Below are 67,027 nucleotides of genomic sequence, written 5' to 3' on the forward strand. Positions count from 1 at the left end.
AGGTCATTAGGGTGGGCCCTAATGTAATGACTGGTACACTTATAAAAGGGGGAAATTTGAACACAGACATACACGTAGGGGAAAGACGACATGAATACACAGGGAGAAGACAGCCATCAGCAAGCCAAGGAGAGGGGCCTGGAACAGATCGTGCCCTCAGAAGGAACCAACCCTGCCCACACCTTGACCTTGGATTTCCAGCCTCCACAACTGGGAGACAATATGTTTCTGTTGCTTAAAACTACCCAGTTTGTGGTACTTCGTTGCAGCAGCCCCAGCAAACTCTGTCTGCTCTGCTACTTGACTCACCCAGTGAGATTTTCTTCCATTGACCATTTTAAATTTCTAAGCTCTTACCTTGGTTTTTCATCTGTATCTTCCTGCCTTTGTTTTATGACATCCTGATCTTGTCCTATGGGTGCTGGTCCTTCCTTTATCTCTCTGAAATGATGGAGGGCTCTCTGGCAGGGCTTTGGGCTTCTTGGTGTGTTTTATGGTTTTAGTCTGTGAGTTCATCCTCAGAAGGAATACTCTCCCACAGGAGTTCTGAGCATGGCTGATGCCTGGCTGGTCTGGCAGTCGCTTTGTTAGTCTCTTGACTCAGGAGAGTACCCCCATCCCATGCAGGTGATGCGTATTTCGGCCGTACATCACACAGGATGCTGGCTTGGCGTTCAGTATTCCCTGTCTAAACTATTCTCATCTGGCTTCCATCCTCAACTCTTGTCCTGGTCATCAATGGCCTCCAAGTTATTAAATCCAATGGACGCATTTATGTCCTCATTTCACTCAGCCTCTCAGCAGAATTCAACACAAGTGGCAACTTTTTCCTCCTGGAAACACTATTCTCTTGGCTTCTGTGACACTACACCCTCCCAGTTTTACTTTAGGCACTATTTCCTACCATTCTCCCCCATGTTCACTCCATTCTGGCCTCACTAACCTCCTTCCTGTTCTTGCCACAGGGCCTTTGCACTGTTTCCTCTGCCTGGAACACTCTTCTCCCAGACAGACAAAGGGCTCATATCTTAGATTATATTCCCCAGAGCAGACCCTGAAATGAGGATTTAAGTGAAAGTAGTTTATTTTAAAAGTGACCCCATGAAGGCCAGTGGGAGAATGGGGAAGTGAGGCAGGGAAGGAAGGATGTCAGCACTGGGTATGTTATCAAGCAAGTCACCACTGTGTACAAGTGAATCTCAAGCCTGAGATGCAAAGGAGCTGAGGTATTTATCCTCCAAGTCTCATCTGTCATTGTTTGAGGGCTGCTTCCAGGAGCATTGACCCTTGCACCTCCAGATGAGAATGCAGCCAGCCAACACCTTGATTACAGCCTGGCAGGATCTTGTGCAGAGGACCAGTCAAGCCCAAATACCTAACCCAGGGACTGGGAGACTAAAATCTGTGCTGTTTAAAGTTGCTAAATTTTTGGTCATTTGTTATGCAGAAAACACACACCTGTTGTAGAGAGTTGACCGGTGGCCTCCCAAAAGACATATCCATGTGGAACCTGTGAATGTGAGCTTATTTGGGGAAAAGGTGTGATTAAGTGAAGGATCTCAATATGTGATCATTCTGGATGAGGGTGAACCCTAAACCCTATGACTAGGGTCCATATAAGAGACAGAAGACAAGATACAGACACAGAGGAGAAGCCCACGTGAAGATGAGGGCAGAGATTGAAGTGATGTGGCCACAAGCCAAGGAACACCAAGGATTACTGGCCACCACCAGAAGCTGGAAGAGAGGCCTGGGACAGATTCTCCCTCAGAGCCTCCAGAGGGAACCAACCCTGCCCACACCTGACCTCAGACTTCTGCCTCCAGAACTGGGAGAGAATGCATTTCCATTACTTTAAGCCCCCCAGTTCATGGCCCTTTGTTATGGCAGCCCCATGAAACCCATACCCTTGTGAGTGCACCAAGCAGTAGTGCCCGGGGCAGAATGCAATGGAGATCCAGAGTCCAGTAGGGATGGGAGTTGAATCGGGCTTGATCCTGAGGAAAAGGAAGGCTTTGAACAAAGGAGAAGCGTGAGAGAATGGCGAGTTCAGCAGGGTGGGTGTGTCCATCCGAGAGGCAGTGTTCACTCTGGTGACTTTTGTGTGCAGAAGGGTGGGGGGACGTTGAGGAGATGGGGCCAGTTCTGCTGCCGGCCTTGGCCTCTCGGCTGGGGGCAGCAAGGGGCCACTGAGCGGCTTTAAGCAGGTGAGGGCAAGATGTGAGTGGCACTTGCCAAGGACCCCTCTACTGCTGGGTGGAGGAGAGTTTGGAGGAGACCGACCTGGAGGCCGGGAGAACCACAGGGGGCAGTCCCCATGGTCCAGAGGACAGAGGGCGCCTGCGAGCTCAGCCTGGAGCCTGCTAGACCGAGAGAATGTGAGGCTGACAGGAAGGACAGAGCCCTTTCGAGACCAAAGAGGGGCCTCGGATTCACACATAGTAGACTTTGCTTCATGCTCAATAACCCAGAGGAAGCGGGAAACGCGACCACAGCAGGAAACCAGGCAGTATGCGAGTGCCCCCCGCCCCCCGCCTGTTTGAACCATCAGGTGGTGCCCAATGGACCGATCAATCCATCAACTTGTCCCTTTTTTTTTCTACGTCTTTATTGGAGTATAATTGCTTTACAGTGGTGTGTTAGTTTCCGCTTTGTAACAAAGTGAATCAGCTATACATATACATATATCCCCATATCCCCTCCCTCTTGCGTCTCCCTCCCTCCCACCCTCCCTATCCCACCCCTCTAGGTGGTCACAAAGCACTGAGCTGATCTCCCTGTGCTATGCGGCTGCTTCCCACTAGCTATCTACCTTACGTTTGGTAGTGTATATATGTCCATGCCTCTCTCGCGCTTTGTCACAGCTCACCCTTCCCCCTCCCCATATCCTCAAGTCCGTTCTCCAGTATGTCTGTGTCTCTATTCCTGTCTTACCCCTAGGTTCTTCATGACATTTTTTTTCTTAGATTCCATATATATGTGTTAGCGTACGGTATTTGTTTTTCTCTTTCTGACTTACTTCACTCTGTATGACAGACTCTAGGTCCATCCACCTCATTACAAATAGCTCAGTTTCGTTTCTTTTTATGGCTGAGTAATATTCCATTGTATATATGTGCCACGTCTTTATCCATTCATCCAATGATGGACACTGAGGTTGTTTCCGTCTCCTGGCTATTGTAAATTGAGCTGCAATGAACATTGTGGTACATGACTCTTTTTGAATTATGGTTTTCTCAGGGTATATGCCCAGTAGTGGGATTGCTGGGTCATATGGTAGTTCTATTTGCAGTTTTTTAAGGAACCTCCGTACTCTCTCCATAGTGGCTGTACCAATTCACATTCCCATCAGCAGTGCAAGAGTGTTCCCTTTTCTCCACACCCTCTCCAGCATTTACTGTTTGTAGATTTTTTGATGATGGCCATTCTGACTGGTGTGAGATGATATCTCATTGTAGTTTTGATTTGCATTTCTCTAATGATTAGTGATGTTGAGCATCCTTTCACGTGTTTGTTGGCAGTCTGTATATCTTCCTTGGAGAAATGTCTATTTAGGTCTTCTGCTCATTTTTGGATTGGGTTGTTTGTTTTTTTGATATTGAGCTGCATGAGCTGCTTGTATATTTTGGAGATTAATCCTTTGTCAGTTGCTTCATTTGCAAATATTTTCTCCCATTCTGAGGGTTGTCTTTTGATCTTGTTTATGGTTTCCTTTGCTGTGCAAAAGCTTTGAAGTTTCATTAGGTCCCATTTGTTTATTTTTGTTTTTATTTCCATTTCTCTAGGAGGTGGGTCAAAAAGGATCTTGCTGTGATTTATGTCATAGAGCGTTCTGCCTATGTTTTCCTCTAAGAGTTTCATAGTGTCTGGCCTTACGTTTAGGTCTTTAATCCATTTTGAGTTTATTTTTGTGTATGCTGTTAGGGAGTGCTCTAATCTCATACTTTTACATGTAGCTGTCCAGTTTTCCCAGCACCACTTATTGAAGAGGCTGTCCTTTCTCCACTGTACATTCCTGCCTCCTTTATTATGGTCATCAACTCGTCCCTTTTAGGTGACTGCAGTGGCCCTTCCCTCCATGGGCTGTGATTCTGAGCTCATTGGACCCCAGCTGGGCCAGGACCTTTACAGTCCTTCCCAGTTCCTGAGTAAGCATAATGGAATTCTAGGTACGAGGGACTTGTACAGCCCTTACAGGGATTGAATCTTCTAGGCCGGCTTCCCAGTTCTTACATTCCATTCGGATTGTGCTGTAAATCCCACCAGAAAGCAGAATTTTCCAGAGGGCGCAGACTCTTCCCTGGCTGTGCTCCCAAGGCTTCTGCACCTCCTGTACTGCTGAGAGCCCCTGTAGCCAAGGGCAGTGGACTTGTGGTGGCCCCCAAAAGATGCCTATGTTCTAATCCCTGGAACCTGTGAATGTGACTTTATATGACAAAAGGCACCTTGCAGTTGTGCTCGAGTTCAGGATGTTGAGACCGGAAGACAACTCTGGATGATCTGGGAGTGCCCTAAGCGATCGTGTGAATCCTTATAAGGGGGTGATCTGAGCCGCAGAAGTGAGAAGGCAAAGTGATGGCAGCAGACAGAGTTAGAAGATGCTGCACCGCTGGCATCAAAGATGGACGAAGGGGCCTCCAGCCAAAGACTGCAGGTGCCTCTAGAAGCTGGAAAAGACCAGAAAACAGATTTTCCCCTAGAGCCTCCAGAGGGAGCACAGGCTTGCTGACACCTCGATTTTGACCCAGTGATACTGATTTCAGACTTCTGACTCCCCCGATTGTATAAGCTCCTTAGCATAGGCTCCTTCTCAGGTCCTGGGAGGGGCACTAGTAATATTGTATTTGTAATTTTATGTTGTTTTTCTTAAACAGGGCCCTCCAAATTGCATAAGCTTTAGGCCCCACAAACCCTGGATGCACTCGTGGCCGTGCCGAAGCGCCCACTGGCACGTGGAATGAGACCCACATGAGTGGCTCACTGTGGCCGGCAGAATTCCTCCTCTGAGCACTCTTCCCCACAAGCCTCAACCTTGGCTGATAAAGACTTGAACAAAACACTAACACATGATGGGAATGTAAATTGATACAGCCACTATGGAGAACAGTATGGAAATTCCTTAAAAAACTAAAAATAGAATTACCATATGATCCAGCAATCCAACTACTGGGCATATATCCAGAGAAAACCATATTTCAAAAAGACACATGCACCCCTATGTTCATTGCAGCACTATTTATAATAGCCAGGTCATGGAAGCAATCTAAATGCCCATTGACAGATGAATGGATAAAGAAGATGTGGTACGTATATACAATGGAGTATTACTCAGCCATAAAAAGGAAAGAAATTGGGTCATTCGTTGAGATGTGGATGGATCTAGAGACTGTCATACAGAGTGAAGGAAGTCAGAAAGAGAGAAACAAATATCATATATTAATGCATGTATGTGGAACCTAGAAAAATGGTACAGATGAACCAGTTTGCAGGGCAGAAATAGAGACACAGATGTAGAGAACAAAAGTATGGACACCAACCGGGGAAAGCGGCGGGGGGGTGGGGGGGGTGTGATGAATTGGGAGATTGGGATTGACATGTATATACTGATGTGCATAAAATGGATGACTAATAAGAACCTGCTATATAAAAAATAAATTAATTAAATAAATTAAATTAAATTAAAAAAAAAAACACTAACACAGTTTCTGACAGCTCCAGTCTGCCTCCCTAGAATGACCCTAGCCTCCTTAGAGCACTGGCCTGAGAAAACTCAAGGCTGCCAAAAGAACTTGCAGTTTGTTCTAGCCCACGCCTAAAGATGGGCCCTGATCTCCCAGCCTCTGTGGGATGGCAGGAGCCTAACTTTGAGAAGCAACAGTTAGCAAAGCCATGCAGGTTTCACGTGGACCAGCCCCACTTAAAACTCCCAGTCCCCTCTGTACGGATTGGAGTTGTGTTGAGTTCACACTGGGCTCTTTTCCCCAGTGCAATAGTATATTACTGATTAACATTTGTTCTTGCCTCTTTAACTAGGGTTCAGCTTTGAGTTTTCTCTGACATACCCCAAGTCCCAGCTCCTGTGTGATGCCCCAGCCTGCAAATCTGATGGGCCACCACGCCCATGACTGGGTTATGTTCTAGGACACAGGTGACTTTAAGAAAGAGAAATTATCCCCATTGGACCTGACCTGATCCCAGGAGCCCTTTAAATCTGGTAGTAGCCAGAGACCAGGAAGTCAGAGATTCAAAGCATGAAAGGGATTCAATGAGAAGGAAATTCTCCTACTGTCTTTGAAGATGGAGGGGGCCATGTAGCATGAATGCAGGCAGTCTCGGCGAGCTGAGAGCAGCTCCCAGCTGACAGCCAGCAAGGAAACGGGGATCTGGTTCCTATAGCCACAAGGAGCTGAACGTGGCCAATGACCTTGATGAGACTCCAGGCTAGAAGGCAGCCTGGTGACACCTTGAGTGAAACCTGTGAGACCTGAGAGAGGACCGAGCCATATCATTCCTGGACTTCTGACCAATAGGGCTATGAGCTAATAAGCGGCTGTTGGTGAAGGCCACTGAGTTTGTGATAATCTGTTACGCAGCCGTAGCTAACTAATACACTTGCCAATCATGATTTGGTCCCTGGCTGAACACATGGCTGCAGCAGGCTAACACCCAAGAGAAGGGACTCTGCTTCTCCTCTTCCTGGAGACCATAGCATAAAAGTCACTTCCTCGAGGCCTCTTTTCTGCCCCCTTTCCTCCTAGACTACACTTGGACCCTTTTGGGCTCTCAGGATGCCCGGCATTTTCCTACACAGCATTTTGTCACCATTTGTAAGCGGTTTTTTAACTGTGAGGTGACTTTCCTGTGTCTGGACTGTGACATCCATGAGGGCAGGGAACTGGCTGATCTGGGTTCCCGGCTCTGTCTCAGTGCCTAGCAGAGTGCCAGGCACACAGTTGGTGCTCAAGAAATGGGATGAATGAGCAGCAACGTGGGAGGCAGGGGTGCCGAGGAGGTGGTCAGGGGCAGCCCCGAAATTCCAGGCAGTGAAGAAGGGGAGCCCAGAAGGGGCTGGGCTGGTGCTGTCTCCCATCAAGGTCACGGGAGGGGGGAGGAGAGGAGTGGGGGGAGGACAGAATGAGGAGGTGCTCGGCTGTCAGGGAGGGGGCAGGCCCAGGGTGTGCCCACAGAACAGGGAACCAAGGGGGGCACAAGCAACAGGGACACTCAACACACATCTGACTAGAAGGGCCAGAGTGTATACACAGGCAGAGGAACGCAGGTACAGGAAGTGACTCTGTAGGTGGGAAGACAAGAGGAGTGTGAGGTGGTGGCCCCTAGAGACACACGTCAGCTGAAGCAGGAGCTGGAGGAGAGGGGGTGCGGGCTGGAGGAGGGCACACTGGAAGGCCTGGGGAGGGGCACAGAGGAGACGGTGGAGGGAAGTGCAGGGAGCAGGGGGTGGAGAGGAGGCTCAGGGAGCTGGCATCGTGGCACCCACCAGCAAGAGTGGGCGGTGAGGCTGGTGGGCTCAGCTGTAGCCAAGGTTTCCAAATGGATCTCGGGGCTCCCTGGTGGCCCACTCTCGGGCCTCTAGGTGGGGGTGTGGGGCCCCCAGGGAGCTGTCCCGCTCCCCCACCAAACTCCGAGTTCCATGTCTGTGCCCAGAACTCCTGACCCAGGCGGGCCAGAGCGGGTGTTCCACGAACTTCAGTGTCCTAGAACGACACCTGCTGTGCGCAGGCAAAGGGCAGGGAGCTGGGGTGTCTGGGGAACCACACGTTCCCTGCCCTCACGGAGCTCGTGGTCATGAAAGGGAAATAGTCACCCCGCCAGGAAAGAAGTGGGGTCATAACATAATGGTTCTGGCAAAGAAAGCCTCAGTTTCCCATCGTGTTCCACATTTTGGGTCACGTGTGCCACACGAGGCCTTGGCACGTGTGTCTCACTTCCATGGAACAGCCTCCTGCCCCTACTGCTTGTCCTTCAGGTTTCAGATTCGAGGTCACCTGCTCAGATCGCCTTCCCTGACCCCACCCCTGTTCATCTCTATCCTGTCTGTTCACTTCGGGGCACTTCTCCCAGTCCATTCTTTTCTAACGTGGGAGTGGGATCTTCCATGAATGTCCACCTCCCTGAGTCTGTCCTCTGGGCTTTCATGTGCCCCAAGACCTAGCCTGGCGTGGGCCGGGCCTCAACGACCACTGGCAGAATAAGTGAAGGGAGGGGTTGTAAAGATGAAATGAGGTGAGCTGTGGAAAAGTGCCCAGCACAGCATCTGCTATAAAGTGCTTTTGGTATTTCCTTGAACCGTGAGATCCGAACAGAATGTAAGTTTTGGAAAGTTGGTAACCAAAGCAGTGGAGTGAGAGAGTTTCCCGTCAGGCGGGCTTTGATCACTTGACCACGTGGCTACAGAGGTTGCCTCCAGCCCTTCCTGGGAGACCCTGGCCTGAGTCACGGAGCGCTCTAAGTTAGAACACATGTTTCCATCAGCTGAGCTGCTGATCGAGGACAGACCTTGTCAGCACTGGCCACTCTCCCAGACCCTGCCCTTGGAGCTGTGCTCACTGACTGCAGGCCAGTTCTCGACCTCGAGGCCTTAGAGCTCTGAAATAGAAGTCACCAAGGTGGGGCTTCTGGAAATGGCGCCTTCGGGTGGAAGAGGGTCAGTTGGGCTCTGAGAGGTCCCCAAGGGAGGCTCTCAGGCCAGCAGGTGAGACAGAAGTGGCCCATGAGGTCACAGGCAGTAACCGAGGCAAGGCGGGAGACCCCGGGAGAGGGTGCTGTGGAAGGCGGGCTTCAGAGTCTGGTCCCAAATGTGGAGAGACAACCCTGCCTGGGGAGGAGAGGGCACGGACGGCCAGGGAGGGATGCTAGCATGCCAGGAGCTGAATGTACCTGCGGGCTCACTACATCTCTGCTCCCGAGGGCCCCTCAGAGACCCCATCGCCCGCCCTCATCTAGGAGGGGGACTTGAAACTGGCCTTCAAGGCCTCAGGCAGGACCCAGGGCCCCACGAGTGCTGAGGGGGCCCCTCTCACGGTCCCTCTCTCCTGGTGCTGCAGCCTCGGGCCTGCCACCCTGTATGTTTCACGTCATCTTGAGAAATATGTCCTGCTTTCAGCACCAGAGCAATGGCTGCCCCGCCCATGCGTCCTAACTTGAATCAGGGTTGGGGGAGGCCCGCATGACATTCGAGGTTGTCAGAAGCGTGCGTTTTTGAGGACTCACTAACCCAGCATGGTTACCTGTGCGTTCTCACTGACCAGGGTGGATGCGAAGCCACCCGGGAGCTGGTGTTACACCTAATGTTTCCTTTTGTCCTGGTGGCCTTTTTTAAAAATGTCACTGCTGTGGGACCCCATTACCCCAGTTCAAACACCTGGCACCGCCTTGGGATAGACAGCAGAGGGGACACGGACTTGCTGTCCAGAGTTCTGACAGCAACCGCAACAGTAAGAGTGTGTGGAGTCCGCCCCCTCCCCACACCAGCTCCCCCAACGTGGACCACCACACGCGCACCCACCCCAGTTCCCAAGCTCTCCTTGATCATGGCCAGGCTCATGCCCAGGTGGTCCTCTTGCCCTCCTTCCTGCCTGTGTTCTCTTTCCACCCTTTTCTCCCCGAGGCCAACAGCCAGTCCCCTCCATGGGGCTGGGGGTAGGGCAGACCGTGCGAGGTGACCTTCACCTTCACGAAGACCTCAGCCCATGGGGCCGCAGGGCTCCAAGGCTCCGGACCTGAGCTCAGACTCACAGACTGCATGGTGCTCCCAGGCCCACGCTTCCCAAAACAGAGGGAGCAATGCCTCCTCGCTCTGATTTCAGGGGGCCAGAGATGAGAGCCATGAGCTAGGAGGTGACTGACAATTGGCCTTGGGCCTAAAAATTAGGAACAGGATCAAATCTTAAGCTACAAGGTTTTGTTCTAGAACCTCTGTTCATCAGAGCTATTCCGTCTGAGACCCACCAATGGCGGGCGGCTGCCTGGGTCCCACGGTGAGCTTGACTTGGGGCAGCATGGAGCTTGTTTGCAAAGGGCAAGGTGACCTGTGTGGGTTTGCAGACTGAACTAAGCCCCTGAAGCCAGGGCAGGTAGAACGATCCTGCTGGGACACATTGGTTTACCAGTGGCACCACGTGCCTGGCTGGCTCTGGCAAATTACTTACGTCAAACTTCCAAGGGCCTCTGCACCTCTTAAGGACATGGGTTCCAGACTCCGCCAGGGTGAAGCCTATTTCACGGTGCAGGGTAACCAGGAGCCTGCGACAAAGAAGCTTAGCTCGGCAGGCAGGGAACTAGCGCTCTGCACGCGGTTTTCCTTGCAAATCCCATCTCCCGTGTCAGATGAGTACTCTGCTGTTGCCGTGGTGAATTGGTATTATACTGTGACCTTGATTCTGAGCAGAAATGTACGTTGCCTTGACCATGATTAGACAAAACTGGTTGTCTGGGAAACAGCACAGTTCTGAGAACAGGAAGGGCTAGATCATTCTTAGCTTTGACTGGAAGCCACACAGGGTTACGTTGTACCCAGTGAGGTCTCGGCTTTCCTCAGGGGCCTCTTGGCTTCGTGTTTGTGTGTGTGACACAGAGAGAGGGAGAGAGAGGGGTGGGGAGAGAGACAGAGGCAGACGGAAAAGGGGGTAGCGCTAGCATCCCTCTGTACCCTGGGAAGTTTCAAGCCAAGACAAGCCTCTGCAGCTGTTTGGAAGTGAAGGGGGCTTGCAGCACCCTCTCCCATCTCTTACTGGGAGGCTGCTGGGGAGGGGAGCAATACGTCTCGATACTTCTGGCCTCCTGCCCATTCCCTTTCACCCAACGCAGCTCCAGAGCTGGGGAGGCGTTGCACTGGGGGAGGCCCCTACCGGGCTCTGGGACACAACCGTTTCCCATAGAGGGTGCCTGTCTCCATCTATGAGAAGCTCCCCTACATACTCACTCACACACACACACACACACACACACACACACACACACACAGCGCCAAGGGCCGATAGATGTAGCTTGTTGGGACTTGAATCTGTTTCTTTCCCCACCTGAACCACGCATGCTACTCAGAGCTGGCTTCCCAGGCCAGCCATGAAAGCCACCTTGACCTAGAAGGAAGCCTTGGAGGATACATGCTACCAGCCCGTGGGCACAGATGCCAGCGTGGCAGGGGAGGCAGTTTCCAGCAGGGCACACTGAGTGAGGACCCGGCAGAGGCTGCGTGCAGGGTGATGCCCTCCTCAACCTGTGCCCTTCCCTCTCCCAACACGAGAGCAGCCCAGGTTAGGAGCACATCGCCTGCCCCCTGATGGACACACCTGCTGACCGGTAACTCCCATCCAGTTGCCCAGGCTGAAAACCTCCCCATCATCCTTGACTCCTCCTTCTTCCTCAACCACAAGCCCATGCCCCTCTCCAGTCCATCACGAACCCTTGTTTTCTCAGCCCCTCGGTCGATCCCCGGTCCAGCCATCCACCCCTTTCCATTATCCCTGCCGATGACTCCAGCCCAGGCCCCGTCCTCCCTCGACTGACAAACGCACACAGGAGGGGTACAGTAAACACTTCTCAAATAAATAACTGAGCAGGACTCGCTTTATTGAAATATTCACTTATCGAGGTAGGCTGGAACCGAACCCGAGACGTGTCTGATGTATGCCTGCATTACACTCATTTAATTTGATTGGGAACAAAGAAGAAGAAATTGCAAGAAACCTGAACTTGTACTAAATGTTTCTTCACGAGGAGTGTTAGTTCCTAAAAGATCTCACAAAAGTTAAAGAGTGAAATATTATGTTTTGGGGTTTTTTTTGAACTTTAATCTTTATTTATTTATTTTATGTCTTAGGTCATGCCTTGCATGGCATGTGGGATCCTAGTTCCCTGACCAGGGATCAAACCCATACCCCCTGCTTTGGGACCTCAGAGTCTTAACCACTGGACCGCCAAGGAAGTCCCTGAAGTATTATGTTAATGATATATTCCAACACAGTATCCAATGACTCTCTGCTCTAACAGATGAACAAATCATTCCACACTCTTCCTGCCGCCCCCTCAGTCCTCCACCTCTGGTTTTGGTTAGATTATTACTTTTACATTGTCAAGATTTCTGAGATTTCCGTTCTGTCCTATAGTAGGGTAAGTATGAATGCATAATTCCACAGTTATGGAATATTAGTTCTGCATATAAATGGATTCAGTGGTCAGGCTTGTTCTTCCATTTCTAAGTTCTTTGCTTCAATTCATCTTTTATTTGGCTAGCCTTTATTTTTCAGTGGTAATTTTAACTTTCCGCTTTTAGACTTGAAGGACAAGTTGGATGAATGGAACATTCTCGGGACAAACTGTCTTCCTCAGAAGTTTGGAAAACTTTTCCCACTGGCTTCTGGCACAGAGAACGGATTCAGAGAAGTCTAAGGCCAGCATGACTTTTCCCAGGAAGATATTGTTCTCTTGGTCGTTCTCTTTTTTTAGGAAACCAATTATATATGTGTTGCATCTCCTTTGCTATCTCCCAGATTGTCGTCTGTTCTGCAATCTTCTACTCTCTCCCATTTTGTATTCTGTGATTTCTTCAAGCCTAACTGCTGTGTCCCCAGGTGGCCATTATGTACGTGGTCTCCTTGGTCACATTTACTTGAATCATTATTGCTCTCAGTGTGGCTTTCGTCTCAGTAATATTTCTATTTTTCTCTTCTAGTTCTTTTCTGAGTTCTGCTACGTTCCTTCCATCTCCTTCTGCCTTCCTATAGTCTCTTCTTTGAACCCTACATCTCTTCTTCAAATTTTATTCTGAGCAATCATGTTTTCTGAAACTTTTTTGCATCTATGGAGTTTTGGGGTTTTTTTATTTGTTTTCTTTTGTTTTTATCTAGAGTCTTCCTGTATTATTCGTGTAATTCCCCTTGTGATGTGCTTTCCTTTTCCTGTTTGCTTCCGTTCCTTTCCTCCCCTTATTATTTTTGTAATTGTTGCTGTTTCCCTTTTATGTATAGGGCCCACGTTGGGCTGTGAATGCCCCTGATTTTGCCAACATGTCCACATCTTCTCCCTGGGTCTCCACAGTGACATTCTGCTGCTCCGGTGCTCTGTGTCTTTAATTTTCATTAATCTAACCAGATCTTCCGGACTGTAACCTTGGACTTAGGGGCAGTCTGATTCCTGCTCCAGTTCTGAGGATGCATTGCTGGCCCAGCTTGCTCCCTATCCCTGTCCAGACATAGCAGTGTTTGGTTGGAGAGCTTCCTAATTTGTGGTCTGGGGTTGTAGCCACTTTCCTCTTTGAAGCCAGGCCAGCCCATCATTTTTCTGTTAAACTGGAGGGGGGGAAAGCCCAAGGCTTTGAAGGAATTTCCTTTCTTAAGTCGGTATGTTTTACAAGCAGCTAAGATTCAGGCAGGAGCACAGAGCACCCAGCTCCACCAGCTCACAGGCTGTCGACTGGGGAGGGGCCCAGGCTGGGAAGACCTAGCCCGTCCAAGCTGAGAGCTGCTCTATGCGGAAGAAGATGGGTGAGAACTGTCACCCAGCCCAGCCCTCTGCCAGCCATCATACTTGTGAGGTCATATCCAATGTGTCTGTTACATGTCACACTAGGTCTTTGGGAGATGTGTCATGGCTGGGAGCCAGCCCTCAGCTGGCTGCCTCTCAGGGGCCTCACAAGGGAGCTGAAGACTAGCATAGAAGGAGATGTCTGATATCCCAACATGGCTGGACGTGGCGAATGGGCTCCATCCCTTTGATGACCAAGTCGGGGGTCTTGGGCAATCCCAAGCCTGAGTGGTTCCTTAAACCGTGACCCAGGACATTAGATGGCAGACCTTCCCAGCCCCCTGGGAAGAAGTTAAAGAGAAAGTGGCCCGAAGTTACTGCTGAAAGGCAAAGGCAATGAGGATGGCGAGGCACCCCAGGAGGACAAAGCGGAGCAAGGGGCAACAAGGAACCAGCAGCCTGTGGTCAACCCGAACCTGGGACCATAAAGAGCAGGGAATTCTGGGAAAATGAGTTGCAGTTTACCCCGGGGCGACACGGTACACTTGACAAGTGCTGTCTCCCAGCTGGGGATGCCTCACTGCTTCCTCCACCCCTCCCCGCTGCCCCTCTATGTGCACCTGCAAACATCCACCTTCTGCTTTAGAAGTACACGTGTGCCCTTGGGTCCCTGAGCCCCCCAGCCCTGAGGGCATCTGTGTCCATGGGCTCCAGAGGGCAGGGCTCAGCGAAAGGATCACTGAGGGGAAATTTCTGGGGCCTGACCTCTTGGGGACCCTGCAGGGCAGCACCGCCCTGTAGCAGTGCTGGCAGCCAGCACGAGTTCCTGATGCAGCCCCCAGGGCAAGGTTCTCAGATCCCCCAAGAGCTTGGAATGAACCAGATGTCTGGAACGCACCAGATGGAGAGACTGGCAGCTCACGTGGCAATGATTGAAGCAGCCTCTCCAGCCCAAAGTCTTCAAAAAGACCAGGCTTTGGGGTCTGCAAGGCGGCCACTGGAGTGCAGGCTCACAAGCTCCCTCAAGGCCAACCTGAGCCCAGATCCCTGCTCACCCAGAGGTCGCTGGCTCCTTGGGGGGCCTGGCTGCTGGCAGAGTCCCTGGAGCCCCGCTCTGGTGAACTTGTCCCCCAAAGCCCAGTGTGACCACTAGAGTGTGTCTGCAGAGCAAGGCTTAAGGTCCCACACCAAGCCCCTGTGGGGAGCTGCTCAAGGCCAATTCCACAGTGCCCCCCAAGGGACAGGCACCGAGGTGCCGACCCAAGCAGCCGCTCCACAGGGGGGATCTCAGCGGCCATTTGCTAAATACAGTCTCCCCTCTGCACACGGGGACTGGGCTGGCACCTGGGGCTCCAGGGAGAGCCGTCCACACAGTGAGCGGCCACCCCGTGGCTGCAGAGCCATGGACATAGCCCTGTCTGCTGGAGAGGGCGTGGCGGGGGTGGAGGGCGCCACTCTGTGGGCCTCCGCCGGCTGCCTCGGGTCCCAGCAGGGCCAGGAGGGGCTAGAACAACGTGGGCTTGGACTGCGGGCCAGAGACGGAGAAGGAGATGTGAAAGGATGTCAAGGCCTGTGGAGACGTCTCCAGCCACTCCATGTGGGACATGAGTAGAGCACCTGAAGCTTTGGGGAATGGAGACAGGGCAGGACATTGGGGACAGGGTCCCCCCCAACCAGTCTCCTTGGCCCCCTCAGTTGGAAGGAGTCAGCTGTGTTCTTCCTCCAGTTCATGGGGAAGAGGGAAGCCACTGGAAGTCTCAGGCTCCCGTCAGAGAAAGTAATTCAGCCTGAGTGCTCCCACACTCACACGTTCATAAAACCACACACACTCACACACACTCACACAAACCCCACACAAAGTCACACACACATTCACACATATTCACAGAAACCATTACCGTGGACCACACACACTCACCCACATATACACCACATGTGTGCACACTCACACACACACACACACTCACACTCACTGAAGCTGTGCCTCGAGACTCCCGGTCCCAGGGCCTCCCCACCCCTCCTCACAGGCTCCTCTCTCCACTGCCGACTCCACCTGGGCCTGGACGGGCTGCTCGGGCAGTGGTGTGTGCCCTGCCTCTGACCACAGACCACAGGCCCTGCTCTCGCCATCGGACTGGCTCCCCCTCACACTTCAGTTCCAAGAGACAGGAAGCAAAGACCCGGCCCCCGACCCCATTCTCCTATGGCCCCGCACCTTAAGCCCCCCCACCGCCCGCTTTCCCCCAGACTTGCCCTGCAGGTATTAGCCATGACCTTCCAGCCCCCGGCCACCCAGCAGGAGCTTGGGGGCTGGGGCTCCTTTCGAGGCGTGTCGTTGGGAGGCCCTTGCACCACTTGGAATCTCTAGCCGTCACACCTCACTGTGGCCAATGGCAGCGCAAAGGGAATTAGCTGAAGGATGGCAGCTGGGACGAGGTCTCCCTGGAGAGTCTCCCATGGCCTGCCGTAAAGTGCCATTGAAGGGTCCACCGTGTCCCTACAGGGCTAAGGCCGGGGGCGGGGGAGTGAGAAGAGGGGCCAGCACACTGACTGGTGTCAGCTGAGTGAAATGCGGGTGTAAATTTTCAGTCCTGGGGCTGAAAGGAACACAGTGAGTATCAAACTGAAAGAAGACCAGTGTGGCAGGAGCAGAGAGGGAGAGAGGGAGGGAGGGAGAGCGAGAGCGAGAGCCACACACACAGAGTGCCACAGAGAGAGAACACCACGTACTGAAGCTAGAGAACAAGCCGTGTAGGCCTCGTGAGCCTCAGGGAGGGGCTGGTCTTTACCTAAGAGTTAGGAACCCACTGAACAGTTTGAAGTCAGAGATGCAAGTGCACTCGTGTGTGTGTGTGTGTGTGTGTGTGTGTGTGTGTGTGTGTAACATGAGCACGTATTTTCAGGTGTTTTCTCTTGCTTCCTTGTGGAAGAATTATGGGGGGGCAGGGCACAGAGTGGATGCAGAAAGTCTATCAAGGGGCAGTTGGGGTTGTCCTGGGAGAGATGATGGTGGCCTGAGCAATAGTAGTGGCAGCGTCATAGAGTTGAGCCGATAGGGCAGATATAACGAACCTAAAACATGTGGAGAACTAAGCAAACACTGTGGCTGGTCAGATGTGGAAGGTGAGTGAGGGACGTGTCTCTGATTTCTGGCCTGTGACGTGGGTGTATGGGGGCTCCAGTCACTGTGGCTGAGGACTCAGGAAGAGCATAGAAAATCATGAGTTCTATTTTGGACATATGAGTTGGAAACATCAAAGTGGAGATGACAAGAAGCCAGCTGGATATAAGGGGCAAGGGCTCTGAGGAGAGGTTTGGGCTAGGGACAGAAATAGGGTAGCACGGAGAGCTCCCAGAGCCCCCCCTCCCAGCCTCAGGCCCTCACTCCCTCCTTCCGTGAAGGTTGCATGCCAAGGCTCTCTAATAATTGCCCAAAGCCACAGGAGTTGCCTTACCCAGGGCTTGTGGCCACATCCCTCCAGTCTCTGCGTTTGTCTTCAAGTGGCTTCTCTGTGTCTGTGTCTCTCCTCTTCTATCTCTTATAAGAACACCCGTCATTGGATTTAAGGCTCACCTGGGTCATCCAGAATGATCTCATGTTGAGATTCTTAATTTCATCACATCTACAAAGAGTTTTTTCCCGGAAAACTCAACATTCACAGGTTCTGGGAGTTAGGGCGTGCACATATCTTTTGAGGGACTATCGTTCACCCCATTATACCTCTAGAGCCCAGGACCAGGCCTGTCTAGCCAGACTCCTGGCGAGAGGACAAGATTGGGCATCAGAGCCCACAACCAAGGGCCACAGGGGACCTCCCTGCCTCTGCTCCAGGGGAGGGCCCCTGAAGCTGTGCTGCATTTGGCCCCCTGAGAACCCTGCTCCCTAAGGCCAGAAGCACCCTGAGTGGGGATCCCAGCTTCTCCCCTATAAGCCAGGGGCAGGCAGCTGCTGTCCTGGGAGCATCAGCATGGCGGGGGGTTCTCACTGCAGGCCTGCACTCTCCTGGTCAGGGCCCATTTGAAGAGAAGATGCCTGAGCTCTGGTTGTGTAAGGAAAGGTACCCACCTTGTGCTCAATTCCCAACAGCCAGGGCGGGGATGGACAAGAACACGCCATCCTGCTGTTTTTCCTTGCTGCTTTTCGTCCACAGTGTTTTTCCCATTCCTAACTTTGGGAGGAACTCATCACTGTCAACGGTAGGCATGTTCCTGTGGGAAAATGCAGACCCCAATGCCTACCCTGTGGCCCGGTTTGACAGTCACATGGGGGGACCAAGGGAAAGACCAATGCACCCAGTAGCTCTTCACTACTCCTTCTCCATCTGTCTGCACACCGCTCCTCCCCGACTCCCCTCTCACTGCCCTCACTTTCTTAGCTTTGCCCTCCTGACTCAAGTGGGCTGGTCCCTTATTGGGGTGCCATGGCTGGGCCACATGGTGCTGACTACGCCGCAGGGATCCCGTGGGTCCCAGATGGATGGACGGATGGATAGATGGACGTAAAGTAAAGCCCCAGAGTCTGAGACGTGCGAGGTGCGCAGCCAACACTGCCCCTCCCCTGTCCCCTTGGGGGACTGCGGTGGACGGACCACTGCGACCCCGAGCCCTCGAAGCAGCCCAGACTGAAGGCGGAAGTGCCCCGGGGTACGCAGTGAGCCAGGCCAGAACCCCCACGGGGCGCGCCGGGGCGGCACCGGCCGTCCCTTCCTCCCGCCGCGCCGCGCATGCTCCGTGCCCCCACCCCACCCCACCCCCGCGCCCCGTTCCCACGCCGCCGCCGCCCCGGCCCCGCCCATGCCTCGGCCCCGCTCGTCCGCGCTGGACTGACGGACTGCCGCTCAGAACGCGCCTCCCGAGCGGCGCCCAGCTGCGAGGTCGAGACGCAGCCAGGAGCCCCGCCGCCTCCCGGGGGCGCTGACCCGGAGGGCTTCTCGGAGGTGGCAGCCTTGACCTCGAGCCTGCCCGGAGGCTGGGGCAGGGGGAGGAGGGAAGGACAGCCCAGAGGCCCGCGAGCCGCTCTCGGCAGGTGGCCGAGGGTCCCCCTAGGAGGTGGCGAGCGTGAGCGCGGAGAGCTGCTGGCTGGCCCTCGGGGCCGCCCCCTTCGCCCGCCGGGGAAGGGCAGCCCGTGTTTCCCAGTTTCTCTCCTCTGACTGCGGTTCGCCGCTGATTCTGGGGCTGGCAGGAGAGCATCCCAACGCCAGGCTGCCTGGTAAGTTTGGATTTCGCGCCTCTGCGTGAGGTCGCAGCACTCCTGCCCAGGGGCACCTGGCGAACCGTCCGCAGGCATGGGCCCTGAGGGTGCCCGGACGTGCGCCTGCAGCACTCAGGGTTGGGGGTTTGTGCCCCTTGGTGGTATGGAGTGTTGGCGGGGACGAGCACGCCAGGGGAAGGTACAAGAAGAGGAAGCCAGGGGCCGGACGGAAGGACCGCAAGGGCAAGAGCTGAGCTGGCCGAGCGGGAAAGTGTGCGGGGCTGCCATGCAGGGCCAGCTGTGGCAGCCCTCCCGTCCAACAGACAGCTGCGAAGCACGCCTGCGGGCCAGGCTGTGGGCACTGCAGATACTTCCTCAGGGAGCAAAACTGCAAAGCCCTGCTCGGGGGTCCAATTCTAGTGGCAGGACACAGGCAATAAAGAGTCAACGTTTCGGGGCTTCCCTGGTGGCGCAGTGGTTGAGGGTCCGCCTGCCGATGCAGGGGACGCGGGTTCGTGTCCCGGTCCGGGAAGATCCCACATGCCGCGGAGTGGCTGGGCCCGTGAGCCATGGCCCCTGAGCCTACGCATCCGGAGCCTGTGCTCCGCAACGGGAGAGGCCACAACAGTGAGAGTCCCGCGTACCTCAAAAAAAAAAAAAAAAAAGAAAGAAAGAGAGTCAACGTTTCAAATTAAGAATTACAGAGTACGTTAACCAGGGGGAAAAATGGAGCAAGGGAAGGGAGGTGAGCGGTCGGGCTGCGAGTTTAAGTAGTGTGGTTAGAAGGCAACATTTCCAAAAAACTTGAAGGAGGTGAGAGAGCATTCTGGGCAGAGGGAACAGCCAGTGCAAAGGCAGGAGTGGCCTGGTGCGTGGCCGGAGCAGGGAGAGCAGAGGAGGGCGAGGTCAGGAGATGGACACCCCAGGAAGGGCTGGTAGCAGGTGGCCTCTTTCCGTCCGGGTCAGCCTCTGCCCCCGGAAGGGCAGGGCCTGGAGACACGGGTTTCAGAGTTGCGCCTCAGAGCGCTTTGCTTGGCCGGGCAGCAGGGATGGCCCTGGGCTGACCTGGGGCAGCTCCCAGGCTGGATCTCTGCTCCGGGCTGAGGCTGGGCCGCCCACGGCCTGGGGCCTCCGGCCTTTCCACCAGGTGGGTGGCAGGTGACACAGGTCTCAGAGAATGCTGCGTGGGGCTGAGAGGAGGCAGTTGGGGTCTTGAGGTACCAAACACCAGAGGAAGTTGCAGCAGGAAGGAGGAAGCCCAACCCTAGTGGCCCTGCTTGTCCCTCCTCGCAGACGAGAAGGCCCCAATTCCTGATCCGGCCTCAGTGGGCTTACTAGATGCCTTTCCTGTTGTTGTTTGTTTGTTTGTTTGTTTTCTGTTTTCTTTTTCTGGGGAAATAGCCCCATCTCGTGGTCTTCCAAAGACATCAACGCTGAAGCCCACTGGCTTCTCCCTTTGGCTCTCCCCGTTCCCGCCGCCTCCTCCGCGTATACTCGGCTTTACTTGGGCTGGGCTCAGCGAGCGGCCTGGGAGTCTGCTCCCCTCGGTGGGGCGGACCGGCGTGGGGGGAGCGCCCAGTTACCCTGGCTCCCGGGGCCTTCCCAGCTTCTTGCCCCAGGTGCTGCTCTCTGAGGGACCCTCGCCTGCATGCCCGGTGTCCTACTTCAGAGAATCTGAGCGTCAGGGCCTAGAATCATCCTTCAGCTTCTCCTCCGCTCTGGAGGCCCACCGACGTCAGAGGCTCTCAGGAGAAGCCACTCTCCAGTTCCACAAGCTCCTTCCATATCCTTCCTTCCATTCCTGCTTGGGAGCGTCTCCCTGTTACCACCCCGAGGGAGATCGGGCATTAGGGTCTGTGAGGACAGGGCTTGTCGCGTCTCTTTCCAGGATTTGAAAGTATGCTGCCTTTGGGGCATTAGGTCTCAAGGATAGACACTGCTGTGTGTGAGCACCTCCTGGCTGGCGCCACCGATGGTCTCCGTCTACAGGCGAACCCTGCCCGTGGCGTTTCTCTCGGCAGTCACAGCTCAAGTTTCTTCTCTCTTGGGGGCTTGCACTGCAGCGTGTCTTGGGATGGGGGATTACAGAATAACACCTCTTCTTTTCAGCTTTTCTGTATTTTTCAAAATGGATGGTGACCTGGCAGTACAGTCGTGATAGAGAAAAAACAAGCTTGTGATGTGTTTCAAAACAATTTGATGCTAGTCTAAAAACCCTTGCTGTTATCAGTATTCTTCCCTCCCCACACCTTTAGCTGGTGCAGGTCCCCCTGTGACTGGTGGTGTGTCCCAATGAAACATGTCTGGCCTGTGGACAAAAGGATGAACACTTGACAGCGACGTTAAGTATATTTGCAACTTTGTGCAGCCACCACCACCTTCGACCTCCCAAATATGTTTATCACCCCAAAAAGAAACCCTGTCCTCATGAAGCAGTCACCCCCCCACCCCACCCAGTCCCAGGCCCTGGCACCCAGATCTGCTCTCTGACTCTCTGGATTTACCTAGGACTCTCTGGACATGTCATGTGTTTTATAAGATTTAAAGGTTTTTTTTTATAGCGAGCCACAGGACAGTGGCACTCTGGAGAGATGACAGGCAGAAGGAGGGACGGCTGCCACGAGGGATGGCGCACCTGGGTAGGGGTAGCTAGTGGTCCCTGGGCAGTGGCCGGTTTGAACAGTTTCGCAGGCTCTGGTGCGTAGGACCTGTCCTTGGTTGTCTGGTACCTGGCCACTGAGTGTGAGACCCCGATAGGAGGGTTTGGGGCGTGGGTTTAGTGGCCCCAGAGAGAGGGGCTTTGATACGGGAGGTGGGTGGTGGGGGAAACTTCCCAAGCTTAGCAAACTGCTTGCGAAGGCCAAGGAGAAAGAGTTTCTCGTCATAACTTCAAAAGTAGGTCAAGAAAGCCCTTGTGAAATATTGTATTACATCATATAAATAGAACCATGCATGTGTGGCCTTGTGTGCCTGTGTCTGGCTTTTCTCACTTAGCATCGTGACACTAGGTTCGTCCACACGGTAGCGTCCAGACCATGGTTTGTTATCTGCTCTTCTGTTCATGGACGTTTGGGTTGCTTCCACCTTCGGGCGATTGTGAAGCGTGCCACAGTTCATTCACATGGATGGACGTTTTTGTGAGAACACTGTTTTCGATTCTTTTGGGCATATACCCAGGAGTGGTTTACTTACTGAAGGACCACTAGACTATTTTCCCTTGTAATTCTGAACACTGTCAAGCAAACAGACGAGTAGAGAGAATAGTCCAACCAAGCCCGCGTACCCACCTCCCAGGGTTAGCAGTGGCCTCCAGCTCCAGCTTGCCTTATTTGCTCGGGTCCCCCCCACCTCGCGCGCTCTCTCTCTCTCTCTCTCTCTTCCTCCCTCCCTCCCTCTCTTTCCTTCTGTCTTTTGTATTTGCTGAAGCACTTTAAAGTCACTTCACACGCCCTTTTCTCCCCAAATGGTGCGAATGTGTCCCTTGAAAAGGACATTTTCTTCCATGACCTGGTGCCACTACCCATCCAACACATGGGCAGCAGTGGCCCCGCCCTCACCCTCCACTCTCCACAATGCCTTTGACTCCTCTTTTGTTCACGCCAGCATCTCATCAAAGACTCCCATTGCACTTGGCTATTGGCCCCTTAACTCTCTTTTCATCCAGAACAATCTCCCTACCCAGCCTCCTCTTTCCCCCGTGACACTGATTTGCAGAGGAGACCAGGGAACAGCCCACCTTCTGCATCGGGTGCCTCCCTTGTGGTGCCTTTAACTGGTCTCTCTGTCCCCAAGGTCCTCTATAAACTGGATGCTGGGTCCCAAGGCTGCATTAGAATCAAGTCAGGCTTTGGCAAGAGCCCTCCTGGGCATCCCCACCAAGGGGACGTCCCACTTGCGTCCCACCGTTAGGTTCGCTTCCTCTCTTGTGACCAGCAGTAAACGGGGAAGACATCATGTGGCCGACCCTTCCCCCTCAGGCTTCATCTAATGGTTTTGGCATCCAAAATCTCTCTGATTAGTATAAACTTCTCCATCAGACATGCATTCATTTATTTATTCTGGGCCAGTGTTAACTGACAGCTCATCACAGGTGATAAGGGAATTTGGGGCGATCTAACTTGTTCTGAGGACCCCATCCCCTTGCCCTCTCTCCTGGGGCAAAGACAGGCCGTGATGCCCACTCCGCCCTCCCCCCGCCACTGCCTGTCTCCTCCACTCCTCCGCCCGTGACTCCCGTGTTGTGGCCGCCAGTTGGGTGGACATATCCTTGGAGCAAACTTTCTTTTGCCCCATTGTCTTCCGGCATTGAGGGCTGGTGTGGAGAAATCTGGTTCTGTCCACTTGGTTGGTGACACGCTCCTCCTGCCTTAGCGTGAGCCCCGGGCAGCCTCACCTTCTCCCCCTCCCAGCCCCTCACCCCGCTCCAATTTGCAGCACCATGGCCCTGCAGCTAGGGCCCCTCTCAGGGCCGGGTACTCTCTTGCTATCCCTCCCCCAGCGATGGGGGACCCTCCCTCTTGCATCCCACTAGCTTGGTCTTTCTCTCTCCTTGAGAGCCAGTCTGTTTGCAGGTGAAGGAGGTATGTGTGTTTGGAGTTTTTCTTGTTGTTGTTTTTTTAATTTAATTTAATTTAATTTTTGTATACAACAGGTTCTTATTAGTTCTCTATTTTATACACAGTAGTGTATATATCTCAATCCCGAACTCCCAGTTCATCCCACCACCATCACCCTCCCCCTGGAGTTTTTCTTTAAGAACCCCGACCTCAGGGGGCAAGGGGGCAGCAGTGGGGCTTCCAGGGATGGCTAGAAAGTCAGGATTGGGGTGCTGGTCACGTGGGAGGAGGGCTGAGAGAGGAAGGAAATGAGAAAAAGGAAAGAAGAAACACACTCCCTTGAAAGCCTGGCTAGGCAGGCCCAGCACGAGGAGACAGAATCCTTGTCTGGTGAAGAGAGGGGACAGAAGCTCAGTCTGAGGAAGTGTTATGGATTGAATTGTGTCTCTCCCCGCAAAAGATATGCTGAAGTCCTGTCCCCCAGCAGCTCTGATTGGGACCCTATCTGGACAAGGTCACACTCAGCGCATGGGCTCAGCTCACACCTGGCTCGCTCCGCATTAGTGTCTCTGCGCCCCTGCGATGGCAGCCATGCTCCTGATGGCCAGACGCAAGGTGAGTGGGGCTCCGTGACTGTGGGCGGCATCTCCCCCAGCAGCCTCTCTCTGCCGCTTCCTCCTGTCCCATCCTCACAGCTATTGCCGAGCTCTCCAGGGACCCCCCCACCCCATGTTTAGTTGCTACCAGCTCATCCTGGGGCCCACGGAGGTGAATTCCCCTGAAGCCACAGCAATGGGTTGTTTTAGGTGCCAGTATCTTTTGAGGACGTGTCTGTGTACTTCACCAAGACAGAATGGAAGCTTCTGGATCTCAGACAAAGGATGCTGTACAAGCGAGTGATGCTGGAGAACTACCGCCACTTGGTGTCACTGGGTAAGGGCCTCACACGCAGCCAGGCTCCCGCCCTGTGCTGAGCTGTGTATTTCTGAGCGTCTTTGCTCGTTGGTTACTGTGAGTCCAAGAACACATGCATTTCCCCATCAGGTCAGTAACCTATTGATGCCCAACTTTTACCTCAGTCGCACAGTGTTTAGGTAAATGGTCTGGGCCCCCGTCAAACTTATTTTGATATAAAATCACGAGTTAGCTAAATCTCTTCTACCCAAAAGATAGATGCAAATTAGCCTTGAATATTCATATACATCAAGGCGTACTTATTCCAGTTTTACCAAGGTTGCCTTTTACGTTCGTTTCATGTTCTAGGGTTTTCAAGCATCTGTTCCTTGCATCAAGCCACAGAGAGCCCAGGACATAGAGTCCCAGGACTTGGAGAAACGGGAAAGAGCTGGGGCAGGCTCCCCCACTGCGCCCCTGCCTTCGGGGTTGCAGGGGATCCTTTTGTTCTGTTTCTTCTTTTAAACTCTACAGATTCCACCTCAGTCATCTAACCCCACAGAAGGAGACTAGCTTCTTCCCCTTGGTTGTTTTTGGCCCTTATCGGGCAGATCTGGGGTTCCCCAGGGAAGTTGTGGATTCCTCAGTGGAGTCTGGCATAAGGAACAGAGACATCTACTGTGTTTGATGGTGAAACAGGGGGCTTTGGCTTTCGGGACACAGGCAGCCCTTCAGCTCTGTCTGCTTCTTGATACTCCCTGGGGCCTTGCTCCAACCCTCTGTTTGTCCTTCAGGGTCTCCACACTGATCCCCCATTTCCCACAGGCCATCCCGTCCTGCAGGCCAAATAATAACATCATTATCCTCTTGGGCTGAATCACCACCTACTTAAGATTCACCATGCATGCCTGGCCCCTGTACACTCAGAGCGCCTTTCGTCCTTAGAGGGACTCTGCCGTTTCTCTGGACCTTCCCAGTGGCACTTTCTAGAGAGTTCTTCATTCTCTGTTCCTGAAGATATTAATGCTGGACTGAGTCCAGGAGTGACTAACCTGCTTCCTTTCCATGGACAGGGTTTTCATCCTCCAAGCCTCACCTGGTCTCCCGGCTAGAGCGAGGAGAGGGGCCCTGGGTAGCAGACGTCCACAGGATGGGGACCACCACAGGGATGCAGGCAGGTGAGTGAGGGCCACTTTGTCAGCTTGCCGAAGCCATTGGCAAAGAACAGCAGCTGATGGAGGGTGGCATGGCCACTTCGGGTGGGACATTCTCTTTCATGGCAGATTTAAATCTGTCGTGGAGTCCCCTGTCTCATACCAGCTCTGATATTTCTAGCTCGTTGCCATCTCCTCCCCTCTTGCCCTCCTGTCTGCTGACGGTTATCTTGCTTCTTCTCCCTTGTCCTCAATTCCTGGTTCAGCTCTTCTCAGCCTTGGAGTGAGGGTGAGGGTGAAAAACAAACCTAAATAGAGACCCGGGGAGGGAGTGACACTGCTTGGTGCTCTCTGTCTTTACAGGTGACAGGATGAAGAGCAAACCGGTAATTTCAAAGCAGAAGACTTGTTCAGAAGAACTCGCAGGGGCTGACCTTCAGGGTGGCAACAAGGGCCAGGTAGCCGGGCAGTCAGCGGAAACACTTGAGCACAGACGGAAACATGCTTATTGTCCACAGACAGCTTTCAGCAGGGGTGACCCTCCCAGGGAGAAAGGCCAAGGCAGCTCCCCAGGTGAGGAAAGAGAGATACAGAGAAGTAGCTGCAGAGGTAGACAGGGTTTGGTTCTAAGGCAGCAGGGTTCCAAAGGTGCAGAGAAACAGTTCCTGTGTCAGCAGTGTGGGAAATCCTTCAGCCGGAGCTCCAACCTCATCAAGCACCGGATCATCCACAGTGGCGAGAAACCCTACGAGTGCGGCGAGTGCGGCAAACTCTTCCGGCGCAGCTTCGCGCTCCTGGAGCACCAGCGCATCCACAGTGGTGAGAAGCCCTATGTGTGCGGCGAGTGCGGGAAGACTTTCACACGCAGCTCCAACCTCATCAAGCACCAGATCATCCACAGTGGTGAGAAGCCCTACGAGTGTGGCGAGTGCGGGAAACTCTTCCGGCGCAGCTTCGCGCTCCTTGAGCACCAGCGCATCCACAGTGGCGAGCGGCCCTACACGTGCAGCGTGTGCAGCAAGGCCTTCAGCAGGAGCTCCAACCTCATCGAGCACCAGCGCACACACAGCGGCGAGAAGCCCTACACGTGCAGCCAGTGCCTGAAAGCCTTCAAGGGCATCTCCCAGCTCATTCACCACCAGCGCATCCACAGTGGGGAGAAGCCATTCGAGTGCAAGGAGTGTGGGAAGGCCTTCCGGGGGCGCTCGGGCCTCAGCCAGCACCGGCGGGTGCACAGCGGCGAGAAGCCCTATGAGTGCAGCGAGTGCGGGAAGACCTTCAGCCGGCGATCCAACCTCTTCAAGCACCAGGTGGTGCACAGTGAGGAGAGACCCTACAAGTGTCAAGACTGCAGGAGGGCGTTCCGCAGCGGCTCCGTCCTCCTGGAGCACCGGCGCACCCACGGCAGCCTGCGGCCCAGCGCCTGCGGCCACTGCGGCCAGGCTTCCAAAGGGAAACCGCAGCTTGGCCGGAAGCCAAAAACTCACTGCAGAAGGAAGCTCTCGGAGGGAAGCAACTCAGAAAAGGCACCGGCCTGCCTGGCCCTCTGGAGAGCCACTGCGGAGCCCCGCCCCGAAGACGAGAAACTCCGTCCAGACTCCGCCCACGCCACCGCCCCCAGCTCCTTCTGACGGGGTGCACCGTGGGAGGGCTGGCTTTAAAATGAGGCCCACGTTCCCCACCTCAACCCCCTCCCTTTGCTCGTTGATGCTGCTGCAATGGAAGCACCTAATGCGCCGCAGGCAGACGGGCCCCTGTGCCCGTGCCAGCTCCTGTGCGGTGCGCACGGGCGTGTGTGTGCCGCCAAGGTGCACGCACGTTTGTATTCCACCCTGGAGCCGCTGAAACTGCTCTTGCCCCATGTGCCTGGGGCCTGAGTGCTGTGGGTGGGAGGGAGCGGGTGCCTTCGATTAGGGAGGAGTGGGGGCCTTCACTTCACCCAAAGACTTGTTAGCGTTTCCAGGTAGAAGACACGAAAAGCACTTTAATCCTTTAATAGCTTAATAGTGGGAGGGACCTGAGGGCATTCAAAATTTGTGGGCTCCACAGCGAGGCTGTGGCTGGACTGTGACATCACCTAAAATTCATCAAGAAATGGTCTGCAAAAGGACTCAGGCAACTGCGCGTGCCCGCGTCGGCAGCCCCCGGAGAGTGGCATCTCCTCGGCAGGAAGGCACAGGACAGCTCGCTTCTGGGAGGAGCGGCCCCAGACCCCATCTTCTGGGAGCTCAGGGGATTCTGCCAGATGGCTGGCCTGGGCCCTGCGGAGAGGCTGAGGCCTGGAGACTCTCGGCTTCTCCGCCCCAAGAGAGGAGCCCTTTGGCTCTGGTCCCTCCCAGCTGCCACCAGCTGCCCTGCTGCCTTTGGTCTCCTCCCCGCACCCTGAGCCCCGGAGCTCAGCCCACCTGCTGCCTTCAGACTCTGCCTGCAAAGGCCGCACTGGCCTCTCTGCCCCTTCTCTCCACCCTCAGTGCCTAAAGCTCCAAAGTTAGCTGCTCCCCCTGCAGCAGCCGTCCCTTGTGGCTGGTGCCAGATCAGGAGGAAAGCGGCCGGCTGAGGAATTTGCACAGAGCGTGCCCAGTAATGGCTCTCTCTCCTCAGCTCTCTTTCATGTGACATTTCTTAAAATATTAGAGGTTCAGTTGCTTTGAATGTTTTTGCCTTCAGGGGTAATGTAAGTCAAAAATAGAGATTTAAAAAAAAAAAAAAAAATAGAGATTTTTGCCATATGGAAGTGTCAGGTAATCACTCCTTAAATAAGAATCTGTCCAGCTCTCTGAGAAGGCCTCAGGCAGGAGAGAGGGGGCCGCCCCAGGCCTGACACCAGTTAGCGTGCTGGCCCCTCCTCTCACTCCCCCGCCCCCGGCCTTAGCCCCGTAGGGACACGGTGGACCCTTCAATGGCACTTTACGGCAGGCCATGGGAGACTCTCCAGGGAGACCTCGTGCTGCTGTGGTGGGGGGGGGCAGCTGCTGGCAGGTTCCACCCTGTCCTGCTCACACTGTCCCCAGAGCTGGGACCAGGAGCTCTGCCACTTGCCATTCTCAGCCCGGCATCCCAGTTGGCTCGCCACCTCCTTCCAGCCCCCTTCACCACCGCCACAGGCTGCCCGAGGGCAGGTGGATGTGATGGGGGCCCCCCACTGGGCCTTTGAGAAGAGCGCACTTTCCCTGCCAGACGGGGAGGGCCAGACACCATCAGGAGGGTGTGGGAAAGCCTGGAAATACAGGGCTCCTTCTGCCCATGCTGCTTGGAGCTCCAACTGCTAGGACAACTCCAGAAGTGAGAGAGACAGAGATAGAGATCGAGGAGTTTTATATAGATAGAGAAGTTTTATATAGATATATTAAAATGACTGTACACACTTGTGACTTATGGAAAGTTCCAGAGTTGTAACTTGCTCTTGTCTCATAGCCTCCTTGTGCTGTGCGTGTCACGTTTTCTTTGAGCCCAGAGCTTGGCACTTAGTAAATACTTGTGAAATGAGTGTTGCCCCCTTAGCACATTGAACTCAGGTTCTAGACCACAGTCGGCTCCAGCCTTACCTTGCAGCAGTGGAAAGCATCTGCAACCTTGGGTTTTCTGATAGTAAAAGAAGTATTAGGAGCGGTGTCTTTGAAATCCGTGGTAAGGTAGCTGGGAAGCGTGTGTTTATATGAGGTGCCCACAATGTTTGCTCAGCCGGCGGCAGGGCTTCAGTAAACCAGTCCCCACGCAGGGCAGGGGATGGTGCCTGAGGCCTTGTGCTCGGGCTCTGGTCTCTCTTTTGTTCAGCCCGAGCTGCTTAGGATTGGGGCAACAATTGCTACGTGACAGACCCCGGTAAGAGCATAGATCCATGCGCACTGCTGCCCATTTCCATCGCTCTAGGAAGTGAACAGTTTCGCTCTTATGGGCCAGTCAGTAACCAACTTTTAATAAAGAAGAGTTGTATCTCCCCAGCGTAGCATCATCCCATTGGTTCTACTGGATAAGCTAACTCGATTTTTAATGTGAGTGCCTTTTTTTCACCTTGGACCCACCCAGAGATGACTAGATACTGGGGGCTGGGGTCGTGATGTCCAGTGCTTTCAACAGAAAGTGGACTTGCCGGGAGAGATGCCAGGCACCTGCACTCCGGTCTTGGAGTGCCCTGAAAGGCTCCAAGGTCTCCAAATGCTTACCCGGGTACATGACATTTCTAATAGTAATGCATCTTTGGTTTGTCCGTTCTGCATCTAACCTCACTCCTGATCATTAGATGTTTACTCTGATGCAGGTTTTTTTGGGGGGTTTTTTTGGTTGTTTGTTTTGTTTTTGTTTTTGTTTTTGCGGTATGCGGGCCCCTCACCGCCGCCGCCTCTCCCGTTGCGGAGCACAGGCTCCGGACGCGCAGGCTCAGCGACCACGGCTCACGGGCCCAGCCGCTCTGCGGCACGTGGGATCTTCCCAGACCGGGGCACGAACCCACGTCCCCTGCATCGGCAGGCGGACTCTCAACCACTGCGCCACCAGGGAAGCCCCTGATACAGTTCTGAGTATCGTTTTCTTTTAGATGTGGTCATCAATCAGATGTGCAACAGGGTGTGAACGGGTGTCGCATGGGATCAGCCAGAGAGTGTCTGGAGAGGACGCTTGCATTTTTCCCTCTACAGTGCCTTGAAATAGGTCTCCCACCAGGCAGGGTGGGGGACTGTGATGGTGGCCCACACTTGCTTTCTGACGACGACTGGAGTATAAAAGCTGAGACTCTTGGGGGATGTCCTATCTGCTTTCCAGGCCCCCACCACCACCACCACCACAACATCCCTGGATGCCAGCCCCTTCACACTTCTGGACTGGGCTTCCGCTCCAGAGATGAACTTGCAGGACGCTGGACCAGCCCATAGCACATCATTTGCTCTTTGAAACTTCGGACACTTTTCAAGAGCTGTTTAAGTGCCGTGGCAGTATCTTCACGTAACTGTTAAACTGTCCCACCTGAATTCATTTACTTTGGGTGCAGACAAATAAGGAATGTCTGGGTGTTGGCCTTGAGTGACACCCTCTGGTGGAGACGGCATCTATTGCGGTTTGAAGTAACGGCTAGCAATTGGGTGAAAGGTCTCAGGAAAGGCCGCTGACCTAGACGTGGGGGTGAAGACGAGAGAGCATGTGGGCGCCCCTTGGCCCCTGCAAAGGGAAGGTGGGAACCCTTGAAGTGGAGCTGCACGGGGACCAAGGGCAGCCACCCTGAAACAGCATGGATGGTGTCTTAGGACCTTTGCTTAGATTGCCTGCAAGACTAGCTCTACTTTGTGAAGCTGCCAGGACCCCCCCCCCCTTCACTCCCTTCCTCAGTGGCGGGACACAGTGGCTTTCAGTTGGGGCTGCTAAGTCTACGCCTGGCTAGGTAGCAAGGGGTAACACGCCGTCTCTGGAGGTCAGGGTAGGACTAAGTAGCAGGTGAACTCTCAGGACAGGAAGCAGAGGTCGAGGGACTTCCAGTGGGTTGGAGTAAAGCACAGGGAACGTGTGGTGCTTTCAGGAACCCTAGAAGGACAGAGGGCTTTCTGTAGGGCAGTCGTAGGGTAAAAGGTCATTAGAACCAGAGGGCAGAGAGCCAGGGATGCCAGATGAAGAAGTTTGGTCCCTAGCTGGTTCCTGAGGAGGAGCAATTTTTTTTAAACATGAAAGAATTATTCTAAGATCAAGGAGGAAAAAAGTTGACGCAGATGATAACTGCTGGAGTGTGTGAATTTACACATGGATGACCACCAAGTGTACACACTAGAGTCACCTAGACAGCTCTGGTGCTCACTGGCTGTTCACCCACGGGAATGAATGGCGGCAGCCCGCCACTCACGATGCTTTGACGTGAGCAGCCTCAGATGGCACTTTGGGGAACTCCCACTTGCCCTGGAGTTACGACAAATATCTGGAAAACTTAGATCGTTTTCTCTCATGCTAGCCTCAGTGTGTGCATGACTTCACAACACAGGGGCCCTCCAGGATTTGAAGGTTGCTGTTTCTTCATCTTTCTTGACAGCCTTATAGACGTATAATTGGTGTACAAGAAACTGCACATATTTAAACTGTACAACTGGATGAGTTTTGATGGGTATCCACCTGTAAGACCATCACAGCAATGAAGACGTAAACATACGCCCATCACCCTGGAGAGTCGCCTCGTCCCCCGGGTGCGCCCTCCTTCCTGCCCCTTCCTCCCCCCACCCCGTCCCCACAACCACTGCCCTTTCTATCAGTACACATTAGTTTGCCTTTTCTAGAATTCTGTGTTAATGGAATCATGCAGTATGCACTCTTCTTGCCTGGCCTCTTAGTATAATGATTTTGAAGTTCATCCTGGGTGTCGTGTGTATATCAATCCTTCGTTTTCTATTGCTGAGTACTATTCCATTGTGTGGACGGACCACAATGCCTGTTGAGGGACATTTGGGTTGTTTCCAGGTTTGGGCCTTCACAAATAAAGCTGCTGTGAACATTTATGTGCAAGTTTTTGTGTGGACAGATGTTTTCCTTTCTCTTGGGTATATAGCTAGGAGTGGAATTGCTGGGTCACGTGGTAACTCTGTGTTCAACTGGTTTCCAAAGCAGTCTCAGCATGCCACCTTCGCACCAGCAGTGTATGAGGGGCCCAATTTTCCATGTCGTCCCCAACACTTGTTTTTGTCCATCTTCTTGATTCTAGGCCTCCTGGTGGGCGTGAAGTGGTATCACGTTGGTTTTGATTTGCATTTCCCTGCTGACTAACGATGTTGAGCACCTTTTAGCGTCCTTGTCAGCCACACTCATATCTTCCTGGGCGATGTGTCCCATCAAATCTTTCGCCGCCTCCTCTGTGTCTGTGTCTCCTCTCCTGTCTCCTGTAAGGATATCTGTCATTGGATTTTGGACCCACCCAGCTAATCCAGGAGGACCTCATCTCAAGATTTGTCATATGTCTGCAGAGACCCTTTCTCCAAATAAGGTCACATTCACAGAGTCCAGGTATTAGGACATGGAGGCCCCCATTTAGAGACAGGAACATTCCGAAGCCCAGGGAGCTGGGGAGGGAGGGAGGCAGTGCGCAGGGGCGGCGTGTAGGGTCAGAGGCCATGACGAGAAGAGGATATGCCAAGCATCTAGGCCAGGGTTCCAAGCAGCAGGAGCTGTATCACAGCTGACGCTCACTGCCCAGCTGCTACGTGCCCAGCCCTGGGTGCGATCCATCCTCCTGGCACCACTGTACTGTTTCCATTTTACAAAGGAGGAAACTGAGGTTGACCTGTGAGGTAATTCTTCCGGTCACAGAGTTGGGGATCAGGGTGGGTAGGGGCAGGGCCCAGCACCCAGGCTCTCCCACGGCAGAATCTGCTCACATCACCAAGAGCCGAGGCTCCCTCCCGACTGCTGGGTCCCTCTCATCACCACCGTGGGGCCCGGGCCAGGGTAGGCACATGTGAGGGGAAAGGTTGATTCCTTGCTTTTTCTCCTCTTTCTCCACGAGCAGGATTTCCAGGTTCTCTACCTGACGTGCCCTGGCGGGCAGGTGAGGTGCTCCAGGTACCCAAGCTGCCGGGGTCAGGGAGTGAGCGAGCAGAGAGCTTCCAGCTTTCCAGCCTCCTCCTGCCTCCCTCCGCCTGGCCCCCTGGCCCATCCTCCCCAGCCGCCGTCACCAGCCATCCTTCTGCGGGGCTGGGCCTCGGGGGCTGCCCGGTCCTCGTGCCCGCACTCCCGGCCGGCTCTTCGCCACGTGGTTTCCAGCCTGGAGCAGCTACAACAACCAGCCACGCCCTGCCCCCACCCCGCCCCACACCTCGGCCGACACGGATGGGGTCCGCTGACCCCTTTGGGTGACGGCCTCGCGCTAGGCCTTTCTAGAGACGACCCATCCCGTCCCGGGAAGGCTTACTGCAGGCTTGCCGAGAGCACTTCCTTTCCGCAGAGCCCCAGTGGTGCTAAGCTTGGTGACCGTGAGAAGCGACACTCCACCGTGAGCCCTTCACCAAGCAGGGAGCTGCCCTTGTGAGGGAGAGGCCACGCAGCTCATCAGACTTCCGAGTGTCCCCGGAGAGGAGGGTCCGGTGGGGCAGCACCTGAGGGTCCACAGGGCGGCCGAGGGGGGACGTTGTGCAGCCTTCTGCCGGAGCTCCCCCGTCACCGGCCCAACGAGCCCACAGGCTGGAGGCCTCCGAGGGCCTGAGGGCCGGCGCGGGGCTGCAGGAGCCCTGCAGGCTGAGACCGGCAGTGGAGAGACTGGCAAAGCTTCAGCCGAGCTGCTGGAAGGAGACCTTTCTCACCTCCCTGTCCTTAGAGCTCTTGGGTGAGCCCCGCCCCCTTTGTGAATCAGGGAGATGATTTACATACCTCTCAAATGGCCACTTGAGATGTCTGTAAATCTTTGTAAGCCTAAATAAGCCTCCTGCCGGCCTTACAGCCCAGGAGGGCTCTCCTTCAGAGCCCCGGCACCACCTCCTTGAAATGCAAACCTTCAGGAAGGTTCCCCAGCTCCCCTCCAGGCCAAGAGAAAGCTTTCATTGTCCTGAGGATAAAGGGCAATTCTCCAGCACTGAGGGCCACCCTGATTACCAGAACTTGCCCTGAGCTAGGACGGGCGATCTCAGGAAGTACTGCCTGGCTGGATAAAAGGCTGAGGCTTCCTTCTGGCCTGGCGATCTCATGAGCGGCGGCCGGAGATGGGCATGGCAGGCAGTTGGGTTTAATGCTTAATCAGTAGTGAAGCTGTTTGCTTTCTTTTCCGCTTTCGTGGAGAGGACTCTGGGTGGGCAGGGTCCACGGGGAGGGGGCCTAAGTGGGAGGACGTGGATCTGAGGTCTGGGGCAAGGACCGACGCCAGGCAGAGCTGGGCCCACGGAGTTGCGGGGCCCCGCCCTGCCCTCCTGGCCTCCCTGGGACCGTGGTCACTGTCACAGCTCACCCCTCGTCTACACAGTGGGTGGGCTCACCAAGCTCCGAACCAGTGGGTGCCTGAGGCCCAGGCATTGCCAAGCAAACATTCCTGAAATCCCAGGAAAACAAGAACCTCTTAGAAGCTTCCGAACAGAAGGAACCAGCCACAGCAGAAATGGATTGTCGACTGAAAAAAAAAACCAAAAAAACCCACAACCTAAAAGTTGAGAATTATGTTTTATTTGTGGGCATTACTGAGGACTGTAGCCCGGGAGACAGGCCTTCAGAGAGCTCTGAGGAACTGTTCCAAAGAGGTAAAGGAGGAGCCACGATATACAGGAAGTTTTGCTTTAAAAAACAAACAAACAAAAAACATGTAGTCTAACGTCAAAAGATTACTGCTAATCACAAAACCAGCCATCTCAAGTTAACGACGTGCTTTTCTACGTCTGGGGAGATTCAAGAGTCTGGGCTCACTGAAATCATTCCCTTGGTATGCATCTTAACTATCTAGGGTCAGTACCCTGTTTTTCTCCATCCTGAATTCCCCTCAGGACACTCCGTCGGGAGGGGGGCAACTCTGGAAGCTGGAATCTGGAGACATGTGCAGGTCAGGGGCGCTGCAGCCAGTGGGTCCTGTTCCCAGCCACAGCCACTCACCCAGCAGGGAAAAGAGAGTGAGGACGCAGAAACTGCCTAGCACACCACACAGGACAGAGGCCTCAGGAAAGAAGAGGAGATGAAGGAATCAGTGGTGGGCGGTCACTTTGCAAAGTGTGCGGGTCCATCTCCACGGACGAGGTCATTGTGCTGGAGGGTTTCTGTGTCAAGCTGGCTAGGCTACGGTTCTCAGTGTTCAGTCAAACATCCGTCTAGATGTCACTGTGAAGGGATTTTTTAGGTGGGATTAACAGGGAAATCAGTAGACTTTGAACAGATCGCTCTCCATAATGTGGGCGGGCTGCGTGCAGTCAGCTGAAGGCCTTCTGACAAAAGAGGAAGGGATTCTGCCTCCAGGTGGCCTTCGGACCACAGCTGCATAAGCTGATTCCATACACACACGCGCGCATACACACACGCACATCTATAGATGTCCTACTGGCCCTGTTTCTCAAGTCCTCAGCATGTGACCCTTCTTTGCAGACCAGGATTCACAGAGGTGGTCAAGTACAGAAGAGGTAAGGTGGGTCCTAATCCAATAGGACTGGGCCTTTATAAAAAAGGGAAATTTCTTTCCAATTTGTGGTACTTAGTTACAGCTGCCCTAGAAAACTAATGAAGCCCCCCCAAAAAACCTTAAGCAGCACACCCTCAGACCATTATCCAAAACAATTAGAAATCCACAATAAAAATGACCACAAAGTCTCAGCAACTTGGAAATTAAGACAAACTCTACTATGCAAGCAGTAGATGGGTGAGGAAATGCAAACTGAAATTAGAAAACATCTCCTAATGCAAAGCAAAGAGGAACATTTAATGGCAAACCTATGGGACGCAGGAAAATCTCCTTCAGGGCAAAACTGCAGCCTTTGAGTGCCTTAGTTATTCAAGATGGAAGCTGACAAAGGAGGTTAGTGTTTCTCTTAAGAAATTAGGAAAAAAAGAACAAAAAGTGACCCAAAAGAAGACAGACAGATGGGATTCATAAAGATACAAGCTGAAGTCCTGCGCACACGGTGCCTCACGGCCTGCGGCTGCCCGAGGAAACACGCCTCCAGGCTGCTGCTCCAGGCTTCTGCATGGCCCGGTCCAGATTCTGTCCTCGTCACCTTGTCCCTCTGCCTGGATAGTTCTGTTTTCAGTCAGGTATGCTCCTGATCACAGCTTCGTCCCCACTGGCAGACACGGATGTGGTTGTGAGCCAGTGACGCTTCTTGACGAGGGGCAGGTGGCCGGCCACGGCGAGCTGGAGCAGTGGAGTTGACTCTTTGGGTCTGGCCCTGACGGGCAGCGTAGTCACTGTGAGTCCCCTCAGAGTGCTGGGTCTCAAGAGCTCAGTCTACTGCACAGCCACGTTCGGCAGCGTGGATACATGAGGTCCCTCCCCCCATTCACCGGCCCAGGGACCCGAGGTGGCGATGACTAGAGCTGCCATGAGCAGAGGTATACGAGTCTTTGTGTGGACGCATGAACTCATTTCTCTTGGGTGAATAAATACCCAGGAGTGGAATCATTGGGTCATTATGTAGGTGCATGTTTAACATCTTAAGACCCAGCCAAACTGCCTTCCTAAGGGTCTGTCCCATCTCCCATCCCCACCAGCACTCAGCATGGCCAGTCTCTTGTATTTTAGCCATTCCAATAGACGTTAAAAGTTCGGGAATTTAGGGCTTCCCTGGTGGCGCAGTGGCTGAGAGTCCGCCTGCCGATGCAGGGGACACGGGTTCGTGCCCGGGTCCGGGAAGATCCCACATGCCGCGGAGCGGCTGGGCCCGTGAGCCATGGCCGCTGAGCCCGCGCGTCCAGAGCCTGTGCTCCGCAGCGGGAGAGGCCGCAGCAGCGAGAGGCCCGCGTACCGCAAAAAAAAAAAAAAAAAAAAAAAGTTCGGGAATTTTGAGAGTTGATTGTTAAACACCACCATGATTAAAAATTAAATCGTATTAAAAAACCAAGGACATACTCAAAATTCATCATGTCTTACTTCCCCCCTCGTACCCACGTCACAGTGCACCACCCAGAATCTCTTCTCAACCACATGAGTAGCCTGAACGTGGCCTGGTGGGAGGATTTACCCCACAGGAATCAGCACAGCCTACAAACCAGGGCTTCATCTCTTATTGTTCAGTTGATTGTGTAGACTTGAGTCTGTAGTAACTACACCGTGAATAGCAAAAAAAAAAAAAAAAAAGAAAGAAAGAAAGAAAAAAGGAAAAACTTCCAATATCAAAAACTACTATCCAATTCGGCAGAGAGTTTGCTCATGTCACCAAGGAACATGCGAGGTTCCGACACACACCTTTGTTGTTTCAGTTTTGTCTTAGCAAGATCAGTGAAAATACCAACCAGTGTTTATGTGGGAACCGCACTCAGCCATCAGTTGCAACCGTGGGTCAGGTACAAATACAACAGTTTGTCAAGTCAACTGAAGGGGTTTTGGTGAGACTCAACCGGCCATATGGAATTTACAAACAGTGTATCGTATATTTTATTGTATATTTTATATAAACTGTAGATTTTATTTGTAAACTGTGTGCTTGCATCCTTTATGTCAGTACAGTTTATAATAAACTTACATACGTCTGGATGTATCTGGATGTATCTGTGCGCATGTGTATAGAGACAGACACAGAGAGACAGAGAAATAAATACACCGCACACACGCGTGCGCACGCATGCACACACACATAAACAGGCTTACGCTTACTTGTCACCATGTATCAGCACATCACAGCTTTCAGACAGCAGGGGGGCAGGTCCCAGCCTGTCTTCTCGGCGCAGAAGGCACACGGCTTGGCCTGGCCAGTCCGAGCATGGGCTTGGGGAGGGCACCTGAGGCCAGGAGAGCGGGGACTGGTGAGGGAATAGCACCTGGGCCCTCAAAAGGTGAGAGGGCACGAAACCCGAGACCACAGCGGCAGTGGCCACAGATCAGGCCTTCGACCCGCCCACTCGGGCCTGGAGAGGCCCTCTTGGCCTCAACCGCTCATTGAGTCGGTGGCCGGGAGCCTGCCCGGTCAGATAAAGGAAGCGGGCCCTGCCCGGGCACCAGGGGATCTGAGGGGCCCTGGCCGCCTGCATCCTCACGGCGCCCCTCTCTCTTGGTTCCACCTGCCACAGGCTCCTGGACCAAGGCCCCGCCCTGGCCCTCTCCCGGGTGGGTGCTCTCCTGGGGCAGGGGGCAGTGCACAGACCACACTCCCAAACTGTTCCCTGTGGCTCTTTCCCTTATGGCGTAGCCGCCCCACCCCTGCCAGCCTGTGTCCTGGCCACACCAGTCTGCCACCTTGCACACTGCAGCGGCTCTAGTCACTCTGACCCACTCAGTGTTCCCGGACAGCCCGGCCGGCTCAAAGCTCAAGGCTTTGCTCGTGTGAGTCACTCCTGGTCGTGGCTGCCCCACCCCACCCCCGCCCCTTCTCACCTGCTCTCTGCGTCCCGGACAGCCCGCCCCTGCCTTCCCCATCCTTTGGTGACACAGGTGGGGCCCCAGAGGCAGGTTAGCCGGCTCCCCAGCTGAGGCGGCTGCCGAGAAGCTGACCTCGCACCGAGCAGCCTCGCGGCCCTCATCGGGCTGTGCCACAAGGCACACGGGGCCCAGAACGGGCTCCTTCCAAGCTGTCGCCCTCAATGCGCCAGCCAGCCACCTCTCCCACACGCTCTGGGTCACCTGGAGCGCGGGGCAGCCTGGAGCCCCCGTGGTACCCACCCCTCATGCTTGACGTGTGCCTTTCAGGCCCTTCCCCAGCACCTCCGCCCTCCCCCCGGACCTACCGTATCATTTCACCCTGCTGCCACTCGCAGAGCTGGGACAGAGGCTCCAGGAAAGGAAGGAGTGGGGCTTTGCCCCTGGAGGCCGGGGCTGCAGCTCCCTCTTCCCTCTGTCTCCTCGACACAGATTCGGGCCACACAGATGTCCCTTAGGTCCTGCTCGCTGATTTCTTAGGTCTCTGGGGTGACAAGGCAGGGAAGGGGTGATCATCGATGGCACAGTAGGAGACCAGCCAGGGCAGAGGCCCATGGCCTGAGGTCCACAGCCCCAGCCTGTCGGCCCCTTGGACCAGGCTGTGAACGTCGACGGCTCCCCGACCAGGCTCACCGCAGAGATAGGCCACAAGGGGGCAGCCCTGGGGTGCTCTGCTCGTGCCCCAGGCCTGGCTCCCTCTTGGCCCACCCCGGGCAGGGTGTAGGGAGGAGAGCAAGCGAAAGCCAGCTGGTGAGCGGTTGTCAATGTTTATTGAAAGACGGGGTGGAGGGCGGGCGCCAGCGGCAGCAACCTCTACCAGGGCACGGGCCGGGGGAGGGGCCGGGAGGAGGCTCTAGGGCTGAGGGGCAGGTTAGGCCAGGGCCAGGGAAAGCCTGGCAGGCGCACAGGCCCGCCAGGATGGGCGGCAAGGCACTGGCCCAGGTCCAGCTCCGGGCCACACGGCCCGGCTGAACGGCGGAGGCTGGCACTGCCCTGCTGCAGGGAGTGCGCCTCGTCACCCTGGGCAGCAGCATTACCGAGCCCCTGGCTCAGACCTTGAGACTCAGGCCGTCGGGTGGCACGTCCATGGGCTCGACACGGGCCCAGCTAAGGGCATATGCTCATCAGCCCAGGCGAGCAGCTCGGCAGCGTGGTGCAGAAAAACCATGAGCCGGGTGTGCACATGGCCCTCGGCTCCTCCTGGACGTAGCAGCGGAAGAGGCTGCCCAGGCTGTAACCCTTGCCGCCCTGGGCCCGGGTGCCATGGCTGTGAGCATGGTCCAGGCCCCGCGGCGCCGGCAGCGTACCCAGGCAGCTCCGTGCACGGCAGGGGGAAGTCATAATCGAAGCCGTTGTGCGCCACGAGGCACAAGGGGCCCTCCTGGCAGCTCAGGAAGGCCTGCGGTGTACGCACCACAGCGCTGTCAAAGCCGGCCTTCTGGCACCTGGCCAGGCCCTCGCTGCTCACGCCGGTGATCTCGCTGGCCTTGGCAGTGAACGGGCGCTCCGGGCTCATGCAGAGCGTGAGCTCATCCGGGACCTGGGGCAGCACCGGGGCGTCAGACTCATCGCGCTTGGGGTTCTCCAGCGAGGAGCGGTGGACGGCAAACAGGGAGAACTCGGCGATCTTCGGGTCCACGCTGGGGAGCCCGGTGGCTTCCAGGTCCAAGAAGACGAAGGTCTCAGCCTGGGGTCCCTTGGACATGGTGATGTTTTCACAGGGACAGTGAAGCCTACAGCTGCCCAAACAAGAGGCACAAAACCTGAGGGCCAAAGAGATGGGGATGCCTGGAGTTGGCCACCCACAGCCGTGCCCATGGCCAAGGTTCCAATCCTTCTGGGTTCACTTCCTGCCACTTCCCAAGCTGGGACCCAGAGACCAGGCCCTGTTACTTCTGTCCAGGATGAGGTGTCCTAGGGGGCTTGTCACCCCATCCCTTTTGTCCTTCAGTCCCTCCCCGACCATCCCCACTACTACCACCTAGTAAACAGCATAAGGAAGGCCTGATGTGCCCAGACCCCAGCCCAGAGGCCTCTGCCTCTTGCCTCCAGTATACGGACAGGAAGACCATGCCAGGTCCATGTCACTGGCGACTTGGGGAGGTGCAGCCCAAGATGGTATGGTCACGGACACACAGTGGCCAGGCGCCTCAGGCACAGCACCCCTGGGGTCGGCTGCCGGGACGCACACAAGGGGGCACCTGAGAAAGCCCTCACAGTGATCCCCAGCCTCCCTGGCTTGGCCTGTGCCCTGGCACGCGGGTGCTGGCCCCAACCCAGACCCCCGCCTGTCTCCGGGCCGCCGGCAGCTGCCACGCTGGCTTACCAGGAGCGGGCGCTGCTCGGCTTCCTGGGCTGTTGGGCAACCGGCTCCACACAGGCTGCTCCGAGTGACCTTTAATCTGTGGCCGCGCCCCCCTCCCCCCAGCTGCCTGTCGGGCAACCAGGAGGCCTGAGGCTGCAGGACCTGTGTGGCCGGCTCGCGGCCCCCTCGCTTGCCCACAGCCGCTGGGACACATGCCCCGTGTTTACAGATCGGAAATCCAGCTCCTGGGCCGCAGGCGGGGTCCCAACAACGAGCGAGCAGCGCAGCCCAGGCCGAAGGAACGTGTTGTCACAGGCACGAGGAGGAAGCCCGAGCCCTCCGCCCAGCCCTGCCTCCCAGTGTAACTTAGGTTCAACACCCAGCCCCAGGCTGGGGCATCTCCCACAGGGGCATCTCCAAGGCACAGCTCCCCCCACCGTCACCAGTGAGCCGGTTGCCCCTCGTGAAGCTGAAGTGAGCTGTAAGGACAGGCCTTGGTGCGGGCTCATCTTCCACGAGGAATGAGAGATGGTATCTGTTTCTCGGATATAAGGACCCAGAACTTCTCAGGAGCCTTTAGCGGAGGCTGCCAGGGAAGGAGCAAGGGAAGCGAGGCAGGCGGGGGCAGCCCTCCACCGAGCCCTGTGAGATCGGGTGTGGGGGCAGCCCGGAGCCACCCAGCCCCCAGGCTCCGGGGCCTTCCCAGCCCCAATGGCTCAGTCGAGGGTGAAGGGCACAGTCAGAACAGGAGGGGAATGAGACGGCCCTCCGTGATCCAGGAAGCGGGTGACCTCATCCCCGGGACCTCCTCCCGGGGCAAGACATGCCAGCACTCGGCAGTGGGCGCTCACAGGCCCAGTCTCCTGCCGCAGGTCTTCCAGAGTCCCCTGGTCTGTAAAGCTGTCAGTGAACCTGGACTGCGGTGCCCAGGGGCCTGCCCGTCCTCCCACCTCCCACGGCAGCCATCTGGGGGATGCCCCAGGCAGGCAGGGGACCAGGCCTGGGGGCTCTGGCAGCCCAGGTGGGAGGGGGCCCAGCGCCCAGCCCCTGGAGCCTCCTTGCCTGCAGCAGCCACAGGGTCCTTGGGGAAACGAAGGTGCAGATGCAGGGGCAGGGCCGCGTGGGCGCAAGCGAGGCGGCGACCAAGCGCCGAGGGATGCCCCTCCCCCACGGCCTTCCGCCTGACGCTGGGCTCAGGGAGGCGGGGCCCCACCAGTGGTGCCGGCTCCCGCGCTTGAAGGGAGGGAGGTGGCTGTGAACGGCGCCCTGCTCACGGGAGATGCAGAGAACAGCTTCCTGGCCAACCAATCAGGCCACCGGCAAAAATCCCCCAGGCCAGTGCCCGGTGACCTGGGGAGGAAGGAGGAGGAAGCACACGCTCCACTGGCCGCGACCCAGACGCAGCGGGCGCCAGCGGCCAGGCCGTGGGGCAGCAAGGAGACCTCACGGGGCATCCCCAAGGCCGGCCCCAGGGGAGGCAGCGGAACGGGGCAGGGGGCGGGCGGGGAGCTCTGGCGGCATTCAGCCAGAGGTCGTGACGAGGCATCACCAAGCTTAACAGGCAGTGGCGGCGGCTCGTGGGACAGGCAGGATGGGGCAGACAACCGAGCAGCCCAGGCCGCACAGACGAGGGCAGGATTCACTTCGTGATACAACAAAAACTAACACACCACCGTAAAGCAATTATACTTCAAGAAAGATGTTTAAAAAAAAAAGTAGGCTGGAGGCAACTTCTTAGAACCTGAGCTTTCTTTTGTCCCCAGCTCACACCGCCCCGACCCACCTCCGGGCCCTCGTCACGCCCCCCCCCAATCGCTGACGGTACGGAGCACGTGGAGGGCAGCCTGGGGAGCACGGGGGCTGGCTGCTGCCTGGCTCTTTGGGGCAGAGTGCCCTGCTCCCAGGCTACTGCAGGCCATTGGGCAGGCCATCGTTGAAGACCTTGTATTTCCAGGTTACCCCTCCCATTCTGATGGCTGCAGAGAAAAGAAAACAGCAAAGTCAGTCCAGCACTTCCCAGCCCGTCTCTCCACTGGCCTTCCTCAGGTCCCAGGCCCCACCCCCCCGCCCCCACCCCCACCCCCGAGCCAGGAGCCGTGAAGGGAGCCAGGGCCCGGTGAGCACGGCTGGAAGTCCCCGCGGGCGCCAGGCCGAGCCCCAGGCCGGGGTCCACTCGCTTGGCCACGTCCCTGCCCACCCCCGTCCCCGGAGCCCAGGAGCGAGGAGCTATTCTGATTTTGATGCTGTGTGGATTTTAGTCAGACCAGCAACCAGTGCACACCCGTCCTCTGCCCTCCCACACAGCAACGTCGGCAACTGGCATTTGGTCGCGCCCACCCCAAGGGCGACTCTGAAGTCAGGAATCATGCGGTGGGCCTCAGCCACCCTCCCTACTCACCATCGACACTCCCTCTGGGGACGGTCACGTCTCTCCGCAGATAGGATTTGGGGGTGTCACTTGCCTTTACTAAATCCTCAGGTTTTCCCAACCTCTAGACGCCCCAGCCCCGCTCTGCTCCCGGGGCTCCCCCGACCCCGGGCGCGTCCTCAGCTCACACGTCTCTCCTTTGTTCCGGGCCCTCGTCCTGCCTTGCCTTCTCTTGGCTCAGGGCTTGGCTGGGTCGTGTTGTCTCTGGAAGCCTGGGCCCTGCTGCTGCGTCCCAGCTACTCCAGATTGCAGGAGACTAGGCCTGGGGATGCGTCTTCGCGGTCCACCTGCTCTGTACTCAGCCCTCAGCTCTGCGACCTCCGCCCTCCTCCTTCCTTCCTTTCTCCGCATCAGGCCTCTGTGCTGCTTTTCTTTGTCCTTGTTTTGTTTATCCGCCCCATTCTTAACTCCTAAGGGTGCCTGCTTGCGCTTCTCCTTGTTGGTGTTTCCTAGGTATGTTTGGACAAGATACTATGTTAATTCAACTTGGTTGGAAAGTTCTGTTATCTGAATGACCCATGAGGCCTACTTTTCCAGGTCTTTCTTCTCTCTTCCATGGTGTTGGTCCAGGCTGGGGAGAGGAGGCCCTCAGAGGCCAGAAAGAGGTGGCTTTCACCTGGCCACCAGCCATGTCAGGAGCCCGAGCTTGCCATGCATGTCGATCATTTTCCTCACAGAAGAGCAGGCTAGTCTCCCTGGGAGCGCCAATCTGTACGGACCTGCTCTGCTTACGCCCTCCGCTTCCAGCCCACCTGCCACCGTCCCCGCCCTGGGACTGCCGGCCACACCGCCGTGGGGCTGTCCTCGTGGTTGCAGCTTTCTCCCCCCATTGCATCCATCGAATTGCCTCCATGGACTTTGCTGCTTCCAGAAACCTGTTTGTTTTCAAAATGCATTGATATTTTGATGGCCTGGGAGGCAGAAGGGGCTTTGGGTCCGCCCAGTCGAGCCGGTGACGGGTGAATGACGATGGGACGAGCTGCCCACCCACATCGCCAAGGCCCTGCCCACACACTCGAGGCCACGGCTCTGGGCGCCAGCCCTGTAGGCGCACCCAGTCCCCTCACTCAAGCCCCTCACTTCAGGTGTGGGGACGTGTGACCAACATAGCCTGGCTACTGGCACCCAGATCGGTGGCCTAGCTTCTTATACGGGGAGGTGAAGTAGCACAGACACACGGACCTCCCACAGTGGTGGGCCCGAGGCCGCAGAGACCAAGGCCCTTACTCTCTCAGGTAGACACAAGGGAAACGCCAAGGCGCCTCCAACTGGCCCCTGGCGTGGAGTTGCCAGGGGTCATTTCTCTGCTGTGTCTATAGCCTAAGAACGAGTCTCAGACAACACGAGGAAGCAACGCTGACCACAGCGCTTGCACTCTAGACTCCCTGGATTCCATGGCGAGCAGACACTTCTCTGCAGGCACAACAGGGGAAGCGGAGGGGTTCACGCAGCTTAGACAGGAAAGGCGAAGGCTGCCGCTGTCCTGTGAGCACGGGGCAGGTGGCACGCCGTGGAGAGCACTCGCGGTCACTAATGTACTAACAAGAGCATGGGCTGCAAGCACAGTACTAACAACAACTACACACGGGGTGAGACTCACAGCAACAGCGGTGATGAGGATAAACGTTAGGATGGATGTTTAAATGGAGGCTTCTGCTGCAGTTCAGTCAGAAAGAGGCACTCCTGGGTGCCCAGGTATACACGTGGTGAGCGCGTGCACGAGGCCAAGAGCGGCGAGAAGGCCCGCGAATTCACGCAGACAGCCCCCCATGGGAGGGCTCGGGGCTATGTGGCCTGAAGCCAGTCCTTGGGGGTGCACTGGGTGGGGGGGATTGACAGGCAAATGCTGGAGTCGCCGTTGCCTCAGGCGGTGGATAAGAGTTGGGGCAAACAGTAGACCAACCAGAAGGCGCAGAAGGAGAGGATGGGAAAGGAGATGCCCACGAGGGCTCTGCAGAGCTCTGACAGTCCTGGGAATCTAGAAGGCCACGCGCACGCCCCGGGGCTGTGCGGGCACCCAGGAGAGACCTGAGACGGCCCTGAGCCGGTGCCTCTGCTCGGCCTCTAAGAGGGTGGGAGCAACAAGAAGTGAGGCGGAAGGAAGAGTCGTCAGCCACCTGGCCGAGCGTGGATGAGAAACACGAAGCTACGTGTACCCAAGAAGCTCAAAAACCCCCAAATGAGAGAAACGCAAAGCGACCCGCACCGAGACACGCTATAATCAGACCGCCAAAAGCCAAAGGGCAAGAGAGGTCGGAGAACGGGAGAGAGAGGGGACTGTGCAAGGGCCTCGGCTACGAACCGATGAATGTCAGCAGATCACAGACCCCCACGTGGGCGGTGGGCGCACAGGGAGAGAATTCTCAGCGGGCAGGGACAGCGCTTGGCCGCGGGCAGGCAGAGGTGGTGGGAGTCTCTAGCGTGCGAGGCATGTTCCATTTCTTAGCCGGGGTTGTGGTTACGCAAGTACTGGCTTTAAAGTCATTGGAACTGGATTGAAGGGGAAATATCCAACTTTTCACTTTTCTCTCTCTAAGACTCAGAGAAAAGGCCATTTTTCTTATCACAAAAGAACAACAACAACAAAAACCTTTTCTGAGTGTTTTTTTATCTAAGAAAAATAGACTTACTCAGAAAAAAAAGTTTAAAATTAAATTCAGATACAACTTTGCCCCTATCCAACAGCAGAAAGGTTGGAAGGTTCAAAGCCAGCGCTGACGAGCATCAGTAAGATGGAGACCGCTGGCCTCACTGACAAGACAGCGGGAACCCCGCCTCGGGATGGAAGCGCAAATGTCGAAACATGTTCACTGTGACCTTTTTTAAACATTGACCATCAGAGGAGAAATTCTCTGTGTAATACATGTTCACTGGGGAATATGTGAAGGCTGCAGAGCAGGATAAAGAAAGACTAAACGAACTAAAACACCTCTGATTCCAACACAGAGCAAACCAGCGTCCATGTTCTAGCTGAACTCCTAGAAGGGATTCTTCTACATTTTTTTCCCTTTAGATAAGTGAAATCATACTGTATATTTCTTTTTTGTGTGGTTTTTTTTTTTTGCGGTACGCGGGCCTCTCACTGTTGCGGCCTCTCCCGTTGCGGGGCACAGGCTCCGGACGCGCAGGCTCAGCGGCCATGGCTCACGGGCCCAGCCGCTCCGCGGCATGTGGGATCTTCCCGGACCGGGGCACGAACCCGTATCCCCTGCATCGGCAGGCGGACTCTCAACCACTGCGCCACCAGGGAAGCTCCTGTATATTTCATTTTTAACCTGCATTTTCCTTTTAACATTACACGATACACATTTGCTCATGTCACTGTAATCAAGTTTTGAAACAACAAATACCGTCCCACCATATTCATATACCAGAATTTACTCAAGCATTACCCAAGGGTAAAACCTGGGATTGTTTCCATTTGTCACTATTGTAAATCCTGCGACAGCATCATGTGAAACGGTATAAAACTAAAAATGACCTACAGGGTCAGTAGTAGAAAATGTTAAGTAAATTATAGCAAATGCCTGAAAGGAAGTGTCTGATGATTAAAAATGTGACTTCAAGAACATGGGAAAACGCTTAAAATGAGATCCACGGGAAAGAATATAATAGTGTATACATGTTGTAATTCTACTCACCTCACACAAAGAAATAAAAGATGACGAGAGGAAACGGAATAGAGGGAAACAGACCAAAATATTAACACCGACCATCTCTGGGCCACCACATTACGTAATGTTTTTAGTTTACCTCTGCACGTCTTTACGTTACGTCTTTACGTTATCCCAATTTCCTACAATTAATGTTTTTATTTTATAATCCGTCAGACGAGTTTTCAAGGGAAGGAAAACCTTAAGCATTGGAAAAAGAAGAAGAAAAGTGAGAGGCCAGTCCCCAAATGCGGGTCAAGCACAGAAGGAGGCAGGCACTAAGCGGAGGTGCACCGTGAAGGCCCTGTCCCTGCCCACCGGACGGGTGGCCACAGCCACAGAAAAGTGGTGACCACATACCTAGACTCATCACAGAATTGTTGCTGCCCCAACAGATCTGCTTGCCCTGCTGCTGCTTCGCCATCCGCACGGCTTTCACCGAGGTGTCAGTGACCTCCACGACCGCTTTCAACAGCTGGGAGGGAGGGAGGAAGGGAGGGAGGGAGGGAGGGAGGGGACTTGTGGGCTTGAATGCTGGTGGTCTGACCCACAGAAGGTGTCTCCTGCTTCCCACCCAGGTTGACGCCAAACATGTGCGTCCACCCACCAGCCCAGGGTGAGGGCAGGTCTCCCAGCTGGAGACTCACCCATCAGAGCTCCCCAGGCTAGCTCCTCCCCCCTGGCCCAGCGGGGACGCCACACTATCACTGACCCCATCCCACAGAGGCCACGCAAAGCCAGGGTCACGGTGGGAAAAACACTGTCCCAAAGTAAAAGGGCCTTTCTGCTGGGAGAGGATGTGCCCTAACTCAGCCTGTCGGTAGAACTGCAAAGGACAAGCCGGTCAGAGGTTCGGAAGTCTAGGAGCTTTTTTGTTGAAAAACCAAGGCCAGCATCATGGAAGCCCTGAGCACATGTCAGAGTTCCACGCATGGTGACTGTACTCACAACCGTAACCAAACCTAGCACTCCAGGCCAGCCTCTGGGGCTCTGAGGCAATACTGATGTAGTCAGCGCAGCAGCGTGAGGCCACTTTTTCTCATCTGTCTGAACCGGGTCAAGGGCACAGACAGGCAAACTTCTGTCTATCTGTCTGGCATAGTTCTTGGCCACACAAGAACGAACAGGCTGTGATACATTTGGGTGTTTCGTGAAGACAGAGTAAGGCCAATACAGGGACAGAAGCTGGAGGCGGGACGAGGGTCTCCCACATTCAGCTAGGACCCAGTGCAGGCCGTGCGCCCGGGGTCTCGGCTCAGCTGGCACTCCCCTCCATGGCACCGTGAGAAACGCCTGCCCCAACCCGCCACCCACTCGCAGGGAGTCCAAGCCTGTCCAAGCCCTCAGGTCCCTCACTGGGGGCTAGGGTGGCGCCTGGGAGGGAGAGGGAGGGGTGAGGGTGACGCTTACTTGGCTGCATGAGGTCAGAGTCTGGTACACGGCCTGGATGATGGGGCCGCACGGGCGGAGGTTGGGGCCTGGGCGCTGGCAGCAGTCTCCCAGCTCATCGTCATAGACTTGCAGGAAAGCCACGATGAGCTGCCGGAAGTCAGAGATGACCAGGCGCAGCTTCTGGTCTAGGGTGCTGGCGTCGGCCCCACCCACAGCGGCTCCTTGCTTGCGCTGTGCAAAGCACTGCAAAGCCAGAGGCGGAGGGTCCCTTGAGGCTGCCCTGCCTGTCGCGGGGCACCAGGTCCCTAACCCGCTTTGTGAGGCGGGGTCTGCCGCCCACTCCATGCTTCCCAGAACTGGGAGACAGACAGAAGACCAGAGGCCTGCATGGGCCTCAACATCCTCCTCGCGACCTCAGTAATGAGGCTGGGTCCAGGGCTGCGGGGAGGGCCACACGCCGAAAGCCCACCCGAGGACGGTCCTGTCCACTCCTCAAAGAGCCTCCCCACTCCTGCCTTCACGGAGCCTGAGTACCCATCACATTCTAGAAACTGGTGGGCACCCACCACCTTGCTTAGGCCTCCCGACACACTCATCGTAAAGACGGGGTGTCTGAGGCTGGGGTGGGCGACGTGCCTCGCCTTAGGACACGTAGCGGGGCCCCTGCGCCCCTGCGGCTGGCGCCTCACCTCCACCCTGAGCGACTGCAGCTTCGAGGCACTCTCCTGCAGCTGCCGGGCCAGCTCTGCCACCTTGTCGTCCTCTGACTCGATGGAGGGGCTGGCCCTGCAGGGAGAGAAGGGGGGACACTTCTGCCCTGTGCCATCACGGGCACTGGGGCACCTGCGGGCCACGCACAGAAGGCTCTGTCCCAGGTAACAGACCGAGCGGGGCGTGTACCTCTGCCAGGCATTGCTCTGCTTGTCGAGAAGTGGCTGCACGCCCAGGGGCCACGCGTCACACTCGGGGCTCAGGAGCATCTGCAGGTGGGGGCTCAAGAAGAACTCCGCCAGCAGCGCCTCATTCTTCTCCCGGGTGTCCTCGAAGTGCTCTTTCACACTGCAAAGGCAGCCCCAGGGCCACGCCATCACCGGCCAGAGACCCAAGAGGCCAGATGAGACCGGGCAGAGAGGCCAGGAGAAGGCATCTCCTCCAGTCTCCGAGAGCCCACCCACGTGTGGAGACACCGCGGGTGCCCACCCTCCGCCGGGGTCAGCCCGTGTTCTCCGAGGCCCGCACCACACCTTCATGCCGACAGCCTGGCACCTCGGGTGGCACCCCGGGGTGGGGGTGGGGCTTCCTGCCTAGGCTTGCGGCCCACAGCTCCTGGGCCAGGGAGCAGCCGCCTCTACGGGAGCGGGGAGCGGAGCCCCAGCCGGAGCTGTGCCCGGGGCTGGGCCCCTAGCCCCTCCAGCGCCAGACGGAGGACCAAGGGCGCCCACCGGCCGTTCCAGGGAGGGCCCGTCCCGAGCCTTTACCTGCGGCAGCTGGAGCCTCCGACAGTCAGGCTCCGGACCACGTCCAGCAGCTGGTCCATGAAGCGCAGCTGCTTCTGGGCACAGGCCCGGCCCTGGGCAGGAAAGGCCACATGCACTCACTGGCCAGGCATGCCACGTGCCCCCAGCCCGCAGCTGGCCCCTACCCAGTAGCCTCGTGGACTGGCCTGGGGCCCCTGGCACAGCAAGACAGGCCATGGCTGTGGCCTGCGCCGAACCCACTCCTTGCGGGGAACAAGAGCTCGTCCCCAAGGGGCGGCAAGCAGCCAGGCCTTACAGCCAGGCTTCCCAAGTGGCAGCCGACTCAGCCCCCTACCCCAAAGGCGGCTGGGACTCCCGGCAGGGAGCTGTCTGGCCAGGAGCTCAACTCCTTCCTCCTTCCAGAAAGGGGAGGAGGCTCACGGCTGATCCCCATGATGTAAATACAACCCGAGGGGCCCAGCCTGCTCCCTAGAGCCCTGCATAAGCAAGGATGCTGGGAGGTAAGCTGGGCCCGGCTCTCCGCTCGAGCTCCTCGCTGGCCTGCCCTGACACACCGCTATTCTGGGGAACGCACCAGAAAGATGCGCTCAGCCAGCATCACCGGTGACTCAGTATAAAGCCCTCCAAGAAGCACCTGCATTTAAAGTGGGCTGAGAGCTCGGTGCTTTGTGACCACCTAGGGGGGTGGGAGAGGGAGGGTGGGAGGGAGACGCAAGAGGGAGGAGATGTGGGGATATATGTATACGTATAGATGATTCACTTTGTTATAAAGCAGAAACTGACACACCATTGTAAAGCAATTATACTCCGATAAAGATGTTTAAAATAAATAAATAAAGTGGGCTTAGAGGGAGAGGGCTGAGAGGCTCCTGGTGGCATCTCAGGCTGGGCAGCCCTGTGTGGGGAGCAGATCTGGGGACAGGGCCACATTCTGCTATCATGTTTGCAGCTCAGTTCCCCGTTCACGAGTCTCACGGCTGCGGCTGCCTGGCTCTCGGCTGTGTAGCCAAGAGCTACCTCCTGCCAGTGTCCTTGCCCAAACAGGCAAGGACACCACCTATACACCTATTCCTGGGAATAGGAGGTGGGAGGTGGGACACTGTCTAGACAGAGGAAATCCTGGGCTGAAATATGAGACCAAGCGCCACTCAGGATCTCACAAAGGCTTGACCAGCGGCCAGGGTTGCGTGCCGTCCCTTCCTCAACAGACCCGGCTCCAGGAGACCCCCCCAAGCCCAGGAAAGGGTAAGTGTCCCTCACAGCCTGTACACTGAAAGCTACAAAACATCTCTAAGAAAAACTAAAGAAAACCTAAACACGTGGAAACACAGCCCGTGCTCAAGGATAGAAAGAGTTAATATGGTTGATGGTAATACTTGCCAAGGTGATCTACAGATTCAACACAATCTTCATCAAAATCCCGATTGGATTTTTTGCACAAATTGATAAGCTGATTCTAAAGTTCATATGCAAATTCAAGGGACCCCTAATAGCCAAAACAACCTTAAAAAAGAGCAAAGTTGGAGGATTCACATGTCACAATTTCCTACAAAGCTACAGTGATCAAGGCAGTGTGGTACTGGCATAAGGACAGACATATAAACCAATGGAATAGAGTAGAGAATCCAGAAATAAACCCTCACTTTTACGTTAACTGATTTTCCACAAGGATGCCAAGGTCTTTTCAACGGTGCTGGGAAAACTGGATAGCCACATGCAGAAGAATGAAGTTGGATGCATACCTTACACCACACATAAAGCTAACTCCAAATGGGTCAAAGACCTAAATATAAGAGCTAAAACTATAAAACTCTTAGAAGAAAACACAGGTGTCAATCTTAATGGCTGGATTTGGCAATAGATTCTTATATATGAAACCAAAAGCACAAGCAACAAAAGAAAACTAGATAAACTGGATTTCAACAATGCTAAAAACTTCTGTGCTCCGAAGGACACATCGAGAAAGTGAAAAGACAAGCCACAGAATGGGAGAAAACATTCGTAAATCAAATATTTGATGTGACTTATATCCACGATATATAAAGAGTTCTTACAACTCAATAATAAAAAGACAAATAACCCAATTAAAAAGTGGGCAACGGAAGCGAATAGAGACTTTTCTCCAAAAAAGATATACAAATGGCTAATAAGCACATGAGAAGATGTTCAACATCATTAGTCATCAGGGAAACGCTAACCCTTCACACCCACCAGGATGGTTGGTGTCAAAAAGACAAGAACAAGTGCTGGTGAGGATGCGGAGAAACTGGAACCCTCGCACATTGCTGGTGAGGATGTAAACAATTGTAAAATGGCGGCTCCTCAAAAAGTTAAACAATTCCACTCCTAGCTATATACCCAAGAGAACTGAAAACACGTCTTCTGTCACAAACATATAAAGAACAGTCACAGCGTTGCTTGTAATAGCGAAAATGCGAAAATAATTCTTTCAAATATTCTTTTTAAATTTTAAGGGTAGGTGCAGGGTTTCTTTGACTGATATGGGGGTGGGTTAGGCCTGCCTCTGCATGGAAGCCCACGGGTGGGCAGCACATGGGGGAAAGTGCAAGGGCTCAGGAGCCAGAAGCCTGGGTTTGAGGCCAGGCTCTGTCACTGGGTAACCTTGAGAGACTTGTCTGTCACCTTCCCCATGAGATGGGGCTAAGACAAGTACCTCCTGCCAGTGCGGGTGTGACAGTTACTGGCATGTAAAGTACTTACCACGGTGTCGGTGTGCATGAAGCCGTCCACCAAGGACAGGATGTGCTCCTGCCCCTTCGGTCATCACAAGCCAAAGATCCTTCCCGGCCTCCTCAGCCACCCTCCCCTCTCGGCGCTAGGGATGACTGGGGTCTACCCAAAGGAATCCTAGGGGTTCCTGCCCCAGGGGGCTAAGGAGCGGGGACTGTGGGCGCTAGCTCCTGGGCCTGAGGGAAGAAAGCCCTCCCATGCCCACCCCAGCGTCACCGAGGCCCCCGGCCCATGGGGACAGAGGGCCTTCTGTTACCTTCAGGAGCTCGTGGTCATCCAGCCCACACAGCATCAGCTCATGGCCCAGTTTCACCATCTCTGTTGGAACACAAGGACCCAGTTACCACAGACACCCACCCAAACAGCAAGGACACCACACACCCATGCAGGGTGCCGAGTGCTTCCCTGGTAAGGGTGCTCCTGCTGTAGCGTCAGCGGGCCCAGCACCCATGAGGCCGGGTTGGGCCTGCAAGACCCAGGTATACAAGGATGCAGGTGGAGGACACACCAGGTGCCAGGACTGCCTCTTGCTGTGTGACCTATATCCAGTCACTGCCCTTTTCTGGGGGCCAGTTTCCTCACCTGAAATAAGAGGTCGCACTCAGTGCTCTTCCATATAGGGAACTCTTGCTTCTAGCAGAAGCCAGCCAGCTGCCTGAGGAGCCCACAGAGGCCAGGGAACCTTCCAAACATGCTGTGTGTCACTGTTTCAGAGACCTCGCCAAGCCAAAGCAAAAGGAACCATCTCACATTTGTCAATCTCCTGCACACCTTTCATGCCAGCATGTCCCTTCATTTTGCTGGCAACCCTAGGAGATGGCAACCCTTTCATCTCACAAATTGGGAAACTGAGTCCCTGCGTGGTGCAAGAAATGCTGGGCCACGGCTTCCAGGGAGCCCCGGGCATTTTCTGAGTAACCACCTGGTATACGAAGAAAGGCCAGAACTTGCAGCCAGAAAGCCTGGGGTCAGTGCTCGCTCCATACCCCTCCCCCCAGCCCTGCAGCAATGCCCTTACCCTCACAGCTCCCACCCTCATATGCCTCAGTGGCAGGACACACATCTGCTTTGGAAGGTTTGCTGCTAGAAGCAGAGCATCTCCAGTCATCCTGGAGACACGGTACAAATGCCAGTTATACCCCCAGCACACGTGCTCAGCCCACACCCCTTCACCCCGAATCCTTGCGTACGCCCTGGCCTCCCTCTCACTTAGCCCACGTCCGAGTCTCATCGTGGCCGGACTCGTGCCCTGTTAGACCCAAAGGCAGGCTGCAGCCCTCCTCAGAATAAAGGCCAACATCCTTCTGCGGCCCACAAGGCCGGCCTGATCTGGCCCCGTGGCCCCTCTGACCCCATCCCAGCCCTTGCCCTCACTCTACACCCTACGTCAGCCACCCCGGCCTCCTGGCTGCTCCTCCAAGCTGCCAGCCACACACAAGCCTACCTCAGGCCCCTTGCGCTTGCTGTCCTCCTGCCCTGAACGCTAACCTTCCTGATACCTGCCTGGCTCCCTTCCTCCCTTCCTGCATGGCTGTTTTTTTAAACAAAGGCCTTCCCCTGCCACCTTGTGTCAACAGCTCCACCCTCCTCCCAACCCACCCGAGCGCCACCTTGCCTTCACCTGGCTTGTTTGTGGCGCTTCTCACCATCTGATGCACTGAGAATTGGCCGCCTTCTGTGCATCAGCTGCCTCTCCCAGCTAGCAAGTGAGCTCCGTGAGAGCAGCACAACTCACTGCTGCACCGCCAGCACCTAAAACAGTGCCGGGTGCACAGTGGGTGCTCCATAAACACCCGTCACGTGAATTTGTGGCTTCTAACCCCCCTACCTGTCCCGGTTTCTCCCAATGATACTCTTTCACAAGCTCTCGTGTCTACCACCTGCTCTGCCACTCAGCGCACTCCCATGGGGTGGGCAAGGCTGAGCGCCCACACTTTACAGAAGAGGAAACTGAGGCAGGGAACAGAAAGGGCCAGGGTTGGCACCTGTGCGTGCATGTGTGTTAGAGGATCCAGGTGTGGCCTGATGACCAGGCTCGCCCGGCCTCGACACGGTCCCATCAGGAGGAAAGTGGCGGACATGACAGTGCTGGGGAGAAGGGCAGCGCCTCTGTGCAGCCCAGGCCGGCCCCCAGGCCAGCCCCGCAGGCTCCAAGACACAACCCCTGCTCTTCTGGCCCACTGCAGCCTCAGGGACAACTGTCCCCAGATAACTAACTTGGCAGTGCCAGCAGCGGCACGGGTCAGGAATCTGGGGTCCAGTTAACCCACCCTGGAGCTGGTGGGGGGAGGGAACACAGGCCCCTGGAAGGATGGACCTTTGGAAACACTGTTGTGTGGGCAGAGAGCCAGCCACCATCTTGAGGACTGCAATGCACTCCCCTTTACCTAATGTTCATGGCTGGGTTAAGGACAGTTTCTGCCAAAAAGCGATCAAAAAGAAGCGGTTCCAAGATAAGGCCCCACAGGCCCACAGAGCGCTGCCCAGCGCGCTCCCGGGAATGCCTCATGTCGCGTGCACGCACACACCCCAGTGCAACGCGGACGGACCGCTGGTGGCGTCGGCGAGAACGGCTGTCTCTGCCCCCAGCACCTCCGTGGATGGGCTGGCAGGGTCTCCTTCACGTGTGCAAGGGAGGGTGGGTCCTAGTAGGCTCTGGTAATATCCACGGAGTGCGCACCATGCAGGAGAAACCACCAGTCCAATGGGAAATTCGCGACCTGCTAAGGAGGCCGTGCACCAGGTGAGAATGGCCCCGAACCCGCCATTCAACACGAGACTCCCACAGCGGAGACCCACCTTGGATCTTCACCTCGGCTGAGGCCCCCTTAGGTGAGCTGAACCTGTCTTGCCAGGAGGGACAGACCCTGCAGGGAAAGAGCAAAGCCCAGTCAGGCCTGAGTGGGCTGCAGGGGCCCCTCACACCCCTCCTTACACATGCTCTCAAAAGCGAATCTTTGTGCCTAGGTGCTAAATACCACTGGAACACTCACTTTAAAATGGATAATCTCATGTGATCTCAACTCCGTAAATTATCAGAGAAACAAAAAACCAAAATATTTCTGAACGCTTACCTCAGAAATGCGAATGTGAATACTGAAATTAAAATTCTCACAATAAGGCTTCCCTGGTGGCGCAGTGGTTGAGAGTCCGCCTGCCGAGGCAGGGGACGCGGGTTCGTGCCCCGGTCCGGGAAGATCCCACATGCCGCGGAGCGGCTGGGCCCGTGAGCCATGGCCGCTGGGCCTGCGCGTCCGGAGCCTGTGCTCCGCAACGGGAGAGGCCACAGCAGTGAGAGGCCCGCGTACCGCAAAAAAAAAAATCTCACAATAAAAGACATGAAATGACTGCCCAAGAGAAAACACTGAGTTCCTCAGAGCACTGAGCTCTTTATCAGGAGGAACCCGGGGGCTGGCTTTTCTTGCAATCATGGCGCAGGTCTATTTGGAGGATGTCCGAAATGGCCTTCCCTGCTCTGGCGTCCTTGCAGGCCTGGCTCGGGCCCCCTCTCGCACCTCTACGTGTGTGCCTGCCCTTCTCCGCCTGCAGCGCTTTCTTCCCGCCCAAGCCAAGCACACAGAGTTGGCTCCAGCTCATCCCATGAAGCCCACGGCTGACATCACCGCCCCAGGGAAGCCAGGGGCGGGCTGGACATGCCTGCAGCCAGCTTGGCATCCTTCCGTCACTGCGGGGCCTGGGAGCTGTCTTTCCACTGCGCTCTGACCGCCCAGATTTCAGGCTCACCGAGGCCAGGAGCTGACTTTCTGTTCTGTATTTCTAGGCCCTAACGTGGCAGCCAGCACTGAAATGGTGGCCAGTGGGCATTAACGAACGGATGACCACAGCCCCATGTCACAGAATAATCTGCCATTAGTAAATGCCCATGCTGAGCTCTCTCAACAGAGGGAATGTTTTTAAACTAACATAAGTTAACAGGAGATGATGCTACCCCAGGTCACAGCTTTGAGCCAGCCTCCCAGGTGGGCAAACAGCAATCCCAGCTGTCCCCCCGGCTTGGTGGAGCCCCAGCCTTGATGATGCCACACAGATAAACGGGACAGTGGCCACCTGTAAGCATCTTGCCTTAAGATGCCCAGCTGACGGGCAAGACCATTTCCAGACACAGAGCACATCCAAAGGCAGTAAGGGGTGCGATACACTGGCAGGCGTCACAAGTGACGCACAGCACAGGCCTCCCACTGGGTCTCTTCCATGAGGGGTGCAGTCTGAGCGCCGCGTCCCCAGCCCCAAGCTCCACGCCTGGCACAGCACCGAGGCCATGGGAACTTCGCTCCAGCTGCTTGCCAGGGAGCCCCAGGATGACTGGGGCCAGGACCCCGCCCTGCTATGGCAGTACGGGGGACCAAGCCTCAGCCCCAGGGACCTGCTGACTCACTCGTCACGGTGGGAGAGGGCAGGGTCGGTGTTCGGCGGAAAAGGCTCACTGTTCCTTCCCTGTCTTCCCTGTTCCTTCCCATGCCTCCAAACGCCTTCATCCCAGGTCACACCGGCCCCAACTACGCTGGGGCCCTGGAAGCTAGTGGAGCTGCCCTGACCCGACCTGAGGCACCAGCCCCCCCGCTACTTGCAGGACTGCAGGGAAGAGGGGGCGGGGCAGCCACCCGTTCTGCCAAAGAGGGCTGGGCGAGTAAGGGCGGGAGGAGGAGCCCCGCTGTGTGAAAAGCTAGGAGGCTGGCCCTGGGCCTGGTTGCTAGGCAACCTTCCCACTCACAGAGCACCAGAGAGCAGAGAGCGCTCAGCGATCCATCAGGCTGGACCTCAGCAAACCACTTCAACACGCTAAAGAATAAATCCCCAAAAGCCTGAGTGACCTCACTCGAAAGGGCTTTCATTAGAGTTGATTTTCCTGAAGCAGCAGGGAGCAGGGCAGAAACTAACGGTGCTCAAGGCCTTGAACGCAAGTACAGCTCTTCGGGAGCCTTAACCTCAGCAATCTAGGGGCCCCACGGCTCTGCCCCGCCCGTGCTGAGGGCCAGCTTGGCATAGAGGACCCCAAGAGCCACCACGCCCAGCCCCCCAGCCAATGCCGCGTGCAGTTTCCAGGTTCCGCCCAGACAGGGGTGAATAGGTGGCCCTAAAGGAGGCTGAAGTGGTGAAGCCACGTGCAAAGAAGCCAGCAGGAAACTGGGAGAAACCGGACTGTGCAATCCTCTGGCCATCGAAAGGCCTACGGCACTTCTGCCAGCTTGGGAATCATAAAAAGCAACCGGACATTACCTGGTTGCTTCTTAAAAGGATTCTGTTTCTTGTATTTAAAAAAGCACTGAAAGCATTTGAGGACTGCAGCCAGAGGCTCTCACCCATGCCCCCTATGGCCAGCAGAGGGACCCAGTCCCCAGCTTGCACCTGGGCCAGGCAACTCTGGGCTGCCTCCCACGAGAGCCTAAGACCTGACTCTGGCCTCCCTCCGCCTGGGAGCGTGTTCAAGACCCCCGAACTAGCCCAGGCCATCCCCACTACTCTCTCTCCTCCCAGGTCCCTGGACCAGGCGCTGGTACCTCCAGGGCCAACAGTGCCTGTCATGAGAGCCATTGCCATTCCAAGCCAGGCTCCTGCCATCTTTTCCCAGGGCTCTTGCAGCAGCCTCCGTTATTGGTCTCCCTGCCTCCAGCCTCTCCCCTCCAAATCCATCCACCACAGGACTCCCAAGTCACCCTGCTAAAAATGCCAATTTCAGTATGGCACTCCCCTGGTCCCGTGCCTGTCCTGCCCAGAGCGTAAAGTTCAAAGGCCTTCACGTGGCTTGGAAGGCTCCACGTGAGCTGCCCTGGGCTGCCATTCAGGCCACTGCCGCCCGGCTCTCCCTCCCACACCTTCACTCCCCGCTCCTGTGGAAACGAGTGCCCACCATGTCTCGTTCCCTCCCAGATCAAATGCCACCTCCTCCCTGCCAAGGTCCACAGCACTCAAGACTGCAGAGGTGCGCCCAACACTGGGATCAGTGCCTGAGCCTCTGTGGACGCTAAAGTCCCAGCTCCTTGAGGACGCCCATCCGTGTGTGAGGCACCTGGAATGGAACCCCGGTAAGCACGTGTCTGTGCACCTACTTGTCACCCCACAGCCTGGAGCATGTCTTACATATGTTCAACGCTGCACTGCGACCTGGGGCTGATGGCGGGGGTGGGGGTCCCACCGGGTGCCTGCCCTCCAGCAGCTCCCAGTGCTCTGGAGAGCCAGACAGGACAGCAGGCCAAGACCCAACCAACAGGCTGAGGGCTCTGGCAGGGGTGCGCTCAAAAGGCTGTGGGTGTCCCGAGGAAGGAGGAATACGTTTTGCCCCGGGAACTGGAGACTTCTGAAAAGGAGACAGGACGTGTGAGCTGGGTCTTTGAAGGCTGTATAGGAGTATGTGTGACATGCAGACGCCTGGGCAGGCTTTGCTTCCCTTGCACGGTGCCAGGCACACACACCCAGCTGCACCTTGACCCAAAGGACTTGGAAATGGGGTCTTGGCCCTGCCTGCCACTCCTCGGTGGCAAGACCTGAGACAGTTCTCGACTCCAGCCTGACCCTCAGCTTCCCAGTCTGAAAATGAAAGGACTGAAGTACATCATTCCCCAGGTCCCTGCCAGCTCTGAAACTAGTAGTTACAGCAAGAAAAAACGCTCAGAAGCCAAGCTCAGCTTCTGTGAGGCGGCAAACAGAGGAGCTGAAGCACTTCGGGGGCACTTTCTTCCCAGATCTGAGCACAGCTTCACTTCTTATCTAAGCAGCTGCTCTCACAGTGACGGGGGATGGAGGACAGCTCCTCAGATAAAGAACAACCCCCATCTTCCCCCCAGCGGGTTGAGTGGTGCCCGTGTACCCCAGGGGTGGGGGAGGAAGAAACCAGGCTGTTACCGTGCATACATCCACTCCAGGATTTCCAAGCGGTACTTCGAGGGGCTACACAGCAGTTCCTGAATGGTCTTTGGTTCTGTGATATAAAGACCCTGGAGGAAGGGGCAGCTGAGGTCCTAAGCAAGGAAAGGGAAAGCCAGGAAGCTTTAGAAAGCCAACATCAGCGAAGGGCTGAAACGCACATCTGCAGTCAGGCTCTCAGCGCACCTCCGTTCACGCACGTTCCCGGCCGCCCAGCACCCACCAGGAGGGTCACACACACCCCACCACCCCCGCCGGGCGCGCCCGGCACACTGGCAGCGCTGTCGATCGCGCCCAGAGTTCAGTCCCCCTCATCCGCGGCTCCGGCCGCCCGCCACTTCCCGTCCTTTACGGACGCCCCCTCGGAGCGCAAGCGGTAGTTTGATTTGGTAGCAACTGGGGCTTCGGAGAGATTCCGATCCCGGCTCCAGGCTGTGGGAGCAAAGGGAAAGGGGAGGGAAAGGGCCGACGGGGCCGATCGCGGACGGGAGGGAGGTGTCGCGGGGCGGGGGGGAGAGGAGAGGGGATGAGGGGAGAGCCGGGACGGGGTGGGAGAGGGGAGGGGCGCGCGGGTAGCGGCCCCGGGACCGCTGCCTGACCTCGCGGGGCGGGCCTCCTCACCACCGCTGTCACGGGCACTGGCCGCTGACTCGGAGGGGGAGGCATGGACCCCGCCCATCTGTCTCCTCCGGACCCCGCGAGCTCCTCGAGTGCCGGGCCTGTGGCCCCCGACCCCCGCCGCCCGCCCCTGCACTCACTCCGCGCGCCCGGCCGGGTCTTGCAGCGACAGAAGCTCAGGTGCGGTAGGCGCATGGCGCCTGCCTGAAGTACCAGGCGGTACCAGAATGAAGGCCTGGAGCCGCCCAAGGAGCCGAGAAGGACGCCCCACAAGCCTTCCCCCGCAGCAGGACACAGGGCGCAGCCTGCAGCGGCGACTGGGGCGGCGCGCCGGGCGCCGCCGACTTCCGCAGCAGGCCCTGCCCGCCCCGCCGCCCGGCCCCGGCCGCCCCGGGGCGGCTTCTCGGCCCCGCAGCACCTTCAGCTTCGCGAAGACCTCCACGGCCGCCTCGAACACGCTGTCGTCCCCCTCCTCCTCGTAGCCTCCGCAGCCGCCGCCAGCACCCAGCAAGGCCATGTTTCGCGCTCGGAGCCGCGCCCCGCCCCCACGCCCCGGGCTGACTGGCCGGCCCAGCTGCCAATCAAGCGCCAGCCGGTGCTCCTCCCGCCCACCCGCCTTCACCGGGGCCCGGGAGCGGCCCGGAGACGCGGCCCACCCCTCCCCCACTGCGCCTTTCCCTGGGCCGCGGCTCCGCCCAGGAGGCTGACCTCAAGGAAGGGGACGGAGCTGGGGCTGGCGCTCAGTAGCCCGCTCTCCCGCCAGCCTCCCGCCCGCGGCCGGGGCGGAGGACTCGGCCGGGAGAGCGCCTTCCAGGAGAGGGCGCTCCTACCCTAGTCGGTTTCTCCGCGGGAGGAAGAAGCGGGGCCTGGGTGACCGGACAGAACTGGCACTTGAGCGCCCCATCTCCCAGCGCGGGGCTCTGTCTCCGTTTTCCCACACTCACAACTGTAGTCAGAGGGAGGTTTCATGGGTTCGAATCCGGCCCCAGCTGTGTGACTTTGGGCGGGTTACCTAACCTCTCTGTGCCTCCTTACCCTCACCTAATGTGGATAATGAAACCACTTAACCTCCTTGGGTTGTTATGAGGATGGAATGAGGTAATAATTCCTATAAAATACCTAGAACAATACCTGGCATGCAAAAAACACTATGTACGTGTTCACTATTATTATGCTGGGCCCTGCTCCTTCCACCTACCCTTCCTCCAGTCTGTCTTCGACCTTCTGGAAGGTTCTGTGCCTCCTTCCTGCCCTGTCCACTTACAAATGTCTTTGCACCTCTCATGCCCCTCAAACTCAATGAGTCCGAAATGACATTTGTCAGCCTGTCCTCTCCACACACCTCCAAAACCCCCAGCTCAGTGAATGCCCCCATCCCCCGGACCTGCCGATCACATGAGGTAGGAAGGAGCTGGAGGGTGGCTGGTGCCCAAGGAGTGGGGAACCAGCAGCAGGCAGCTGCTGCCCGCCCTCCTTGATCCTCTCCAGAGTCTGTCCCTGCTCTGTGCCCCACCCTGCCATCTCCTGGCGGGTGGGATCGGGGCAGGTCTAGAGGCGAGGAGACATAGGGACCTGGCAGGAGGCAACTGCAGTCCTCTGAGTGACAGGAGAGGACTTAGCCCTGTTCTGGGAGAAGGGGATGGGCAGGCGTCTGGGCTAACAGGAAGGGACCCCAGCCCGGCCTTATGGGGCAGGGCCTGATTCCCTACTGAACGGTTTGGAATTGCAAGCTAGTCTGAGGACACAGAGCCTCTGAACTTGAGCTGCAGGGATGCCCCAGCCCAGGGACCCAGGGACCCAGAGACTCGCAAAGCAAGTCTGCTCCGACGTGGCTGCCGACTTGGGCCCTTCTGGCAGCTGAAGGCTGGAGGGGTCTTTGGGTTGTTTTGTTAAATCTTTTTTTCCCCTTTCCTGTTTTTGTTTTTCTTTCTTTTTAAACAATTTCATTTCCATCACAGCCCAGCTCAGACGTTCAAATTCTTGTGGGTTTTCCTGTGGAGCTTTCCTAGGACTAGGGAATTTGGCGGGAGAAACCATGGCAGTGCGGTGGCCTTCCCCACCCTCCGCATATCCTCTGCTCCTGAGGCTCGGGGGAAAAACCAGCCCCTGTGTATTCTGGAAGAAAATTCCCCTTCTCCACCCAGCTCCACGGAGCCAGTAGTCTAAACAGCCCTTCCCCGACTCAGCAGCTCTGTCTATGGCACAGGGTGGGACTGTGGGATTGTCAGGGCCTTGATGGGAGAAGACCATCTTAAAGGGTCATGGGCTTCGTCCCGTGCATGGAGAACCCGCTGGCCAGCCCTAAGCTCATGGACATGGCAGCTGAAGACGCAGCAGCAGGCCGCAGCCTCCCCAGCCCCGAATCGTGGTGCCTCCCAGGCGTCCTCCACCGGAAAGACTGGAGGCTGGGATGGGAACAGAGACTACTGGGCCTCTCTAGGGGGGGGGAGAAAGGGCTGCCGAGTGGTAGAAGCTTCTGGAAATGTGGACTCAAACTCAATACAAAGAAGTGCTTCTCTCAGAGGGCACTGTCTAAACACTAACTGGCTGCCTGGAAAGAGAGGAGGAGCTCTCTGTCTCGGGATGTATGCAAGCTCAAGGAGGCAGGGAGGGATGTGGGGTGGCTTGCTACGGCGAGCAGGGAGTGGACAGCTCTGTAGGGCGCATCCCTGCCCAGAGCCCCTGGCTTCTGTGAGGGAGGCCTGGGCCGGTCAGGGGCTGAAAACGGGGCTGAAGGACAGGTCCACCTGGGAGGGGATGCAGCTGGGGGGCAGATGTCAGCAGAGGCTGTGGGGCCCTGAGCAGACCCGAGCACTGAGCCAACCTCCTGATCATGGAGGAAACTTGGCCATGTGTCAGTGCTTGGAAAACAGGTTGGAAAATGAGACCAGTTGACAGGTACTGGCCTCACTGTGTCAGGGATGGGCTGGCAGCAAGCAGCGGTGGCTGAGGCAGCCAGCCACGTGACGCACCTCGCCTGGTGCCTCGGGCACAGGAACGTATAGCCAAGCAGGTGGCTTCACCCCATGGCCTCGCTGCCCTGGAGCAGTGGGCTGTTGGCCAGAGGTGCGCAGGTCATCGGGCAAGAGGAAGGGTCCCTAGAGCATCTCAGCCCCGACGTTCCAGCTGCCTTTAGCAGCAGACCCCAGGGTGCTGGGGGAATCTGACCCCCCAACAGCCAGTCGAAGAAAGCTGAAGTTCAAGTGTTACCTCTCCAGCAAGGAAGAGAAGGCGGATTGGCTTCTGCTGCATCTGACAGGGGTTGAAGGCCTTGTTCCCAAAGACGGGAGCTTTTGAGGGACGGGGGGGTCCCCTCCAGCTCCCACTTTCCCCACCCCTGAGATTCCCCAGTAAGAAAAGGAGATTAAAGGACTCCTCACCACATCCTCTGGTGAGCACCAAATGCAGGCTCCTGGAGAAAAGGCAGGTGGAGAGCGTATGTGTGAGAGAGAGAGGGACAGAGGGAGAGAGGTTTCAGGGGAAGAATTCTGTTAGTTATGGGATGAGAAGCTCTATGGGAGAAGTAAGTGGCAGGGCCTGGCACTGGATCTGGGGGAGAAATGATGCAGGGTAATGAGGCCAGGCTGAGGGTGGTCTGAGTTCAAGGTTCTCCAGGAGAGGCGAAGTGAGAGGGCTGTCTCTCCCCTCGCTCTCCCCCGCTCCCCCTTCCCGAACCTCTCTCATCTGCTCGAGACTGAGCCGCCAGGCTGGGCTGTTGGTCACCCATCCACCCAGGTGCCTGGGGCTTGCAGCCAGCCCAGGCCATCTGTGCCAGCCGGAAGCCCACTCAAAAACAAACCATCTTCACGCAGATGGGAGGAGGGGTAGAGAACAGGAAAGTGGGGGGCGCTTGCAAATGAGATTGGGAAGAGCCTCAAGGCCGCAGGGACCCCAAACTTTGACCTGAGCAATGAGACCCAAAGGGTTCCAGGAACAAGAATGACACCAACTTTCCTTCGGGTGGCTGTCATTCAGCATCCCAGAGGCCCTGGGAACTGGCCTGGCCAAGCACAAGCTACGGGGGTGGCAGAAGTCTGGAGGGCCCCAGAGCTGCCACTATGGGCCCGACAGACGTGGGCCTGCCACGAGGGTAGTCTTGGGGGCAGTCTAGTGGTCTCTGGTCCTAGCACTGGGTGGATAAGAATGTCAACCTAGGAGCTGCCTGGTGACTGCCAGTTCCGGAATGCTCTCATTCTAGGCCTGTGTCCACACTGAGAGACTACCAGCACAAGAGGATGGAGAAGCTGCCCTGGGACCTTGGCCTCCTCTTCCTGTCGCGTCTGATCCCTATGCTGGGGCAGGGACCACAGCAGCCCAAGGTAGGGGCAGCTGAAGAGCCAGCCCTTGAGAGGGGCAGGTGGCTCCCTGCCCATGGGACACCTAGGCAAGGCTGCCCTCACAGCAGGTCAAACCCTGGACCTCCTGCTTTAGGGCCCCACCCCCACGTCCTGCTGCTCAGGGGCCCTTGGGAGCTCAGAGGACCCCACACGCTCCCAGGCCACAAGCTCCTGCAAGAGCACGTTTCGTATGCCCAGGACCCGGATCGGATCCCAGCCCACTCCGAGGGCCTGCGAGGGTCTGCGGGTCCGCTTGGAGGCCCGAGGCGCTTGTGCCGGTGCGGACGCAGCCAGGCTGCGTGGGCGGGGCTGTCCCCACCAGGTCGCTCCCGGCCCTGGTGGATCCTGGGGTGAGCCACCGGGGAGGGGGGGGGCTGACCGGGCCTCTGGGGGTTTGGGGGCTCCCCGCTCGCGCCCTCGCGCTCAGGGTCTCTGGCGATCCAGGCGCACGCGCCCAGCGCAGAGAAGGGTGAACAAGCCGGGGCGCGTGCACGCGGCGCGGGCGAGGCGGGGACGCGCGGCTGCACATGCGCTGGGGGCTCGGCGGCCCCCGGGCGGCGGCGGAGGAAATGGCGGGCGGGACGGCCCCCTCCACGGGGAGACGCTCGGGTCTAGACGGCTTGGCAAGACCGGCGGGGCTGAGTCACATGCGTCTGGAGCTGGAGACGCGGGCGCCAGGACTGGAACGTGAACGTGCCCACTCGGGAGGGCCGGCGGCGGGCGGTGGACCTCGCCTTCCCTCTCCCTCGCCCCCAGCCCTCCCTCGAGCCCCAGCGTCTGCCCAGACTCTGTCCCATGTCTGAGGCCCCTCCATGCCCACCTGGAGGGGCAGAGGCAATTTCTACAGGGAGTCAAGCAGGGCCCACGTTATTGGCAAGAACCATCTGGAATTTCAGACGGGAAGGAGGATGGGAAAGCGGCCTTCACGTGCCCCTATCCCAGCCATGGCCCTGCTCCCCCGACCCAGCCACATCGGCCACCTGGGACCTTTTTGCCCCCAAACCACTCTGGCTGCTTTCCACCTCCTCCGGCCCACCTTCCACTGGCACCCTCCCCAGGGATGCCCACAGCCCAGCAGCTGAAGGTGCCGGCTTCTCTCCGCTGACCGCCAGGACTTCTTACTACCCACCACTGCATCCCCAGCCATCACTGGGGTTCTGTGTTCCCTTTTCCTCCCTCTTTCTCTGTCTCTGCCTCAGTGTCTCCCCCCGCCCCCCACCTCCATGGCTTGCTCCCTCAGGAGCGCTAGGTCTCGAGCAAGGAAGCATGACACATGAGTCCGGATCGCCTGATGTATTTAGTTTTCACAAAAGCATCTGCAAGAAAAGTTGTTTAATTGGGACCAGATCCTCTGAGGTTTTAATGGCATTAAAACAAGATGGGTTTTCTCTAAGGGAGCAACTGCTGGCAACAGGAAGAGGGCATGGAAAGTTTGGCTTTCTTCTTCTCCAAGTCTGAAGAGGGAAAAAGCCACTGTACCTTTATTTATATACAATAGATGCCCAAACACATGCTGGAGAGACCCTCCCACATACGCCCCCCACGGGTAGACCTGGCATCCATGTGCACATCTGTACACACACACGCACACACACACAGGCTTTGATGTTACTGGGACACATTGTGGAAGGCACAAGAGCAGGCCTGTTCCCTTGCTCTGGGGGTCACCCCAAGGGTGTGTCTTTGGCGGCAGAGCCACTGTTCTGCCCTGGGCCCTGGCAGAAGGCCTGGTACATAGGAGGGGCTCAGTGAACTTGTCAAATGACAGACAGCGGGAGGGCAGGCCTGCCAGCACAGACCTTGGCCCTGAGCTCCAGATTCATACACAGAACTGCCTTATAGATGTTACCGCTTGGCTGTCTGATCACCAGCTTCCCACCTGAGAGGTCAGGAGCTGGCCTCCCCAGCTTCTGCCCCACGCTCGCTCCACCCACAGCGTTCTGGCTCCACCCACTTCTCCCACAAGCCCGCCCCACCCTGGGCCAGACACGGTGACCTCTCCCGTGGAGGGTGCAGCTGCCTCCACGCTGACTCCCTCCTTCTGCCCTTGTGCCCCCAACAAGTCTGTGCTCCACCCTGTAGCCCGAGGGACCCTTTTACAATATAAGTCAGATCACAACCTATGGACTGGGAGAAAATATTTGCAAATGATGCGCCTGACAAGGGCTTAATATCCAAAATATACAAGCAGTTCATATAATTCAATAACCAAAAAAACCAACAACCCAGTCGGAAAATGGGCGGAAGACCTAAACAGACAGTTCTCCGAAGAAGACATACAGATGGCCAACAGGCACATGAAAAGGTGCTCATCATCACTAATCACTAGAGAAATGCAAATCAAAACTGCAATGAGGTACCACCTCACACCAGTCAGAATGGCCATCATCAAAAAGTCTACAAACAATCAATGCTGGAGAGGGTGTGGAGAAAAGGGAACCCTCCTGCACTGTTGGTGGGAATGTAAATTGATACAGCCACTATGGAGAACAGTATGGAGGGTCCTTACAAAACAGAACTACCACATGATCCAGCAATCCCACTCCTGACCATATACTGGAAAAGACAAAAACTCTAATTAGAAAATATACATGCAACCCCCATGTTCATAGCAGCACTATTCACAATAACCAAGACATGCAAACAACCTAAATGCCCATCGACAGAGGAATGGATAAAGATGTGGCACATATATACAATGGAATATTACTCAGCCATTAAAAAGAATGAAATTCTTTGCAGCAACATGGATTTGCAGCAACGTGGATGGACCTAGAGATTATCACACTAAGCAAAGTAAGTCAGAGAAACACAAATACCATATGATATCACTTATATGTGGAATCTAAACTACGACACAAATGAACATATCTATGAAACAGAAACAGACTCACAGACATAGAGAACAAACT

At 56.1% G+C, this 67,027-nt stretch overlaps 3 protein-coding genes across 14 annotated transcripts; 1 reads left to right on the top strand and 2 right to left on the bottom strand.

The window, feature by feature from the left end:
• The first annotated feature begins 18,300 nt into the window (after nt 1–18,300).
• Nucleotides 18,301–27,463, top strand: ZFP92 (ZFP92 zinc finger protein). 4 transcript variants are annotated; one of them, XM_027097945.1, is made up of 5 exons: nt 18,301–18,691; nt 23,714–23,844; nt 24,036–24,162; nt 25,197–25,301; nt 25,641–27,463. In XM_027097945.1, exons 2-5 carry the CDS (start codon nt 23,812–23,814, stop codon nt 26,906–26,908), a joined length of 1,533 nt encoding a protein of 510 aa, XP_026953746.1. In that variant the 5' UTR covers nt 18,301–18,691; nt 23,714–23,811; the 3' UTR covers nt 26,909–27,463. The 4 variants fall into 4 exon arrangements, with proteins under 4 accessions (XP_026953746.1, XP_026953743.1, XP_026953745.1 ...); XM_027097942.1 differs by having other exon boundaries at nt 18,302–18,691; nt 24,493–25,301; XM_027097944.1 differs by having other exon boundaries at nt 18,302–18,691; nt 23,717–23,844; nt 24,493–25,301.
• Nucleotides 27,464–38,761: 11,298 nt separating this feature from the next.
• Nucleotides 38,762–42,132, bottom strand: TREX2 (three prime repair exonuclease 2). Its single transcript, XM_027097902.1, is given in 5 exon segments — nt 38,762–39,386; nt 39,389–39,462; nt 39,465–39,586; nt 39,588–40,034; nt 40,598–42,132. Coding segments are annotated over 4 exon segments (651 nt in total). The 5' UTR covers nt 39,977–40,034; nt 40,598–42,132; the 3' UTR covers nt 38,762–39,320.
• Nucleotides 42,133–42,246: 114 nt separating this feature from the next.
• Nucleotides 42,247–60,328, bottom strand: HAUS7 (HAUS augmin like complex subunit 7). Of its 9 annotated transcripts, none has more exons than XM_027097894.1 (11): nt 60,197–60,328; nt 59,140–59,255; nt 55,078–55,145; nt 52,535–52,596; nt 49,528–49,619; nt 48,950–49,108; nt 48,739–48,835; nt 48,068–48,292; nt 47,018–47,132; nt 43,171–43,453; nt 42,247–42,552 (listed from the first exon to the last, which is right to left on the bottom strand). In XM_027097894.1, exons 1-10 carry the CDS (start codon nt 60,293–60,295, stop codon nt 43,182–43,184), a joined length of 1,305 nt encoding a protein of 434 aa, XP_026953695.1. In that variant the 5' UTR covers nt 60,296–60,328; the 3' UTR covers nt 42,247–42,552; nt 43,171–43,181. The 9 variants fall into 9 exon arrangements, with proteins under 9 accessions (XP_026953695.1, XP_026953693.1, XP_026953700.1 ...); XM_027097892.1 differs by having other exon boundaries at nt 43,133–43,453; XM_027097899.1 differs by lacking the exon at nt 43,171–43,453.
• Nucleotides 60,329–67,027: the final 6,699 nt, after the last annotated feature.

Source organism: Aethalodelphis obliquidens, unplaced genomic scaffold (assembly GCF_003676395.1).
Source record: "Aethalodelphis obliquidens isolate GAN/ISIS:26980383/991018 unplaced genomic scaffold, ASM367639v1 scaffold118, whole genome shotgun sequence".
NCBI classification, from domain to species: domain Eukaryota; kingdom Metazoa; phylum Chordata; class Mammalia; order Artiodactyla; family Delphinidae; genus Aethalodelphis; species Aethalodelphis obliquidens.

Excerpts from the sequence above, each read along its gene's own strand:
- ZFP92 (XM_027097945.1), top strand. The coding sequence starts at position 23,812 with ATGGCAGCCATGCTCCTGATGGCCAGACGCAAG. Across the intron at positions 23,845-24,035 it reads TCCTGATGGCCAGACGCAAG|GTGCCAGTATCTTTTGAGGA; the intron begins GTGAGTGGGGCT and ends GGGTTGTTTTAG. Across the intron at positions 25,302-25,640 it reads CACCACAGGGATGCAGGCAG|GTGACAGGATGAAGAGCAAA; the intron begins GTGAGTGAGGGC and ends CTGTCTTTACAG.
- HAUS7 (XM_027097894.1), bottom strand. The coding sequence starts at position 60,295 with ATGGCCTTGCTGGGTGCTGGCGGCGGCTGCGGAGGCTACGAGGAGGAG. Across the intron at positions 49,620-52,534 it reads ATGACCACGAGCTCCTGAAG|GGCCGGGCCTGTGCCCAGAA; the intron begins GTAACAGAAGGC and ends TTTCCTGCCCAG. Across the intron at positions 48,836-48,949 it reads CAGAGCAATGCCTGGCAGAG|GGCCAGCCCCTCCATCGAGT; the intron begins GTACACGCCCCG and ends CTCTCCCTGCAG.